The sequence below is a fragment of the Felis catus genome, chromosome D1, assembly GCF_018350175.1.
Source record: "Felis catus isolate Fca126 chromosome D1, F.catus_Fca126_mat1.0, whole genome shotgun sequence".
In the NCBI taxonomy this organism is placed as follows: Eukaryota; Metazoa; Chordata; class Mammalia; order Carnivora; family Felidae; genus Felis; species Felis catus.
The window spans coordinates 111,401,537-111,472,650 of NC_058377.1; the positions used below are offsets into that span (position 1 = coordinate 111,401,537).

Below are 71,114 nucleotides of genomic sequence, written 5' to 3' on the forward strand. Positions count from 1 at the left end.
CAGGGAAGTTTCCCCGAGGAGGGAGGCCCGCGTGGAGGGGGCGGGGGCTAGGGACAGAGCGGGGTGGGGCCCGAGGTGTGCTGGGACTGACGGCGGTCACCGTGGGAGGAGGCCAGGCCGGGGGGGGGGGTGGGTAATGCAGTGCCAACACATACACACAAGGAAGTGGCTGTCCCTGCGCGTGGGTGACAGACTGGGCGGGTGGCTGAGCGCAGGTGACGGCTGGGGCCGGAGCGTGGACAGTGCTCAAAGAAAGAGGAGCCACCGGGTCTGCATCCGATGGTCAGCTAGAGGAAAAAGAGCCCGTGTCTCCCACTTGTTTATTGTGGCTCATGTCCCTACTTTGTCACACACAAAAAAGGCGGGGGGTATTTGAGGTGGTTTACAATATGCGATTTTTAGTGAGAAGAAACTAAGGGGAAGAGACCGAAGAGGCAGAGGCAGTGGTCAAATATATGCCATAAGGTCCTCTCTGCATGCTGTTTGGTGTGGCAACGCATGTGATGCTGAGTTCCCTGGCAGCCAATGCAAAAAGGAAAACGCGTTCTGCCAATCAGTCGCAAGCTGCTGGGAGGTGTTGGGCTCCAGCTACTTCTGGACAAGAAGACGAATGTCATGTCCAGATCGTGCGGACTTGTATGCATGCACGATGCGTGCACTTGTAAGCCTCCCTGGGGACGGGCGTACGGCTCAGGCCTTGTACGAGGGATGAGCCTCGGCAGACAGGTCTGCCGCAACCTGGTGGCTGGGCTTCTTCGAGCTGTGCCCGAGTGCAGCTTCCCACCAGGAGTGGGAAGCATCCAAATTCAAAGCTTGCAACTGCCCACACCCACAAGATTCTGCAAAGTCCCCACCCCCCTTACAGACGGGACCAAACCACAGCGCTGGGGGGGTGGGGCCAGGGCGGGCGACAGGCACCACCCCACCTTGGAAGCAGGTGTTCGATCTTGGGTGCACTGGAATCACCCGGGAGCTTTAAAGACTCTGGTGCCTTGGGGCGCCTGGGTGGCTCGGTCGGTTAAGCGTCCGACTTCGGCTCAGGTCATGATCTTGCGTCCGTGAGTTCGAGCCCCGCGTCGGGCTCTGTGCTGACAGCTCAGAGCCTGGAGCCTGTTTCAGATTCTGTGTCTCCCTCTCTCTCTGCCCCTCCCCTGTTCATGCTCTGTCTCTCTCTGTCTCAAAAATAAATAAAAACGTTGAAAAAAAAAAAAAAAAAGACTCTGGTCCCCGGCCCCACCCCCAGTTCTGATCTCATCTGCTCTGGGTGTGGTCCAGGCGTGAGGGTTTTTAAAGTTCCCAGGTGATCTTCACGTCCAGCCAAGTTGAGAACCGAGACTCCGGGAGAGCTGGATTACCCGTCCTCTGTGCCAGCTCGCAGTTTGGCAAGCGTCCAGCGGCAGAGAATTGGGGTGGTGACCCGAGGGCCCAGTCCCCAGGGAATGATGGGGAGGGAGGGTGGCCCCGGCAAACCCCAGGCCTGAAGGGAGGGCCACCCACCTTGATGTGGAGGTTAATCAATGGCCATGGAGATCCTCCAAAAATAACTTGGGCCCTGCTCCAAGGTCCTATCAAGTGGGTGACGGGGCCCCCAGTTTTACTCCTGGGATAAGCTTTTCCCAAAGGGTGTTGCCCCACATGATACGTACGACATTATGGAGGAAAACGTCCACGGGCAAAGAGGTTAAGAAATCTACGCACCAACTCCAGCAGGTCCCCCTTGGGTCCTGCTTGCCATTTCCCAAGGGCCCCGGGGTCCCCCACTCTGGCCGTACAACTCTGTTTCCCCATCTAGCGTTCTCAGGATCCGGCTCTCGGGGCTGGTTCGACCCCATATGCACTGGGAAAAGCTACCGTCATCATCCCAGCCGAGTCCGGTCGTTAAAACAATAACAATTTATTAAAGAACTCAGAGGGCCAGCACATGTACGGCACCCAGCTTGGAGCACGGAAGCTGCCCGGTGAGCCTCCCGAGATAAAGCAGCAGAGACATGTACCCACAGGTACGCGGGCAAGTTGAAACTGACTTGTCAGCACTTGGCTAAACGTTGGCAGAGGTGTGCCGAGAACAGCCTTTCGGGTTTGGGGACCGCTTCCTGACAGTAGTTACGCACTGGCTCCGATCACCTTTTAAGGAGATTTCCAGCTGGTGACACAACAATCACGCTGGTAGCAGGGTTAATATATTTAACACACCAACAGCTCCGAAAAACGAATGAGGGGGGAAGATGCTATAAATCAACAGACAATGACAAGGGGCAAGAAAAAAGTCATTGAAGAAGTGAGAACTGACTTCTAACCGATGCACGTGCCAGTAACAAACATCCCCAAGCCTTCAGCGGCTTGTAACTGTGGCAGTTTGTTTCTTTAAGTGGAACAACGTTTCTTCTCGTTGCTCAGTCAAGAACGCGGGGTCTTGGATGCTCAGTGTCAGCACAGGCTTCTGGGGTTCTTGCTGGGAGAAGGTATGACACGGCAGGATGTGTAGACACTGCATCCCGGGGAACCTCTACCCTCCCCCGAGCCCGGGAGGAGATGCTGCTATTTGTGGACGGCCCGAAGATCTGCCACCGTGAAAAATAGTCTCCTTGTCAGCTAAAAAAATGAAAAGCGAATCCGAGCAACAGAGAGACGTGATGCGATCCTACTTGCCGCCTCCTGTTAGGCAAATGCTTATCTGGTTTTGAGTGCAGGTGCTGCTTTATTCTAAATCGGGAGACGAACTACAACCCACGGGGCAAGTCTGCTGCCTGTTTTTGCACAGCTGTGAGCCAAGATCGGCGTTCAAATAACTTTTCGTGATTAAATAGTTTTTCAAAAATTTTCGAGTCATTGAAACAGCTCGCAAGACGAATAGTATTTTGTGACCCGTGACAATTACAGAAGAGTCCCCTTTCAGTGCGCGTTTGCTTACAGATCCTTACCGCAAAGGCAGAGCGGAGCGGTTGTGACAGAGACCACGTGTGGCCCCCAAAGTCTAAAATACGTACAGTCTGGGAGTGAATGTTCACCTTCTTAGTCTTTTGGTGGAGGGAAGGGAGGGGGCTGGGGATGAGTGGTGAGAATCCAGCTCAGCAGCGGGGAAGGTGGGAGCATTGGTGAAGGGTGGGGCAGACACCCATGCCAGAGGCAGCCAAGTCAAGTAGAAAATGGGGAAAAAGATCAAATTAGAGGGTCCTGGTGATCTCGGCAAGAGAGGGTTTATAGAAGTAGCCAGGAGAAGAGGCAGAGAACTGGGTTTGGTGAGAGTAGTTTTATGAATTTATCAATGGGTAATCAACAAGCATTGACAGCATTTGTCCAATATCATCACCTTGCTGGTTACTGGGGAAGTGATTTATCCATCCATCCATCCCTCCCTCCATCTTCCGTTCATCCATCATTCCTCCCTCTATGCATCCACCCATCCCTCCATTCACCCATCCATCCATCCCTCCATCCCTGCATCCATCCATCCTTCCATCCATCCATCCGTCCACCCATCCATCCGTCCGTCCCTCCCTCCCTCCACCTATCCATCCACTCATCCATCCATCCCTCCATCCCTCCATCCCTGCATCCATCCATCCTTCCATCTATCCATCTGTCCATCCACCCGTCCATCTGTCCCTCCCTCCCTCCCTCCACCCATCCATTCATCCATCCATCCATCTCTCCCTCCCTCCCTCCATCCCTCCATCCCTCCATCCCTGCATCCATCCAACCTTCCATCCATCCATCAACCCGTCCATATGTCCCTCCCTCCCTCCCTCCCTCCACCCATCCATCCATCCATCTCTCCCTCCCTCCCTCCATCCACTCATCCATCCATCCCTCCATCCCTCCATCCCTGCATCCATCCATCCTTCCATCCATCCATCTGTCCATCCACCCGTCCATCTGTCCCTCCCTCCCTCCCTCCCTCCACCCATCCATTCATCCATCCATCCATCTCTCCATCCATCCATCCCTCCCTCCATCCATCTCTCCCTCCCTCCCTCCATCCCTCCATCCCTGCATCCATCCAACCTTCCATCCATCCATCTGTCCATCCACCCGTCCATCTGTCCCTCCCTCCCTCCCTCCACCCATCCATTCATCCATCCATCCATCTCTCCATCCATCCATCCCTCCCTCCATCCATCTCTCCCTCCCTCCCTCCATCCCTCCATCCCTCCATCCCTGCATCCATCCAACCTTCCATCTATCCATCTGTCCATCCACCCGTCCATCTGTCCCTCCCTCCCTCCCTCCACCCATCCATTCATCCATCCATCCATCTCTCCATCCATCCATCCCTCCCTCCATCCATCTCTCCCTCCCTCCCTCCATCCCTCCATCCCTGCATCCATCCAACCTTCCATCCATCCATCTGTCCATCCACCCGTCCATCCGTCCCTCCCTCCACCCATCCATTCATCCACCCATCCATCTCTCCCTCCCTCCATCCCTCCATCCATCCATCCATCTATCCATCCGTCCACCCATCCATCCATCTATCCATCCGTCCACCCATCCATTCATCCATCCATCCATCTCTCCCTCCCTCCATCCCTCCATCCATCCCTCCATCCATCCATCCATCTATCCATCCGTCCACCCATCCATCCATCCATCTATCCATTCACTCACTCATTTAACAACTGTTTTCCGCGTATCCACTGTGGGCGGGGCCCAGTGGCACGTGCTGGGAAAACAGCAGCAAATATGAGATCAACAAGGTGCCTGCTCTCAAGGCTCTTGTTCAAATATGGGAAGCAGACAAGAAACACATAAACAGAGAGTGTTAGGTGCTGTAGAAAAAATCAGACACAGAGATGAGGTCCAGGTGACAGGCTGGGAAGGGAGCAGTAGCAGGTGCATTGGCCAAACCTGAGCTCAGTATCTTGCTTGTATTAACACCATCTGAATCCTCCAATTGAGGGAAATGCACACGCACATATGCACAAATGCGTACATGTGCATGCACACACCACGCCCAAAGCGTGATCTGGCCCACGGTGAGAAACGGACACCAGGGAAGTCCACGAGAACCACCCGCAAGGGGGACGGCTGAGCTGCTCCCTGACGGAAGAAAGAAAGTTCTAGAGCGAGCGAGGGTGGGGACAAGACGCCGAGGAGGAAACATGAGCCAAAAACTATGATGTCTGGTGTCAGAAATCACAGACTGGAGAGGGGGGCGGAGAACTTTGGGGTGACTGGAGCCCGGGGAGACGCAGGGAGGGCCTGCGGGGGGCCATTAGGACCTCGCCGGCGAATGAGCCGTGGCCCGCCGGGGGCAGTGACAACACCAGTAGTTGAGGCAAAGCCCAGCGGGCCCTCTCGCTCCTACCACCGTGGACACGGCGTTCGCTGGGGCGTCCCACACCACCCCCCACCCCGGGGCCCCAGGCCCGGGGCTCCAAGCACCCCCGTGTCTCTGCTCCCCGTTCTTTAATTGGAGGGGCGGGCAAGCCTCTCACTCCTCATTCTCCTCTTTTCGGGGTGGAGATCACAGCCTTTCTGGAGCCTCGATTCCCACGGGGGGGGGCGGCGGCCCCGGGAGCACCCCCTCGCCGTCCGGGCGGCCCGAGCCGGCCGCGGGCAGTGCGGGCCGCGGGGCCCCAGCGCTCAGCGTCTGCGCTCACACCCCGGGGTGGGGAGGGATTTCCATGGGGCTTATGGTGATTTATAATGGGAAACCTCCGCCTTCCCCCCACATTGTTCTCCCTGACAGAGGGAAGAAAGAAGGCACTAAATCTCCTCTCATCATAAGTAATGATGAAGCCGGCCGCTCCGGCCCCATGCCCAGTGCCCTCCACCGCGACAAAGTGCTCTATTGTCATCGGTAACATTTTTCTCAAAAAACCTTCAGCCGCGCACAAGGCCAGCGCCATATCCTTAACTGGATCTTCCTCATTGTCTGCGCCCGAGGGAAATGGAATGTGTCAGTCTGAGTGATGCCCCTTCAATACTTTTCAGGAGCCCGCGCTCGGGGCTTTGGCCCGGATAAAGCCGCCCCCACGCTTTCTCAGGCTCCGCGGCCCGGATGAAAGCCGGCCCGCCGGCCGCAGCCACCGCGCCACCTGGCCCACGGGGACGGTGGGCTCGCCTCCCGGGCCGGTGGCCGCCCCCGTGTCCCCAAGTCGGCTCGGGGGTTACCCGGGGGCGGGAGGGCTCGGGCAGGGTGGCGCTGGGCCAGCGGGCCGGGGGAGGGGCTGGGGAGGAGGCCGGGGGTGGGGGGGTGGGGGATCCCGAGGCCCCGCCAGCCGTCAGATGGGGCCCTGCCCCAGCCGTGCCCCCGGCCCAGCTAGGGGGCCGCGGTTCCCACCTGTTGGAGCCTCGGAGACTTTCAAGAGACCACTTCCTTCACTTGCAAGTTCAAGGCCCGCAAAACCACATCTGGCCAAGCGCGTTCATCCACTCGTTCGTTTGTTTGCTCCACTTTGCCAAGGGCGGGGGTGGGGGGATGCTGTTACCCGTACCTCCCAGAGGTCAGGGAGGGGCGTCGGCCAGCAGCTTGGGTCCCCCCGACCCCACACTCACAGCAGTAAATGGAGGGCCCCAGTGCAGGATGAAAACACGACCTCGTTCAAGACGAGGGAGACGTTGAGACCTGGGGCGTGGGGTGGTGGCAGGTGGGGGGCGAGGGGGGGGCGACCAGTGCAGACAATGGCATGCTCGGCCCTGGGAGAGGCTGTCCTGCTCTCAGCACCCCTCCACTCTCTGAAGTCCCGGGGCAGGGCCCTCCTTGCAAGGCCCCCACCCAACCTGCACAGACTGGCCTCTCCCCGGCCACGTGAGCCCTCGGAGCAGCTGGGGGGCCGCCGGAGAGCCCCGGGGCGCCTGGTGCACCTCCAGCCTGCCTGTGCTGTGCTGTCACTCCCCGACCGTTGGCGGCTCTTGGTCTCCAGCCCCTCGTCGGTCACTGCGGGGCTCAGTGAGGGCTCCCGGTGGGAAGGGCCTCCCCCGACCCCTCTGTCATCTGCATGGGGAAACCGAGGCCCGCGGGCAGGCTCCGTTACCCTCGTGAGCTTTATGTCCCCGGAGAAACAGCAGGGCGGGACCCCGGCAGCCCTGGGAGATTGATGGGTCGTGGGGCAAAGTCGGGAGGAGGTGTGCCAGCCCAGGTCTGGAGACGGGAGAGGCAGGGCAAGATCAGCACAGCCCTTCCGCCCCCCGCCCCGGTCCACAGCTGACAGCGGGCACAGGGTGAGCCCGGCCGACCCAGACGGTCGCCAAGCGGTGCCCAGCCTCACTGCCAACGCACAGGCTCGGTGGCTGCTTGAGGTCCTGTGTCCCGGGGTGTTGGCTACACAGACCTTCATTGCATCTACAGCGCCCGGCGGCGAGGGGGACAATGTCCACGTGGTTTCCGTGCTTCCCTCTTTTCTCCAGAGCCGGGCTGATTCTGTGCCCCCAGAAGCCCAGCCCAGGCGCCCTCCCCGGAAGCCTATCCTGATGGACCAGTCTGCAGGTGAGATGTCCCGGAAGGAGCCCTGCCCTGCGGGCCGGGGTGCGAAGTCCCCCTTCGCTGCATCATGCAGCCTCGGCGGGATGGGGCCGGGGGCTGGGAGGGTGTCAGGGTAGGATGGCCCGAGGCTTTGCTGGCCTCCACGAGGACTTTGGAGTTTGTCCCGAAAGCAAACGGGAAACCCCGAGGATGCTGTGGTGGTTTGTCCCCCGACCCCCAAATCTCCCTCTCCTTTGCCACGCGGCTCTGCGTTGCCGCCCACGGGGGGCCGAGAGTGCCTGCCCGCCCCGCGAGGCCGGACTTGGCCACGAGATGCACGGAGGTTTGCGATGTCCCCGTGCAATGTTTCCGCCAATGCACGAGAAGGTGGCCGGTGTCCCACTGGCCCGGGGAGAATGAGGGGCCTCGAGCCGACCCGGAGCCCAGCCTGCGGGGCCCAGCCCACTCGCCAGCCCCGAGGCCCCCTCACCCGCCACGCTTGCTGGGCTCACTTCCCAAATAAAGCTCCTTCTTCGTCCATGCAGCCTGCTGGACCGGAACCCCGTGGACTGGAGGTGTGACACAGCAAGCATCGGTTTCTCCCGGTTCCGGGGGCGGGAAGTGCAAGGTGCTGGCAGACGGAATGCCTGGGGAGGCTCTGCTCCCCGGCCGGCGGACGGTCATTGTGTCACGGGGCAGGGAGCAGAGAGGGAAGCGACTTCTCCGGCGACGTTTCCCGCAAGGGCACTGATCCCGTGCTGGGGGCCCCGCCTTCATGACGCGCGGGTCCCCCTAGGGCCCCACCTCCTAACCTGGGCTGTGGGGACGGTGTTTCTGCCTCCTCCGGAGGGACAGGTAAGGACAAAGAGGGGACACTTGTCATGTGCCTGCCAGCCGGTAGGTGTTCACAGGGTGTAGTTAAGATGCCACAGCCCAAACCTGCAAACATTTCGGGCAGTGATTTCAGGCGGGGGACAGCCCTGAGCTACCCCGCTCCCTCCCCTGGGTGGGGGGTGGGGGGCAGCCCCTGGGCTCCTCTCCGGGTCCTCCCGGGAGCCCAGTCTAGGACAGCAGACACTTCCTGCTGGGGGTTTGGAGCATGTGCCCAGGGCAGGGGGCGGGGAGCAGCCTCCTGGCCACGTGCTGATCTGAGCAACAGCCCCCTCCCCCCAGACCTGCCGCAGGGCTGTGGCCGTGGCCCCTTCTTCACCCTGCGCCTCCCGCACGGCCGCCACCCCCTCCCTCCACCCAGACCTCCGGGGAGAGCCGCTTGGGGAGAAGGCCGTCTCTGACGTGGTCCTTCCATACAGAGGGTGGTGGGCCTGTCAGATTGGGCACCCGAATCCAGGGTGATGATAAAACCTGTCCCTCCAAATTAGGCCAGAGCCCCCAGAGCCCTGCTGATTACAGCCAATGCACACCGCGGACAAAGGCCCCAAGCAGGTCCCTGGAGGGTCATTAATACGGATTGAGGCCCATTGTTTCCTCAAATTAGGCCACGGGGGTGCTCCTTGGGGAAGCACAGAGCGGGCAGTCGCACATCCACGGGCTCCTGGGTTCCGGCCTGCGGTCCTCCGGCTGGTGATAAAGACACCAGGCCGTTCCTGGGCTCGAGTCCTGCTGCAGGGGCGCGGGATGGAAAAGTGACCGTGCGGGCCAGTCAGAATTCCTGACTCCCGTGGAGGGTTTCCACCTGCCGCACCCCTCGGGCCGCGGGCCGCACTGTTTACGGTTTATAACGCAGCCTTCGTCCGTTCTCTCCTTTGAGCTTTGCAACGGGTCATTTGGGTCCCGTGACGTTCAGTGACGACTTGCCCCAGGTCACGCAGCCTATGAGAGGCAGGTGAGCCCGGAACTCAGGTAGCGGCACTCCCCCTGCCCCCCGCCCCCAGGACGCAACGCCCAGGACCCCGAACCAGGACCCGGACGTGCGGACCTAACTCACGCGGTGTGTCCCCGGCAAGAGCTCGAGTCAAGGTTGGAAGGATGACCCCGGCCCCGCCCCCACCTAGCTTCTGGTGCCGCGGGGTCAGAAAGACGTGTAGCTAGCACGCCAGCCCCCAGCCGGCTGAACCCAGGCCGGGTGAGGGCTCTCAGATGGGGGGGGGGGTGCCCAGAGGAGCTGGCCCTCGAAGCTGCCCCGGAGATTTAACGGGCAGGATGTGGGGACAGCAGGGCACCTCCATGTTCTGTGGGGCCCAGTGCGACATGAAAATGCAGGCTGCTTGCTCCAAAGTGATCAGAGCATTAAACCAAAGGTAGGGCCTTTCTGAGCGTGGGGTCCTGGTGCCCTGGTGAGGGGTGGGTGGGGGTACGTCAGCGCTCATTCAACACGGGTCTGAATGCACCTGCTTCAGGCCCGACACAATCCCTAAGCCCCTGGAGCTCTGACCCGACGAGCTGTGTGCGGCTCTCGGCAAACAAACACCGAGTGCTCACAGATGGTGCCACCGCCCTGAAGGAAATGACCTCCCAGGTGAGGTAGGTGGCCACTGGGGGCGGGGCTCCGAGGGTGACCCTGAGAGCCCGCCTGACACTAAAGCCTGGATGCCCCCTTCACCCCCGAGCGCTGTTATGCGAGTTTAGCCACGCTCACTGCCCCAAGAGGGAGGGGTCCCTGGCTGCCCCTCTCCCAGAGGCGGGCAGAGGAGGGGACTAGAAGGTGACTTAGTGTGCCAGGCCACGCGGTGAGCGAGGCTGGAACCAGCAGCGGGTTCACACCGCTGGCTCAGGCCCTTCCCCGGGCCCAACCCCGACCTTGTCCCAGGACCCTGGGGGCTTCCGCAGGAGTCTACACCGGCCTGGAGAGGAGCTCAGGTCCCCTGGGTAGGCGGCTGCAGGCTTCAGGGGCACCTAGAGCCCTTGACACGCTGGAAAAAAGCTCTTCGGTCAGCTCTGCAGGGATCCTCTCGGACTGTCTGTCTCCCTTTCTCTGAATCTCTGAGTCTGGGGCAAATTCAAAGTCCCCTGAAAGCCTCCCACCCTCGGGCCTCAGCTGAGGCTGAGTCGGGCGCCCTAAACACGCTTCAGTGAGACGGCTAGGAAGGGATGTGCATCTGGCCACTCCCACTGGACTCCCAGTTCCCGCCAGGGCCACCACCCCCGACACTGACCCCAGCCAGGCTGGGAGAGAAACGGGTCTGCTGTGCGACCTATGGCAACACCACGGTGAGTGTGCATCGGCCCCCTTTTACAGAATGAGCTTGGAGAGGTCAGGGTCGTCAAGACACCGCTGGTGCCTGCAGTAGCATTGAGTCTCGCGTTCCCAGGGGAGCCACCCGGCCCAGGAGACGGCCAGGTCCTCGGGATGCCCGTGTGCCTCGTGTGGGTGGCCCAGGGGCCGGTGCCCGACAGCCTCCAGCATGCCCATGCTGAGCACAGCTTCGGCTCCTACAGTCCTCCGAGAGTCCCATTTTATGGGTAGGGAAACTGAGGCAGAAGGGGGCTGTCACTCATCCCAGGCCACAACGTATGCCACAGGCAGTCAGTCAGGCTCCAGGATCCGTTGTCCGTACTGTGCTGCCTCTTCTGGTGGGGTTTGCAATGATTTTCCCGGCTCATTTTGGGAGCTCAGAGGTCACGCCCTGGGTGAGAGGCCAAGAACCAAAAAGTCCACAGCCCCCCTCGCCCCTCGTGGCCCCCTGGTCACCCCAAGAGGCCGATGCAGCTCACAGAGGCCAAGGAGCTATTCTGAACCAGCCCCGTGTGGGCTGAGGGGCCCACAGATACAGAGGCCCATGGGGGCAGGTGGCAGGAACAGACCCAGAAGCTCCTGTCTCGTGACTCTAATGCCTGTGACAGTGCTGGTCCCTGCAGGGGAACCAAGCCCAGAGGGGCCACAGAGAACTCTGTAGAGGGGGCCCCCTAGGGCATCCCTGGGCACCTGCTGGCTGAGGCACTCAGAAGGAGGCCCTGGGGCCGGCTGTGGGAGGGGGGTCCCTACAGCGGGAAGGGCTGGACCAGACACAACATCCACACCAAGTGAGGTTGCTGTCGGCTCTGAGGTTCTAAGTTCTTTAGATAGAGAGGGAGGGAGGAAGAAGGGCAGGCAGATGAGTAGGCAGAAAGAAGGGAAGGGAGAGAGGAAGGCAATGGTTGGAGGGATAGGTGGATGGATGGATGGATAGATGGATGGATGATGAATGGGTAGATGAATAGAGAGAAGGAAGAAGGAAGGAAGAAAGAAAGGAAGGAAGTGAGGGGCGCCTGGGTGGCGCAGTCGGTTAAGCGTCCGACTTCAGCCAGGTCACGATCTCGCGGTCCGGGAGTTCGAGCCCCGCGTCGGGCTCTGGGCTGATGGCTCGGAGCCTGGAGCCTGTTTCCGATTCTGTGTCTCCCTCTCTCTCTGCCCCTCCCCCGTTCATGCTCTGTCTCTCTCTGTCCCAAAAATAAATAAACGTTGAAAAAAAAAATTTTAAAGAAAGGAAGGAAGTGGAAGGAAGGAAGAAGGAAGGAAGGAAGGAAGGAAGGAAGAGGAAGGAAGGAGGGAGGAAGGAAGAAGGAAGGAAGGAAGGAGGAAGGAAGGAAGGAAGGAAGGAAGGAAGGAGGAAGGAAGGAAGGATGGATGGAAGAAGGAAGGAAGGAAGGAAAGAAGAAAGGAAGGAAGGGGGAGGAAGGAAGGAAGGAAGGAGGGAGGGAGGGAGGAAAACAGATAAATTGATTGATTATATAGTTTAAGTTCTCAACACTTTCAAAAGGGGCAAATTGGTTGGTGCCTCAAACAACATGCGCTCAACAAACTTTTGTGCAATGGAGAAGTCCCTGTTTGTGCCAAATTGCATCTGCACCAAAAAAAATAGATGAATAAGCCTGATGTCAGTTCTTTAGAGAACTCCCCCCCCCCCCCCCCCCCGCCCGGAACGGCGAGAGAAACGCGGTTCAGCAACGCTTTGCTCTGGCTGAACGGACCGGAAGACGCGCCCCACCCTGGAACGACACCAGACTGTCCCCACCCTGCCCCCCCGCTCTGAAGGTCACCCCTCAATCCCGTGAGTCTGTGTCCACCTTTCTCCTTCTGTGAGAATACTGGTCACACTGGACCCTGTCTCTGAATAAGGTCATGTTTGGGGGCACCAGGGGTTAGGACTCCACCGTACGAATGGGGGTGGGGGGACACAACCAATTCTGCCCGTCACCCCTCAGCTGTCACAAACCTCCCCAAGATCCGTGGACGGAAGGAGCCTTGGTACCGCCTGTGTCCACGAGTCGGAGAGACCCAGAGCCCGTCCTCAGGCCCGTGTGAGGGCGGCCCGCTGTGGGGCCAGGGGCGGGAGCGCCCTTCATCCCTGCATCAGCGCTCTGGGTCACCCGCCCCTCCAGCCCCTCTGCCCAAGCAACCCTCTGGCGAGACAGGCCCTCTGGGGCCCGCAGCCTGGGGTAGAAGCCCAGCCCCTCCACTCACCAGCTGTGTGTCCTTGGGCCCATGACTTAACCTCTCTGTGCCTCAGTAAACTTCTCTCTAGAACGGGGTGATGAGAGTCCCTACCTCGTAGGGTTTCGTGGGGATAAAAAGGCGAACGTTTGCCAGAGGTCGAGAAAGCACTAGGTCAGGGCCAGGCCGTTGCAGGGGGAGGGTCCTTGGGTTCTCGGTCTCCAGAAACAACCCGCGAGGCCGAGAGCGGACTGGCCTCGGGCCTCGTCATCGGCCTCGGCCCCCCGGGGGGCCCGCGGGCTCCAGAGGCAGGGGAGAGCCCGCGGGTCAGACTGAGGTCTGGAGGGGGCTGCCCCGGGCTCCTCAGCGTGGCGGGCACTCGGCAGGCAGCCCGGGCGCCCCCCGTTTTATGCATATTAGAGAGAAATCCAAGCGTGATGGTCTGTGATTGTTCCGTTTGCTTGCAGCATTTGTTCAAACAGATTTCTGGCAAGGACGTGCACAATCAGCCAAGGCCCAGCGGCCCCACTGGCGGGTAGCACATGGGGACAGCTGCCGCCGGGCGGGGGCTTCCCGGGGCCGGGGCGGAAACCGGGGGCTCTGTCTGAGGCCTTCAAAGGAGGGCCTTTGTCTGGGGCAGCCGAGCCCAGGGCCCCTCGGGGGCAGGCGGGCTGGGGCTCTGGGCGCCGCAGACTGGCTCGGGGACCCCACACCGGCGGCTGCCTCTCTCTGGGCCTCAGTTTCCCAAGCCCGCGGTGAGGGGGAGAAACTTGGGAGCCGGGTGCCCGCTGTGACCGAGCCCTCTCGGGGTACGGCCCGACTCCCCAAGGCCTGTGTTCGTTCTGCAGCCTTGGAGGCGAGGAGAAAAGGTTCCAAATGGTGCACGTGCAGCCCCCGGAGGGTTGGGTCCCCCAGGGTCAGGGCTGTCCCTCCAGCCGCCTGGTGACGGGGGACCCTGAGGCACCGAGAAGAGAGGGAATGGGCCCAGGGCCGCATCTCCCCTGTCCTCTGGGCCATGCTCCTGATGCCACGGGGGCCCGCACCCCGACCTCGGTCCACAGCCCCACCACCCACTTGCCATCCACTCCCAAAACGGTTTTGCTGTCTGCACATTTGCTGGGAAATGAACACATGAATGAATGAATGAATGAATGAGCCAACCGATCAAGCAATATGTTGACAAATCAATCAATGAAAGAATTATTGGGGGCACCTGGGTGACTCCGTCGGTTGGGGCGTCCGACTTCGGCTCCGGTCACGATCTGCCAGTTCACGAGTTCGAGCCCCATGTCAGGCTCTGTGCTGACAGTTCGGAGCCTGGAACCTGCTTTGGATTCTGTCTCCCTTTCTCTCTGCCCCTCTCCTGCCCGTGCTCGTCCTCTCTCAATCTCTCTCTCTCTCTCTCTTTCAAAAATAAATGAAAACATTTAAAAACTTTTTAAAAAAAAAAAGAATGATTGGGCTTGTGCCCACCCCAGTCCCCCAAGGGTATTTCCTGAAGGCATTTTCATGGAGGCCTCCTCACCACGGAACACTTCTTAAGGATCTCCGTGGAGGACATGAGTGTTTCAGGCAAGAGGAAAGGCCTGGCAACTTCTAGAAAGAGAAGAGGGCACCGGCTCCATTTCTGCCAGGTGGACGGGTCCCTCAAGGTCAGTCCCTGGGACCCAGAGGTGAGCAGCGTGTGGGGCATGTGGCCGGGAGCTGGGCCCAGGGCTCCTGTGGCCTCTTCGGTCTGTGTTCTCTCTGTCCTCAACCTGCTGGGTCAAACCTTGGACCCAGGGCCACCTCCAGGCCACCTCTTCCTGGAGCTGTCCACAGTCCCAGAAGGCACCGCTGGTTGGTTGTTCTTTCTGAGGGACAAGAATTTGCTGTGTGATAGGGACAGGGATTTGTCTCATTCCCCATCGTGTATGGCAGCTACTTGAGGAAGAGAATTGTACCCAAATCCCTAACATCCCCCCCGCTCCCGCTTGTCCTGGGCCAAGTATGGGACACTGATTGCAGGAGAGGCACCCAGGCCAGCAAGGAGGCACTTGTGGGCAGTCCCCTGAGGTTGGCACTGTTCACACCGGACCCTGGGTCTTACTTGACCTCGAGGCAAAGAGGAGATAGGATGCCCGGTTCACAGATGAAAAGACAGAGGGTCAGAGAGGCAGAGGGCCTCTCCCAAGGGCGCACAGAACATGATGCGGCCAGGGGTGTGACCAGACCCATCAAGGTCAGTAGGACGACGGAATGAGTAGCGAGCTGGGGGCTCCGGAGTGGGGGCTGGAGGTGTCGCTGCCTGGCCGGACTTACGCATTCGTCCCAATATTGATCCTGGACGCCAGAGGAGCCAGGGGAGGCCCTGCCCTTTGTCCCCGGTCCCTGCAGATGAGGTAGCACCCTCGGAGGGGTCGGCGGGCCCCCGGGGCCGGGAGGTAGTCAGGCATGCTCTGTTCTGCAGACCCTGGCCTGCCGCAAAGGTGTCCCGTTCCACTGGGGAGCACAAAGTGGGGGGGGGGCTGGCCTCTGTGGCACTCTCCCGGTGACTCAGCAGCAGACTGGCCGGCGCCCGCTGCCCGGCCCTCACCGCTGACCCCTCCACCTGCCAGAGACAATATTTGAGGTCAGGAGGCAAGCACAGTGTCTGCGAGCCGGCCACGGGCTGGCGGGGTCCCCCTCTGGGACCCTCTGCTGCTGCTCTGCTCCCCGAAGTCAGCCGCGGCTTCCGGACCAGCCTGCGGGGCGCGGGGTCCCTTTCTTAGCCACACGGGCGGGCGGAACAGTGATGGTCCTCCCATGTGACAGATGGGGAAACTGAGGCCCAGAGAGAGGGCGAGCTCTGCCCACAGCGTGCGGCCCAAGGCCTCCCAGGGGAGTAGCTCCCTCAGGAACCGCTGACCACCCCAGTCTGCTGCCGAGGATGCGGCCGCCACCCCCGGTGATGCCGGCGATGGCACAGTTTTGGGAAGAAATCCCGGCCGTGGCGGGGCCCGTGCCCCCACCGCACCCGCTGGCTTCGAGGTTCTGGGGGGGGAGACCCGGAGCCCGGCCTCCACTGGCCCAGCCGCTCCTGGCCTCGGCCTCCAAGTTCTGTCTGAGTTCGGCCAGCGCTCCAATGTCCACCTGCACGGGCCTTCCCCTCCAGGGACAGCCTGAGCCTGGCCTGTGTTCTCGAGACCAGCCAATGTCCCTTAAAGCCACACCCCTGCCTCCAGGGGCTCCCAGGCCAGGAACAGATAGGGCCCAGCGTGCTCTCTTGGGACACCGGACGCCCCAGGGGCCCAAAGGGCATCTGCCCTCCCTCAGCTGTCCCGGGAAGCTTTCTGAGGATGGGGACAGAGGGCACAGCCTGTAAGGACAGAGACAGCAGACTGCCCTAGACCTCTGAGGAGACTGGCAAGGACCCCCGTGCCGGGTGAGAGGCCGGGGGCTCCCTGGCGGGGCCCTTGACCCAGCAGGCCCGGGGCCTCGGCCCTGCTGTGTCCCCTGGCCCAGGCGCCCGGCCCCGCCCTGCTGTCCCCGGAGCTGGGAGCCGCGGCAGGAAAATGTGAGTGTCAGTGCTGCGCCCGCCGCATTCCTGAGGTCTCCCTCCTGGCCTGGGAGCCGCGCCTTCTCCTCTGTTAACCCGAAAAGCCCGCGCTCGTGGGTCCTGGCCCTGTCCCGCCGCCTCTGAGCTCCCAGCAGCTTCCATCCCGGGAACACCCTCCTGCCAGCCGCTGGTTTGGCGGCCCTGAGGGCCCGGCCAAGCCAAGGCTTTCAAGTGTGTTCCCAGGGGGCCCCCAGGGCTGTCACCGCCTCCAGCGGGCTGGGTATTTTGGGGGACGTCCCCTAAGTGAAAACAGGGCAGGAATGCTGGAGGCCGGCACCACGTGCCTGAGGCTTGGGTGCGGTGCTTTGAGCCGGGCCGAGAAGGGAGAGGGCGAGGCCAGGACACAGAGACCAGGGGGGGACCTGCGGGCACCCATGGGAGCGGCAGGGGGAGCGACAGCGGGAGGAGCGGGGCCCGCAAGGGGCTCGAGGGCCATCAGAGCCCTCTCGAGCCGCCGTCCACATCGCTCAGCAAAGCCTCTCGCCCTAGACACCCTCCTCCTCTCTGCTCCCGAGTGGGACGTGATGTTTTGAGACGTCCGTGGCCCGGGGCCAGGTTGAAGGTTGATGGGGGTGCTGGCCTTGCCTCCCTCCCCAGGCTCGAGCCTTCCTAGCCTTGTCCTCCAGAAGGAGCTGCCTGTGTGTGCCAGCCCTGGCCGTCTCCTCCCTGCCCGCTGCCTCCCTGTGTGCCCTGAGGGGGTCCGTGTGGCCCAGGAGGAGCCGGGGACAGAAATCCAGGTCCGGAGGAATCTTGCCAGAGGCCCGCTACCCCTGAGCAGCTCTGAAGACCCCGTCCTCTGCAGAGACAGCGGGGCAAGCCCGCCCCCCGGGGCCCTGTGGGGGTCAGGACGGACGCGCCCCGGAGACCAGCATTCGGCAGAGGGAGACGCTGAAGCCTGGACGTGAAGCGCGTCTGCCTGTGGCCTTCCGGGCCGGGGCTCCAGCCCGCACCGAGTCCCAGGGTGAGGGGCCCCTGCCCTGCGGATGTGGGCGAACGGCACTAGCCTCTGCCCTCCCCTGCCCTGCCCTGGTCCCAGCCGGGGCGCCCGTCGGGAAGCTTCGCTTGTTCCCCTCCACATCTGAGAACATCACAGTGCGTCCTGCCCCCTGCGTGTCCCCCGCCTCGAGGGCTTTGCCGGGCACGACCGCTCACGAGACCCCACGGACCTGCCCCTCGACGGGGGCCGGGGAGTGCTCCCTGAGCCTCAGGGGGGCCAGCAGAGCCGCGGCCGCCCGTCCAGAGGGCCCTGAAGCCACCTTTCTTCCCAGCCTTTGGGCTGCAGCTGCTCATGGGAGCCCCGAGGTGGGCATCGTACCCATGGCCTCTCCCAGGGCAGCCGCCGAGCACAGAGAAGGGGCCTTTGTCCAGGCCTGCGGAAGGGCCCAGAGACCTCACAGAGCTGCCCACTGGGCCACCCCGGGCACAGGCGGTTAATGAACCCGCCCCAACTGGGCCCAACACAATGGCACGTTGTGCGGCCTGTCGGGGCGATGATAACGCTCACCCATCAGGGCTGTCGCTGGGAACATGAGGCTAATGGGCGCAAACCCCCAGTGGCGGGCACCATGGGCCACCTCGGGGGGACGCGGCCCTGGGACCTCCCGTCTGAGAACACAATGTCCCTCAGTCAGCAGCCGGTGCTGGGGACGCCCCTGACGCCGGGGCGGCGGGACAGGTGGCTGCTGCCCCGCCTAGCCCCTCGCAGCTGTGACCTTGAGCTGACCCCTCACGGCCTCGGTCTTCGCATCCCTACAATGGAGCCATAGCCCACTCCGCCTCTCCGCCCCCAGGCTTGCGGGGGGAAGCGTGTGAAATACAGGAGGGAAAAGTCTCCCAAACGCGCCGCAGCTCAGCGAGAACATCAGGTTGGATCTGGGAAGCAAGGAGCCCCCTCCAAACACCCCTTGGTCAGGGGAGAGCCGGACCAGGCCGCCCGCAGAGGGGGGCTGCCCGGGACCCCCACAGCAGACCCTCACTTTACCTCTGGGAGCTGGTTCCCTCGGCTTTGCGGGAAGGGGGTCAAAGCTCCCAGGCTCTGCCGGTCCCCCCCCACCAGCTGAGACTGATGGTCACTATGGTCGGTGCCACAGGCCCCGGAGTGGACAGGAAGGCCCGGCGTGGGCTGAGCGGGGCCTCGGCAGTTCAGGGGCGCTCGCCCTCCCTGCCCCGGCAGCACGCAGGGACCCAGAGGCAGCTCTCACCCACAGAAATAGCCCGAGGCAGCTTCCCACAGGCCTTCAGAGGTGGTATTTTTAGTCCAAGAGCCTGAGGCTCAGCATGTTAAGAATAACCTCGGGCAGTGGGAAAGCGCCCGGCCGTGGGGGTGGGCGGTGCGGAGGCAGCTCCAAGGGCCCCCAGAGATCCTCTCCTGCGGCCTCCCCCCGGGGCCAGGGTGGGCAGTCCGCGGACAAAGCCAAACCGGCAAAATCCAACTCGAGTTTTCCGTGACTGTTCCCCAGAGGGGCCGCCGTCAGGAAAGAGGCTGGCTGGCCTCAGAGCGTCCCGGTGGCCCCAGGCCTCCTGGATTTCCACCTGGCGCTCTGCACTCACAGGGCCCCAAGGGCTCAGCGAGGGACAGGGTGTGCTCCCCCAGGGCAGCAGCTGTGGCGGCCGGAGGGTGACTGTGCATTGATGCCTCCGGGGGGCTCGCACCCAGTGTGGGGGCTGCCCTTCCCAGCTCACCCAATGGGGACCCGCTGTGGGAGGGCCACCTCCAGCTCCCTGGGAGTGTCAGGCATTTCTGCTCCAGGCCAGAGACACCCCCGCACCAGTCAGAAGTGCACCAAGAGTTTGGCCTATACAGCCCTCTTCCCCACCCCACCCCCCCTTCTTCCACTTCCCTGGGTATTCTATAAAGGCCCAGGGGCGGACTGAGGCGGCCCTACCCTCACCCTGACCCCCCCCCCCCCGGCTCCATCCCAAACTCTGAGCCTCATTCACCCAGGTTCCAGTGATAACCCTGCCAACTGGCCTTTGTCCCAGAGCTGAACCTCCGGGGAGAGGGGGGCAGGGCTCTAGGGCTCGGGCACACACAGTTAGCACTCGGCAGGGACAAAGAGCCCGCACGGGCCGAGAGTCACAGGGATGGCCTTTCGTCCAGGTCCCCCTCAGCTCTGAACCCCCTCCCCCCCCCCCCCCCCCCGCCGTGGCCCCCTGGGACACTGCAGGGGGCTGGAAACGCTGGTAGGGGATGAATCTGTGACTCCTCCCAGGTGACACTCACCTGGGAGAATAAAGAAGTTGAGGCAGATGATTGCCGAGAGACCCCAACTGTGGGCGAGTTGGGGGGCCCTGCGGTGGCGCTAAAAACTGCTTCTCGACCCCGGGTGGCAGAGGACGGGACGCGGTCCAGAGGCCTGTGGGGCCACCCACCGCGAACCCCGCTTCCACTGATCGCTAGGGGTTCCCTCGCACACCGGACGCCCGCAGGGACCCGGCCGGAGGGTAGATGGACGGATGCGGGACGGGCCCTGAACACGGCATCCCTCCTTCCCAAGCCGATCTCAGGAGACTTTGCAGTCGGCTGGGAGGAGGGGCTCTGCGGCCCTCAGCCCCCTTCTCCTCAGCCGACTCTCCCCGGGCTGGGCCTCCCCCTGGAATTCATTCATTCATCAACTCATTATGCAGCCAGCCACTCACCCGTTTTCTCATCCACGTTTTTGGAGCACCTGCTGTGTGACAGCTGCTGGGCACAGGAAGACACTGAGGACCCCGGGACTTGGCCTCCAGGAACCCCCGGTCTGGTGGGAGACAAGTGAGTAGACAGACCCGTGAGAGTTGAGATTCAAGGTCCAAGAGGGGAGCTGGCAGGGCCGGGTTAATTGCTCAAGGGGTGGGGGTGGGGGTGGGGGACGCGGCCGGGGGGGGGCGGGGGGGGGAGGTGTCCCTGCAGCTAGGACACCTGGACGGCAGCACCTGTGGGGTGCTGACAACGCACGAGGTGCCCAGTTCCTGCAGCCGGGACCATTTCCGCCTGGGTCTCTCAGCAAGCCCGCCTCCCAACGTAAACTTGCTCTCTCAAAGCATCTTCCCAAAACGATAAATAAATAAATAAAAAATAATAAATAAAAAATAATAAAAGCATCTTCTTCATCCCAGAATCCAAAGACCGTGGACCAGCCAGCCCTCGGTGGATGTCGTGGCGTGAACGAGGGAGTGAACGAATAATTTGCTCCAGAAGTCTCCTTCCTTGGTGGGGGGAGCTGGCCCAGGGCGAGTTTGGAGCAGGAGGGTGGACGGGGGGGTTCTGACCTCCTGGGAGCTGGGGCGGGGTCTCCCCACTCTGGGTCAAAGACCCCCAAGAGGCACCCACCTCAGGGCTCTGCTCCTCTCTCGGCTCTAGTCCAGGGCTACCTGGGTAAGCAAAGCCAACAGGACCCCTGCCCTGCGTCCCTCCAGTGGGAGGAGACAGGATCGAAGAAATGAGGGTATGATGGAGTGTTTCAGGAAGTGACGGGCGATGGGCAAGACGTGGGCAGAGCTGGAGAGACCCGGAGCTTTGGGAAGCCCTTCGGGAAGAGATCAGGGGGAAAGGATGCCCAGCAGAGGAAAAGGTCGGCGCAAAGGTCCTGAGGCAGGGGCATATCTGGTGTGTTAGAGCAACAGAAAAGAGCCCCAGGGGGCTGGATCAGGGGAAGGCAGGGGGATGGGCAGGCCATGCTGGGCCCTGCTCGGCTGCTGAGAGGACTCGATGTTGCTCTGAGTGGGGCCAGAACCCTAGGAGATCTGGGCCTCATGTCTTTGCAGGACCAGCCTGGCCGCTGGGTTGAGAAAGAGCTGGAAGGGGCAAGGTTAGCAGCCAGGAGGCCAGGGCAGTCCTGGGAGGCTGGGGCGCCCGCCTGGCTCCTCTGTGGGCCGTGACAGGGGCCAGGAGCAGAGCGTCCGGGGCCGCGTTGCGTCCACGCCCAGGGCAGGCCCGTGACACCCCAGCAGGCTGCGGGGCCGGGTCCCCGGTTGTAAAGCAGAGAAGGCGGCCGGTCAGAGAAGCCACACCCCAGACAGTCCAGACCGTTCCCCACTCACATCGGGCTCCGTATCGCCGAGCACACGTGTGTGCTTTGTTGGCTGGTTGTGGTTCGAGGGCTGTGTTGGAGTTATAAGCATAGGAGTGTATCCCACGTTTATATTTGCACCGTTTCTGTGACGTTAGAGTAAATGGGATTTCAGCAACACCTGGGAATCCATGGGAATCTCCTTCCGGGGAGTCTTAAGGAGCACGGTCGTCAGGCTAGGCATGGGGTGGGCCCTGATTCGTTTTAATTCATCGACTTTCTTTATTTTTTAATTTTTTTAACGTTTGTTTTCATTTTTGAGATGGGAGGGGAGGGGCAGAGAGAGAGAGGGAGGCACAGGATCCGAAGCAGGCTCCAGGCTCTGAGCCGTCGGCACAGAGCCCGACGCGGGGCTCGAACCCACGCACCGCGAGACCGTGACCCGGGCCCCCCAACAGTCGTTATTTCTTAGAGCAGTTTCAGGTCTGCAAAAAAGTTGAACAGAAAGTAAGGAGTTTCCCCCTCCCCCCCTCTCCCTCCCCCCTGTCCGTATCTTGAATCCGTGTGATAACGTTTGTCCCAAGTGGCGAACCGCTGCTGACACGTTATGATGCACCGAAGTCCGTGGTTTCCGTCAGGGTTCAGGCTTAGCGTTGCACGTTCTGTGGATTTTGCCAAACGCGTAAGGTCCGCGTCCAGACGACAGCATCATACCCAGTAGTTTCCCTGCCCTGAAAACCCTCCACCTGTGCATCCCCCTCCACCCCCGCCCCCGCAGCCACCCCACCGCCGCCCTGGCCGCCACTGATCTCGTCGCTGCCTCCTCCGTTCTGCTTTTTCCAGAATGTCACATTCTTGCAATCACACGGTATGTAGCCTTTCCGACTGACATCTTCAGTTCAGTAAGATGCATCTGGAGTCTCCTCCGTGACCCGACGCGGCTTGAGTGCTCACGTCGCTTTAGTGCCGAATTGCCCTTCCGTCGTCCGGACGGACCACAGTGTATTTATCCATCCACCTACTGGGGAGCATCTTGGTTGCTTCCAATTTTGGGCAAATATGAACAAAGCTGCTATAAACAGACCTACATCATGCCTAAATACTGTTCTGGTGGCGAGGGGGTGGGGGGAGAGTTCTTTCACCATCAAAGGGCATTTGTGGAGAAGAGAGTTAGGTGGCCCCAGGGCCCCCGGGGCAGCGTGAGACCCGGGGGTCCAGAGAGCTCCCTCAGAAGGGGAGCTGTCCAGCAGCGGGGGGACAGGGGCAGTCCGCACATCCCAAGGAAGCTCTCCCTGACATCCCGTCCTCCCCTCCCCCACGAGGTCCGGGCAGAGGCCAGAGAGACATGACGGGGACACTGGTTGGGAGTTTTCCGCCCTGGGGAGAAGGCCAGAGACCCCCAGTGCTCAGCACCCCTCCCGTGGAAGAAGGCGCTTCTCCAGCCCATGCTGCAGAGAGCACAGCTGTTCAGGGGCCACGGCCACCAGCCCACGTGACCCCTGGTGGGCGGCCCCGGGGCGAGGGGTGAGACCCCTTCATCCAGGGCCGCGCGGAGCCGGTGCGGGGTGAGTCTGCAACGCTGACAGAGAGGGGCCCTCAGCCACACCCCGCGTCCGTACCCACACACCCAGCGGCTTTGCCCGCTAGCCCCGGCCCGGTGTGGAGGGGAGCAGGAGACGACGCGGGTGGGCGTGGGCGAAGTTACCCCGGGCCTGGCCGGCCGCCTCTCCTGTCAGAGGACCACCCCCCCCCCCCCCCGGCAGGCTGATCTGTGCCCGTCTGAGTCAGCCACTCGTGGAAACAGGAAGAGCTGGGACAAGATCCTTCACCTTCCTTCCATTGTCATCGTCCAATTGTTCTCTGCACCGCGACGCCATCCGGCTGCTTCACTGGCGCTCCTGTGCCACCGCCGGGCCGGGCCACCCCCTCGGCGGAGTCTCGGGAGCCGGGGAGGCCGCACGCTGCCAGATGCGTGGAAAGACCTGGACGGCCACCTGGTCCCTCAGGGCAAACGCGGGGCGGTGGGCGGGCGGGGGGGGGGCGCTTTCCAAGGCTGCGGGCAGGGGGAGGGGATGGGGGCATGGAAACGTGCCCTCGAAACACCTCCAACCTGCAGTGTGACAGCAGCAGCTGTGGGACACAGGGGAACCACCCTGACAGAATGACGGTGACCCTTGGCAAGTGGGGCTGTGCAGAGAAAAATGGCCAGAAGACCCCCGGGTCCCGGCCCTTCTGGGAGCAGCTGAGTGAGATGGGGTGATGGGGCGACCCGGCACTGGGATCGCCGCACTCGTGGGAGAGCCGCGTGGAGAGACAGGGGGCCTCCCGGGGTCCCCGGGGTCCCCGCCTCCAGCGGCAAACCGTGGAAAGGAAACAGCGCCGGACTGGTGCTCAGTGGGGAAGGTTTCCCGACCCCGCAGTGGAGCAGTGAGAACTTTGCAGCCCACTGCTGTCCCCACCAGCTCTCTCCTCGACCCCGGGGGTGGGAGGAAGCCCTTCGGGACGCCCTGGAAGGTGGAAGCATCTCTCCCCCACCTTGCCGACCCCCACCGGACACGCACGCACGTGTACTCGCACGGGTACACACTCATGCATTCATATATATACACACACGTACACAAACCTGTACGTGCATTTTTGCGTCCCGCACAGAGGCGGCTCAGGGTCGTCTTCCCTGAGAGGTGAGCGTGTCCCCACCTCCTGCAGAATTTACGGGACCAACTTGGGCCGGTTGGGCTCGGCACATTTTCCCCACCTGCAAAGGTGACCTCCAGAGCTGCTGGTGACAATTTGATGTTTCCAAAACCCGCCTGCCAGACGTTGTGCCCCCACTGGGCATCTTCTCCTGGGACCTCACTGCCCACACCTTCTACCTTCCACCCGCGGGCCTCCAGGGGCTCCACCGATGTCCAGATGAACGCATGGCCGGGGGGCTGGGGCTTGTGGATCCTGCACCCCAGACGTCTCAAAGGGTCTGGGCTCAAGTCCCAGCTCTGATGTCTTTATTCTCACTTCTCTGCACCTGCCATACGGGCACGAGGACCCCATCCCTGAGGACTTCCTGGGGATGTTGGGGACTCAGGGAAGGAAAGAGAGGAGGCAGGACTCGGTGACCAGGACACCTGGGCAACAGGAGAGGTTGGGACGATGAGGCTGTCTGTCGGCCTCAGGGGATGAGATGCCTGGCCCTGCCCCCATCCCCAGGGCCCTGACGACACCTAGCAAGCCGGATCGAGTTTTGGTGGCCGTGACTTCCCAAGCCGCTGCAACATCAGCGGACTCTTTTCCTGGCTGACCAAGGGGGGCTACTGCTGGGTGGAGAAGGGGGCCGGTCCAGAGTCTTTCAACAGCAAGTGACAGAACATCATATCAAACTGGCTGCAACCGGAAGGGGGCGACTGGGGCAGAATAGCTTCAGGCACAGCTGGTTCTGGGAGCCCGCCACCAGAACTTGGTATCTCTCTCCCTCTGTGCCCCGTCTCTGCTTCCCTCCGTGTCGGTGCCACTCCCGGGCAGGCTCCACTCTCTCTCTTTTCCTTCTGGTCCGAGCAAAGGAGAGGTTATTGCTCCTAAGAGTTTGAACCCAAATCCTGGGCTGCCCCTCCTCGGCCCTTAGCGCCCTGGCATGGGTCAAGTGTCCATCTCTGGACCTAGGGGCAGAGTCAGCCCCACTGAACTCCGGGACTGAGTGTAGGGTAGGGGGAATGGCTGCCCCCATGGAAGTCAAGGTGCTATGGTCAGAAGAAGCCGGAACAGATCTGGGCAGGCCAACGTCATGGGCACCCACGTCTACAGAGGCAGACAGATGGGATTCCGGAAGCAAGGTGGAGTAGAATTCGGGCCCCGGCTCCTTCTCTCTGTGGGACTTGAGCCAGTGGCCTGCGTCCCTGCCACAGTCAGATCATGGACTTGTGCCCGCCACCCTGGGCTTCCCGCAAGGCTTGTATGTCACAAGACAACCGCCACTGCCCTATGGCCGTGGAGTTGGGCGTCCGTGATGCCCGCCTCTGCTCGGAGTTGTTTGGGCCTCAGCTGAGAAGACCTGAACAGCCGGGCATGGAACCCTTTAGAGCCTGGTGCCCAGAGGGGATGACTCGCAGGTACGGCTCAGCTGGGGCGATCGGCTGGGATGCCTGCATGTGGTCTCTCCGTGTGGCAATGGCTTCCTCATGGTGTGGCCGCTTGAGGTGGGGGTGGGGGTGGGTCAGACTTGCCACATGGGAACTCAGGATGAGCAAACGAAGAAGCTCATGGCCTCTGACGAGCCACAAATCACGTGGCGATTTTCTCCACACTTGGTTGAGGTGGCCACAGCCCGCCCGTGTGCAGGAAGAGGGCGGAACCTCCCTCTTCACACGCAGAGTGTCAGAGAATTCACAACTGAGCTTTTAAAGCATCACAAGGCCCAAAGAGGATGATCCAGTGGCTCCTAACTGGGAGTGAGGGGGGATTTTGCCCCCAGCAGGTACGTGAGAATACCTGTGGCTGTGGTCTGAGGGTTTGTTTCCCCCGCCCCCAAATTCATGTGTTGGAGCCCTAATGCCCGGGTGACGGCATTACGAGGTGGGGCCTTTGGGATGGGATTAGTGTCCTTCTAAAGGAGGCCCTGAGAGCTCCCTGTCCCCTCCCATCAGGTGAGGACGTAGCAGTCTGCAACCCAGACGACGGTCCCCACCAGAACCCAATGGTGCTGGCGCCCTAGTCTAGAACTTCCAGCCTCCAGAGCCGCGAGCAATTAAGTTCTGTTGTTTATAAGCCACTGTCAGCCCGAAAGGGCTGAGACGCCTGGGGACCTTTTTGGCGGTCACAATTGGCTGAGAGTGGGTGGAGGGGGCCATGCTACCGGCAGCCAGTGGGCAGAGGCTGAGCATGTCATGGAGCCCGGGACAGCCCCCACAGGGAACGCCCCGGCCCCAAATGCCAGCAGACGGACACTGGGCTAATGGATGTGGACTTCCGGTGTGGTCCCTCTGCCGGCCACAGTGTGCCTTCTGGGGCCTCTGTAGGCCTGTGACACGGAGTGGCACCATCACCTCCCCCGCTGGAGACACAAGCTCTTTGGGAGGCCACAGAGACCCAAGCACTGGGCTGGCCGGGCAGGAACGCTGGGTCCCATCCCGTGGTCCCCACTGTGCCACCGGAGCCTTGTGGCCTCCATGAGTCACTTCCTCCCTCGCGGCCCTCCTCTACTCGTCGGAGGCAGGAGGGGGTGCGCTGGATGAGCCGGGACAACGGCCGGCGCCCGCATAGACCCGGCTGGCGCAATTTGCTTGACCCCAGGAACGGCGGTGTCCCTGCCGCGGGTCCATCCAGCCAGAGCAGCTTTGGCTCATTTACAGGGTAGTTTGGGTTTTCTTTATTCCCCTCTCCTTTCTCTCTGCCCCCCACCCACCCAACCCACCCTGGGCTTCCATTGAAATGCCAGCCAGACGGACAGCTATAAAGGCAGGCCCAAACCACAGTCTTCCGGGGCCCGCTCCGAGCAGCGGCCTCAGGGGCCCAGGCCGGGCGAACATTGTTCCATTTTTGGAATTCTTCTGGAGTGAGAGCGGCTCCGGCTGTCAACAGAGCTCTGTTCACGGAGGCCGGCCCGGCAAAGGAGAGAGGGCGCACCATTGTCCGGCCGGGGCTGCGGGCCGCAGGAACGTGCCAGGATGCCGGCCCGCACGGCACAGCCCAGAGCCGGCCTTTGTGCGCCCACGCCGGGCAGCCCGGCCGCCCCATAAATAGCAGTGAGCTCACTGCTGGGGCCAGACCGGACTCCGGAGACCAGGATTCCAGCCCGTGACGGGGCCACCTGTCCCCCACGACGCCCTCAGGGCGGGCTTTTATCGGCAGGCAGACTGCTTTGACTATCTGGGGTCGGCTGCCGCCCCAGCAGCAGGGCGGGGGGCCTCAGTGCCAACGGCTACTGTGAGCACGCACGCGCCCACGGGACGCCCCGGGACGGCAACGCCACCTTGCCCCGCGCTTTCGCCCTCCGTGGAAACGGGACCACGCGAGAGATTCATACAAGCCCCAGCTGGGTGCTCACGGCCGACGTCACCGTGGCACCTCATCCGTGAGCTCCTCCTCCTCCACTCACACCCCTGGTCGCGCGATCGCCTCCGACGGACCCGGCCAGGGGCGCCCTGCGAGTTACCGGCCCGGCCCTCTCAAAACGGCCAAGTCGTCAGAAGCAAGGGGAGTGTGCGAAGGTACCACAGCAAAGAGGCGCAGAGGAGGTGCGTCGTCCCGCAAGAGAAGCGGAACACGAGGTGAGTGACGAGGAGGGCCGAAGGGGGGACGGACTGGAGCCAGCGCCGGCTATGCCGGCACTGGCTCCTCGGAGGTGACGAGCTGCCGCGTCCACACGGGTGCTACAAACAGGGGAGACCGGCCCTCCGTGTCTGCCGCTCACCTGCCCGCCCGCCCTGCTCTGCAACGCGAGTGGCTGGTTCGCACGGAGGGCCCGGAGCAGGTGCTCGGCGGGCGGGAGCTCTGACGACAGGCGCCGGCTCACCCCGCTTCACGGTAGACCCGGAGGCGTGATGGCACAGAGCAGGTGTGAGTGTGAACCCTTATTCCGAGGAGTACGTGAAAGGCCCACGTGAGAGCTCACCGTGGGCGCAGGCAGTGGACTCGGGCCCTGCCCGGCTTGAGGCAAGTCCTTGACCGTCACCTCTGGATGACAGAGCCCCGGAAGAGCGTGAGCCCCCTCGCAAACCCAGGCAACGCTGCCTGCCTCTCGAGACTGCTGCTGGGTGACAGGAAGGCCCTGTGGCGGGTGCAACGGTGGACACAACTGCTCCATCCTGCGACAGAGACCATGCAACTCAGGCTGCATCTGGAGGCTTCTCTGAGCCCACCAATGCCCCACGCTGCCATCCCCAGCTCCCTGGCTCTCCTGGCCCTGCCTGGCCAGCCTCAAAGGATGCAGGCCCAACGCAACCTGCCTTCCACCGGAGAACATGGCAAGGTCACAAAGTTACGTTCTCCGTCTCCTCCGCGGCAGTCCTGTGACGGAAGCAGGGCCGGGTGACCCCATCCATGTCCCAGGCCCCTGAGAAGTAATCCCAGTGACCGCCTGCTGAGTCCCGGCTCAGCGACCATGGCCAGCATGACACCCAGCACCACTGTGTTGCTCACACGGCCTCACCGTACTGTCCCACCACAGGGGACTGTCCCGCAGGGGACTGAGAACCACAGGGGCTGACCATTTGCCCAGAGTCACAGCCAGGGCTGACACCTGTGACCTGAGACCCGTGCGTTCAACCACCAGGTGCAACTGACCACGACAGCTCCCCAGAGAGGGAAAGTGACCAACCCAAGGCCACGCAGTTCATCGATGCATCAGACCCACTTTTAGGGTATTGTCTAGTTCCTGGCGTGACAGCCAGCATGGAAACCGGACTCCACACAGGCCAGAAGACAGAGGGCCCATGGCCTAGCAGGGCTGGGAACTGCCTCACAGGCTTGACCACAGAGGAAATCCACATGGGCACCCCAGTCCTCTGTCTGCCACTCCGTTTCCCGCTACTCTGTGCCTGCTCCAGACCCAGAGCAGGTCCATGTGTGTGTTGAGGGTACAAGTACCTCCTTACCTGCCCCTTCCCAGTGTGTTTTGTTCCTTAGTCTGCCACTCCCCTACCTGGTCCTGCCTCTGGCCAGTGCTCCCAACAGACAGAGCTCCATCAGTACCTCTTGTGATGGATGGTTGGATGGTTGGGTAGATGGGTGGATGGATGGATGGAAGGACAGGTGATTGGATGGATGGATGGGTAGATGGGAGGGTGGATGGATAGATGGGAGGGTGGATGGATAGATGGATGGATGGTTGAGTAGATAGGTGGACGGATGAACAGATGATGGGTGGATGGATGGATGCACAGATGATTGGACGGATGGATGGATAGATGGATGGAGGGACAGACGATGGATGGATGGCTGCAAGGACAGATGATTGGATGGATGAATGGATGGATGGATACTTGGGTAGATGGGTGAATGAACAGAGTGAATGATAGGTGGATGGGTAGGTGGATGGAGGGGTGGGTGGATGGATGGACAAATAGATGGGTGGATTGGTATATGGGTGGATGGACAGATGGTGAATAGATAGGTGGGTGGGTGGATGGATGGATGGATGGGAGGGTGGGTGGATGGATGGATGGATGGGTGTATGGAGAGTTGGTGAATGGATGGATGGGTGGGTGGATGGACAGATGGACTAAAGGATGAATGGGTGAATGGATGAGTAGATGGATGCATTTGTTGGGTTTGGGAGGATAGTGTTGGATGGAAGCTGGCCATCTTCCACTCAGTTTTGTCCTCCCCTTTGACAAATGAGATATCTCTGGGATTATTATTGGATTACCCTACGCTGGGGAGGTGAGGATTATCCTAAGGGTCTAATTTACCCCCAAATGATGCCATCAACACTGGTAATTGGGATCGCTTGCCAAAATAGGACAGTCCGTATTCCTGTGCACTCTGAAATCCCCCGCTCAGTGTGGAAAGCACCAGAATCCTGGGGATTTTTCTAGAGTGGATTTTATTTTGCCAATGAGAAAGAGCCACAATAACATACAAGTGGTCAGAGGAGAATTTCCAGAGCAGCAGTGACCTCCGGAATTGAGAGCTCGTTCCAATCTGTCAGGCCAGCCATCACATGACCACCTGCCCCTCTGACCAACCCCACTATCCAGGAGAGGCACCATCTCCCAAACAGGGCCCAGCTTTGCTGCTAGGACAACGCTTCCCACAGAAACAGCCCTTACCAGGAGGCTCCAGCGTCTACCTGTTGCCTGCCTGTCATAGGTGCAGTGGCCTGGGGGCCCATCTGTACTGTGCTCAAGATGACAAGACCCTCAATAGCTCAGCAAAACTACTGGCCTGGCCACTCACCACATCCCCACCTGAACCCCCTTTCCCCCAGTTCTGGGGCTTCTCTTTTCTTGGCTCAGGCCCTACGGTCTGGGATGCAGGGTGGGATCGTTGAGATCTGACCAAATATCCAAACACCACGATCGGCAAATGTATGTTCTACTAAGTAGAGAATCCGGTGACAAAGCAGATTGTGCAATAACACCCTGACTTTGTAAATCTGTATCCACATGCCTAGAAACAAAGCCTGGAAGATCATAGAGAGCAAAGGTCCTACCGCCTGTGCCTACCTGACCCGCATGGATCTGGACTCACATGCTCCGTTCCTGCTGTAGTGTTTCTACCCATGCCCGTGCCCTCTGACCGCTCACAGCGGGCGGCTGCTCCAGGACCCCCCTGCCTGTCTGCTCCCTCCAAGATGTTCATGCACCTGCAAATGCTCCCGTGTTTAGAGTTAATCCATTTCATTAACCCTTACCTAAACCATGAGATGAGTGCAAAAAGACCCTTTTTGATTCCAAGACAGCCAAGCTCTAGAAAACCTTGACTTTGGGGAGTTGTTAAAAAAAAAAAAAAAGAAGCCTTGACCGGGTGATGGGTGAGGGAAGCCAGAAGAAAGTATGGCAGACGTTCACAACAAGTCTGAATTTGGATGGAGAATCGAATCGTAGAGTTTTTCCTTCCGCTAAAGGAACCGAAATAGGTGACGATGGGCACACGCACTGGGAGGATGATGTGGAGACCCAGGCAGCAAGCAGTGCCCGAGGAGTGTGCAGCTCACCACCAGGGGCTACAGCAAAGTGCAAACCGTGAACCGTGAACTCGCCTTGCACTGATGTTCTCATCCGCTGCAGGTGGCCTGCTGGTCAGCCTTCTGCTGGCTGGACCGTGGCGGAAAAGGCGCCTTCTCTCCCCGAAATGTCTGCATGGGCTCTTCCAGAATGGCAGGCGATTTTTACTTTGTTCTTTGTATTTTTCTGGATTTCCCATTTTTTCCCCAACAAAGCAATGTATCACTTTCATCATCAGAGAGAAAACACACGTGTTTCCCCGGTGTCGGTGCGTTAGGAGAACAGCCGTCCCCCAGGGACTTCTGCCAAGGTCGGTGCCTTATCACGCCTCAGGACAAAATGGGCATTTCTCAGCCAGGCTGCTGTGGATGCTTGGGACCCGATCATTCTTTGTAGGGGGAGATGGGGAGGCTGTCCTGTGCACAGTTATATGTTTATCTCCTCCAGAGGCCAGTATACCCCTCCTTGAGTTGTGACCAAAGAACAAGTCTTCAGACTTTGCCAAATGTCCCGGGTGGTGGTGGGGGGGGGGGTGCAAAATCACCACAGTCAGAGAACCACTGGTCCAGATAAAGACTTTCTAGAACCCTAGACCTAGGTCTGACCTGGAACAAATCTTTCGTTTTTTTTAATTTATTTTTGGGACAGAGAGAGACAGAGCATGAACGGGGGTGGGGCAGAGAGAGAGGGAGACACAGAATCGGAAACAGGCTCCAGGCTCTGAGCCATCAGCCCAGAGCCTGACGTGGGGCTCGAACTCACGGAACGTGAGATCGTGACCTGGCTGAAGTCGGACGCTTAACCGACTGCGCCACCCAGGCGCCCCTGGAACAAATCTTTGAACCGGCTAAACTTACTGGAAGGTCTGCTCCCTTTCCTCAGACACACCCATGTTCCACACCCCTCCCCGGGGGGCTCCAGCCTCCTCACCGCCCCTACCCTGGTCCCCATCACACTGAGCATCAAACCCACAAAGCTTAAATGCGTTCAATTATTTGGATGTTCTGGCTTCGCAGAGCCAAACCCTGGAGGACCGGAAATCAGGGTGTGTCTAAACACCTCTTCTAAATATCTGCCTCTACGGGCTGCCGCACAGAGACAGCGGTGGCCACTGTCTTTCCTGAGAAGGTCATTCCCAAGGTGGACAGAACCCAGGGCTGCCTGCTTCCTCCCTCAGCGGACTCAACAGGAATTCAGCCCCTCGGATGTAACTTTCTTCTGAAGCACCCCTTTACTTTTATCCATCTTTGGAAAGAGTTCAGCCTTTCCTGAGTCTAGAAAAGCCCTGTAAGGGTCCAGCCAAAGTCAGCAGAGTAAGGTAGGGCCTTTCCACAAAGCCACGGCCCCACGCCTCCCTTGTCTGCAGGGCGGATCCTGCCGGCTTTCCCCTGTCCCCACTGCTCTTTAGCCATGAGCTCTGGGCAGGTCCTCGCTGGGGACCCAAACTTTCTGCTTTCCTGAACATGGATGGGCTTGTCCACCTGTGAACCCCTCCAGCCATCTCCCAGTGTCTGGGGCAGCCTACCTCTCCTATCAAGGTCACGTCATTTTGAGCCCAGAGGAAGCCAAGAGGAAGGTGTGTGGGTGAGGTACAGGGAGGGAAAATTCTGGGATTTCTGGTGGCCCTTCACCCACGAGGTGCACACAGGGGAATGGAGAGGACAGACCACACACCCAGGAATGACAAGATAAGCCAATGGGGTAGGAAGAAACAGGGGACATTTACTTTCAGTTTCTCATACCTTTTTTTTTTGAAATCACAGCTTTGTCGAGACATAATTCACATACCATACAATTCACCCATTCGGAGTGTACAATTCAGTGGTTTTTAGTGTATTCACAGAGTTGTGCAACCATCGCCGAGATCTAATTTTGGAACATCCTCATCACCCCAGAGAGAAACCCCATGCCCACTCGCAGCCACTCCACATCCGCCTCCCTGGCAACCACGAATCCACTGTCTGTCTCTTTGGAAAAGTCTGGACTTTTCACGTAGATGGAGTCGTACACTGTGTGGTCTTCTGTGACTGGCTCCCTTCTCTTGGTGCCATGTTTTCAAGACTCCTCCCGACAGTAACAAATACCAGCGTTTCGTCCATTTTAAGGCTACGATATATCCCATTGTATGGATATACCACAGTCTGTTTACCCACTCCTCAGCTGATGGGTAGTGAGGGTCGTTCGCGCTCTTTGGCTACTATTGCTGGTGTGAACATTCATGTGCCATCTGTGTGTGCGCGGACTTATGCTAGCGTTTCTCTTGGACATACGCCTAGGAGTTGAGTTGCTGGGTCATCTAGTAACGCTATGTTGAACATCCTGAGGACCCGCCAAAGTATTGTATGAGCTGACTGTGCTATTTTAAGTTCTCATCAGCAGATGTGGGTTCCGATTTCTTTATACCCTCACCAGCGCTTGTATTGTCTATTATTATTATCATTATTATTATAGCCATCCCAGTGGGTATGAAGTGGTGTCTCACCCTCGCGTCAGTTTGCATCTCCCTGATGATTAATGACGCTGAACATCTTTTCCTGGACTCATTGCCCATGTGTACCTCGTCTCTGGAGGAATGTCTATTCCAACTCTTTGCCCATTTTTAGTTGGGTTGTCTTCAAGAGTTCTTTGTGTATTCTGGGTACTAGACCCCTGTCACCTATAGGATTTGTAAATATTTTCTCCCATCCTACGGATCGTCTTTTCGCTTTCTTGACCATGTCCTCTGATGCACAGGTTTCAATTCTGACCGAGTCCAATTTGCCTGATTTTTCTTTGGTTGCTTATGTTTTTGGTGTCACATCTAAGAGTCCAAGGTCACGAAGACTTAGCCTGTTGTCTTCTAAGACTTTTACGGTTTTAGTGCTTACGTGTATGTCTTGGATGCATTTTGAGTTAGTTTTTGTGTATTGTACGAGGTAGGGGTTCAGATCCAATGTTTTCAACGCGGATATCTGGTTACTTCGGCACAGTTGTTGAGAAGACTACTATCCCGCGCCCTGCCCCCCACCGCCTTGAATAGTCTTGACGACTTTTTGAAAATCAGGTGACCGTATTCACAGGGTTTATTTCTGGACTGTCTATTCTGTTCCAATGATCTATAAGTTTATCCTCACGCCAATGTCGTACGGTCTCATTACTGTAGTTTTGTGGTTTGAAATCAGCTGCTGCTTCAACTTTGTTCTTTTTTTGTTGTTCTTTGTTCTTTTTTTAAGTTTATTTGTTTTTAGAGAGACAGACACAGCATGCGTGGGGGAGGCGCAGAGAGAGAATCCCAAGCAGGCTCTGAGCTGCCAGCGCAGACCCTGATGCGGGGCTTACACTCACAAAACCGAGAGATCGTGACCCGAACCGAAACCAAGTGTCGGACACTTAACCGACAGAGCCACCCAGGCGCCCCTGTTCTTTTTTCAAGATCGTTGGGCTATTTTGGGTCCCTTGCATTTCCAAGTGAGTTTTAGGATCAACTTGTCAATTTCTGCAAAGACTCCAGCTGGGAGCTTGGCAGGGGTTACACTGAATTTGTAGATCAATTTAGAGATCATTGCCTTCTTAAAAGTATTAATAGTAATAAAATATTTGCTCCGTGAGTATAGGCTGCCTTCCCATTTCCTTCGGTCTTTTTAAATTCCTTTCAACAATGCCCTGCAGTTTTCAGAGCACAAATTTTGCTTTCCTTTTGTTAAACTTATCCTTCACTATTTTATTCTTTTTGCTACTACTCTAAATGGTATTGTTTTCTTGATTTCATTTTTGGATTGTTCATTGTGGATGTGTAAAAACACAATTGGTTTTTGTATACTGATCTTATATCCTGCCACATTGCTGGACTTGCTTATTGTTTTTCATCATTTTTAATGAATTTACACACACACACACACACACACACACACACACCCATAGAACCAAGATCCAGTTATAAAACATTTCCATTCACCAAGAAAATCCCTTAACGCCCTTCTTCTTCCTTAGAGTTATGAATCTTACACACCCACATACAAATGCCCGGTTGCAAATTGGTTTCAGATACACAACAAATAATCTTAGTGTAAGTATGTCCCATGCAATAGTTGGGATATATACTGAGATAGAGTTCTACTAAAAAAATATTCGTTTATCTGGAAATCAAGTTGCATCTGAGCACCCTCTATTTTACCACTTGCCCATTTCCACCAACACGGATGAGTTTCCCCTGCCCCTCCATCTCATATAAAGGAAATCGTAGAGTTTTGAACTCTGTTGTTTGTCCTAATGTTTTTGAGATCACCCACCTATATTATTTCATGTCTCCTAATTTTTCTTTTTAAAAAAATTTTTTTTAATCTTTATTTTTGAGAGAGAGAGAGAGACAGAATGTGACAGGGGAGGGGCAGAGAGAGAGAGGGAGACACAGAATCGGAAGCAGACTCCAGGCTCCGAGCTGTCGGCACAGAGCCCGACGAGGGCTCGAACTCAAGAACCGCGAGATCATGACGTGAGCCGAAGTCGGACACTCAACTGACTGAGTCACCCAGGCGCCCCCTGATTTTTCTTTCTTATTGTTGAGAAGTATTCTTTATTCTTTTACTGGATACCTGAGCTGTTTCCTGTTTGGAACGTTCTGGTGTGTGGCTTTCCGTACACACTTATTCTCGTGGGTATATACTTAGGGCTGAAATCATTGGGTCATGTGTGGGCACATGTTTAACATTACCCATTTGTGCATCTGTGTATAAAATATATTAGTGCATTAATAGGCAGACACATGAGCCATACGTCGTCTTATACTGGGGCATAAGGTCTTTATGGGTCAGAAGGCCTTTATAGATGGGATCTAAAAGGTGGAGGCTGCCCGCAGAGGGGAGACACTGGTGATAAGGGTGATAAGGGGCAAGAAGGAGAGGTGACGTACTGAGCAGGGGTCTAGGGGCCACTGAGTGAAGAAGCCCATCCTCGCCTCTCGGGGCTTGGCGTTCATGCAGATGGTGTGTGGGCCGCATGCAGTTTTCCTCGCGGTGGGGATGGGGACATCTAGCCCCGAGGAGACGGGGAGGAGCTGGGCTGGGTGAGGCAGGTGTCCGGGCACGCGCAAAGGGGTTTGGCAGAACGGAAAGAAGCCTTGTGAAAGTGGGTCTACAGTGCGAGGCCACGCTGGTCAGGCCGGACACGCCAGGCCACAGAATCCACGAGGAGACCCGGGCCCCGCACTGAGGCAGAGCAATGCCACAGAGTCACTCTTGGAAAGGGGTCACCATGAGCCAATGTGTGGGGGCAGGTCGTTAATGGAGAGTCCAGGGGACAGATGATGGGGTCCCGGACTGGGTGGAGGAAGGGAGCTGGCAGGATGTGCGGACAGGTGTGTACGGAGGGAGGGGCTGTGGGTGACTCCCGGTGGCTGCCGGGAGCCGGGCAGATGGGGGTCCCTGAAAAAGAAGCCTTAGCTGGACAGAGGAGCTCAAGCCCCGTTGAACATACGGTGCCTGGTGGTCAAGGCCCCAGAGCTGGCAGGTGGCAGAACTGGGCGGGGGGCCGAGGTCTCCCAAGACCGCACCCAGGGTCTGCCGTCTAGTACCTTCTAAGTTAAGCCTAGAAAGGGCTCTTGGGGGCGGGCCACTGGCTGATCTAACGGCCTTTGGATAGAGTGTGCTGCTTTCTCTTCGCTATTTATTGAGCACCTACTGTGTGCCAGACCCTGTCCTAGACACCAAAGATTCGGCACCTTACAGAAAATGTGCCAAATCTCTGCCCTTCAGGAGCTCAGATTCTAGTGGGGGAAGGACACACACACACACATACACCGTGGTGCACGGCACAGGATAATAAAATGCTGTGAAGACAAACAAAGTAAGAGCCGGGGATGGGAGGGCCGAGACGGAAGGCCCACTGGTAAATGTGACGTCTCACTGACACAAGGATGGCTGAGCAAGGATTGGAGGAGGGAGGCAGTGAGCCATGCGGATAATATACAGGAGAGAGGATGGCCACGCAAAGGCCCTGGGGCAGGAGTGAGCCCGGGGTACGGCAAGGAGCCCAGGCAGGGGAGAGGCTCGTGGGCCACCGTAAAGACCTTGGCCCGCTCCAGGTGGGAAGGGAAACCGCTAGAGGCTCGTGCAGAGGAGCGGCACCCTGTTTCCTGAGTGGAGAGCAGGCTGAGGGCACGGACAGAGCCCTCCAGGCCAGAGGACGGTGATCGTGTCATCCAGGGACAGCAGTGGAGACCAAGTGGGCGCAGGGGAGGCTCTGGGGACCACAGGACTTGCTGACAGATGGCACATACCTGTGAGCCAGGCATGAGTCCGACGTGTGGCCCAAACGACGGAGAGAACGGACCAGACTTGGCCCCGTTTGGGGAAACTCTCGGGGCGGATCGAGGAAGATTGAGGGTCTGGTGGAAGCAGCCACGAGACGCCCGACGGGAGACACAAGCAGGCGGGTGGGCCACGCATGGTTGATGGGAGAGGACGGGGCCACGTCGAAGGCTCGCTATTTGGAGTGAAACTATGGACCCAGCAAAACCGGGCTCCGTGCTGATCAGAAGCAAGCGAACGGACCATCGCACCGTCGAGAAAAGGGCTAAGCGGGGAGCAAGCAGCCACCACGCCCTCTGGTTCTGACCGCGTGGACGCTAATGTGCCCGTGAAGCATCTGACTCACCTAACTTCACGCCTGATGCCTGGACGGGCAAACTTCCAGCGCGAACAGAGAGCTCAGGGATGCGGGACTGAGGGGGTTGGGACAACGCGTAGCTCTGCTCTTCCAGGGACAGCTGGGCCGTCCCAACAGACGCGACCGGAACCGAGAACATGACCTCGTTTGGAAGTAGGGTCTTTGCAGACGTCATACCGCAAAGTCAAGTTGCGGCAAGATGAGGTCACGCCAGATGAAGGGTGGGCCCCGCCCCACTACAGGAAGAAGGACTTTTGGACACAGACACAGAGGAGATGCACAGGAGAGAAGGCCCTGTGATCACGGAGGCAGAGACGGAAGGGCTGTGGCCACCAGCCCGGAGATGCATGGAGCCCCCAGAAGCTGGAGGAGGCAGGAGGGACCCTCCCCTGGAGCCTCTGCGGGGAGCACAGCCCTGCCCGCACCTTGGTTTGGGACTCCCGGGCTCCCTGGGGTGAAAGAGTAAAAGTCTGCTGCTTTAAGCCCCCAGACCGTGGTCGTTTTCCATGGCCACCCTCGAGGAGTGATGCGGTGGGCTGCAGGTGACTGTCTCCTATGTCAGTCCCCCCCTCCCCCCACTGGAAAGCAGGGATGTGATGGTACCACAGGGGCACGGGAAGAGTCCGTGGAGTGAGCATCACCTCGGCCCGCTGCAAGCGATCGGTGAGGGATCATTTCCAGGCCTGTTTTAAGGGGTTATCGCAAGGTTTAAATGAGATAATGGACGGGAGATTGCTTTGCGAGCAGCGCAGCCCCTGAGAATCGGATACTGGACAGGGACACGGACTCGAGATGAAGTCAGGCAATGCTTCCAGTGTCCGGGGCCCCAGAGGGTTTCAAGTCTATAACGTCTGTCCCTGGGCCAACAGGGCACAGCAGGGAGCCAGGAGGTCACCGGCTTCGACCCAGCATCTGCCCTCCGGCCTGCCCGAGCGCACGGACCCCGGTCCCCCACTGCAGAAGGCCCTGGAACCCTGAGGCTCCCGCCTGGTGGGTACGGGACGCTGCTCCAGGCGCAGACCCCCTGACACACGCAGAGGGGACCTCTGTTCTCCCTCTGCTGGTTTGGCACCTAGCTTCATGTTACCCGCCACCCCCCAGGTCTCACCGTGCCCATCACAGCCCGGAGCGACAGCCCCAGGCCCTGGGCCCGTGGATGCTGGGGGTGGAGAGTTTCTGCACGAAAATGTCAAAGACTGATGCCAACTCGACGCTCCCAGAGGGGGTCTTCCCTTCACTTGTTCGGCACTTCTACATCGTGAGACGGCCGTGTGCGGGGTGCCGGGGGCTGTGGGGGGCACGGCGGGCTGTGTGTGGGTGCGGTCCTGGCAGAGACGACCTGCCACCCCAGCCACGGGGCACCAGGGCAGCTCCCTCCAGCGGCCCGTGCCGGCGGGAGTCCGCGGGACGCGCAAACAGCCGGACAGGCCAACCCTCCAGGGAGCCCGGCAGCCTGGGGTGAGCCGTGTCCACTGAGGGGGCCAGCCCTGCCTGCTTTCTCCCTGTCCCGGTCCCCACGCCGGCTTGATCAGGAACCTATGTACGACCAGGGCCTGTGGGATCCGCAGGCACGCGGGATTCACGCGGTCGTCCCATTCTGCAAACGGGAAGGCTGAGGCCGAGAGAGGCCAAGCGTGTCGCACGATGGGGTCCAGAGGCCAGATCCGTTTACTGAGCGCAAGGCTCTGTCCACGGGCACCGCTGGGTCTGCGTGCCAATCTCCAGGGCCACAGCGGCCCCTCGCTGGGCTCCTTGAGGGGCGTGAACGTCACCTGCTCACGAGAGGGCGGGACCGTCCGGAAATGCCACGCCCTTGATCCTGCGCACCTGTATGGCGGCCAAGCCTCAGGGGAGGTGGGAGCCCTTGTCCACATCTCCTGGAGAGCGACGAAGTCCAGGGTGAGCTGCGTACGAACCGTGAGTGCACGGTCACTGGCACGGCCCCCTGGTCGGCGTCTCACCCGGCCAGACAGCGTGCGCATCCCCCGGAGAGATGCACGATGTCAAGCCCCCGACTCCCCACCTCTGGAGGGCTCTGTTCAGCCCGGCCTGTGACCGCTGCATTATTGGTCAGACAGGCCGGACAGGGCCGACCCACAGCCCCATCCCGCACCTGTCTCTGGCCCGGCCTCCCCTGAATGCCACGCCATTTGGTGACATTCGCTCGGTCGCCGGGAGACGGCCACATCGGGCCTGCGGGAGCCCAGGGATTCCCAGGGCCAGAGGGTGACGGAGACTCTGCTCGCAAGAAACGGGGGCGCCCCCGGGACCTCGGTCCTGGCCACACGGAAGGGCCAAGGCACAGGATCCAAACTCGTCCGCTCTGGCCCCTGGCTGGGCGCCGGGTTGGGGAGCAGGTAAACCAGCCTCCCCCAGGTCCAGACAGAGGAGGGCGGTGTCTGGGTCAAGGCTGAGCCAACCCAGAGCAGGGGCTCGACCCCCACCCTGCATTCCAGCGGGGCCGCCTGGCCTCCCCCGCCGGAAGCTGCTCCCACACGACGCCGAATGCCGTGTGGAGCTTGGTCTCCAGTGCCGTTCGCCGGGGAAAGAAATCAGAAACCCGTCAAGGTGGAGTCTGATGGAGATATTTCGATAATACAGAGAGGCCCAGATTTCTAAATAGCTTGCGGTGACATACAGTTAAGATGACCGCAGAGCAATGTCGTGATTCCGTGTTCGGAGCCAGACTCCTGAGGCTGGACGTATTCTGTGTCACACGTGGCCAGGAGAGCCACACGCAAAGGCTTCCGTGTGCTTCTTGCCAAACAGCCCGGCAAGATCCGTGCAGGGGTGGGGTGGGGGGGTTATTTTTAACCACTCAGTGCGCCGAATCCGAACTTCAAACACAGGAGAGTGACGCGTCTGGACAGCGTGGCATTGCCACCCTGCTGTGGAGCCCCGGGCCGGGCCTGGCAGCCACACACGGGGTCCTCCGCTGCTGCCCCTGGAGGAGGCATTCGCTTCCCCGTCGTGCCTCGCATAAGCCTCTAGCCACGACCCCCCGACCAGGAGCCCGTGAAGACGACCTATGACTACATCCCAGTTTCGCTAATTTTCCAAAGATCACTTTCCCCCATCAAGAGACAGTGTGGGGCGCCTGGGTGTCTCGGCCGGTCAAACATCCAACTCTTTTTTAAGTTTATTTATTTTGAGACAGAGAGAGAGAGAGAGAGAGAGAGAGAGAGAGAGAGAGAGAGCAGGGGAGGGGCAGAGAGAGAGAGAGAGGGAGAGAGAGAATCCCAAGCAGGCTCCATGCTGCCAGCACCGAGCCCGACGTGGGGCTCAAACCCAAGGACCGTGAGGTCAGAACCGGAGTGGAAACCAAGAGTCAGACGCTTAACACACGGAGCCACCCAGGCGCCCCTAGGCGTCTGATTCTTGCTGTTGGCGCAGGTCCCGATGTCACGGTTTGTGAGTTCAGGCCCCGCGTCGGACTGTGCGCTGACATCTGGAGGCTACTCGGGATTCTCTCTCTCTCTCCAAACAAATAAGTAAACTTAAAAAAAAAAAAAAAAAAAAGGAAAGGGACTATGTCCCCCCCATCTGTCTGACTCCAAAGCCAGCTCCTTGGCCACTTGGCCGTCCCAGTCGGAGGCCTGGGTCCCCCGTAGGAGGGAGGCCTTGGCTGAGCAAGGAGGGTCACAGAAGGTAACCGTAGAGCAGGGGAGGGGCGAGCGGGGGGGCTGTGCTTTTTCCAGCCCAGGCCTCCTGGCCTGAGCTGGAGTGTTTTGCTCCGTGCGGCACCACAGAGGGAAGATGATGGTGTCTCCCCTGACTCCAGCAGCAGGCCGGGGGCCCCTGAGACCACCCCAAAGGGCAGGGACAGATCTCGGGGCCTCTGGGACGTGGAGGCCGTGGGGACATGCGGTGACCTGGTCCTAAGCGGGGCCCTGTCTCCAGACCCTGTGCTCAGACAGTGCCGGTGACGGCGTCTCTTAGAACTTACAGAGAAACGGGTGTCAGAAGTAACCGTAGCCTCTCCGGAAGCCTCTGGAAGGAGGACGCGCCTCCCTTTCCCTCTGCCGGGCTTTGGCCCAAGCCCCCGGGCGCTGATCCCTGCTTCCTGGGAGCGCTAGCTCCCAGACCAAAGCCCCACTAACATCATACAGCGAGCAATGTTCCGGCACCCAGCAGGCCGGGGTCCTGGGCAGCCGGGGGCGGGGGTCCGCTACGAGCCGGTCCAGCCCTCAGGATGCCCTCAGGGTATCAGGAGACAGATGTTCATGGCTGGTGTTGAAAGCACAGGGTGGCCAGGGCTTTGATGGGGACAGATCTGGTGGCGGGAGCCCTCTGAGGGCAGGGCGGGAGAGGCCCTGATGCCCGCCATGCAGAGGAGCAAACTGGGGCTCAGAGAGGTTGTGCTACTTGTCGAGGGGCACACAGCCTATAGTGGAAGAGCCGGGCCAAGAGATGGGGTCTCCTCACCCCGAAGCACGGCCCTAGCACCGGCCATGCCCGGGAGCAGCCCACCCTGTCGTGGCACGAAATCGAGACAGAAGCACCCACCCCCATGACTTGAGGCAGCTCCCCCCCGAGTACCCTCGCTCGTAAAGGCTGCCTGGGTGCCCGGAGCCGATCGCGACCCAGCCCGCCCCCTCTGGAGTCCTGTGCCTCTGAAAACCACAGGTAGTGTAGCTCTCAGGGTTATCTGACCTCGGGTCTCAGAGCCACCCGCACAAACGAGGGCTCCGTCTGAGCCCTGGGCGGTCCCTCGAACAGACAGCCGCGTGGCGGCCACCTGCCCAAATGACTCCGGCCAGGGTCAGACACATTCAGGAGCCCAGGTTCCAGGGCGTCCCCGAGGGGACGTCAAATAGAAGCCCGGGGCTTAGAGCCCGGACAGTGGACACGTGCTGTGAGCTAGATTCTGCCTTTGAACAAAAAGACTGATCGCAGCAACGCCCCCCGTAGCAGGTCTGGATCTCGGGATCGGGGCGGTGGCGGGGGTGGGGGCCCCCCAGTCTACCCGTGTGTGGAGCTATGTGGATTGTGTGGGATTGACTCCAGTCAGAGGCCTAGGAACAGGCTCTGATTTGCCTGAACCCGTCACCAGTGATTCCTCCCTCCCTTGCTCCCTCCCCTTCCTTCCTCCTTCCCTCCCTTCCTCCCTCCTTCCTTCCCTCCCTGACTCCCTCCTTCCCTCTCTCCCTCCTCCTTCCTTCCTTCCCTCCCTGCGTCCCTCCTTTCTTTCTTCCTTTCCCTCTTTCTTTCTTCCTTTCCCTTTCTTTTCTCTTTCTTTCTTTCTTTCTTTCTTTCTTTCTTTCTTTCTTTCGAGAGTGACATGGGAGGGCAGAAAGAGAGAGGAGAGAGAGAATCCCAAGCAGACTCTGCACTGTCAGTACAGAGCCACGTGGGGGGCTCATCTCATGAACCAACCACAAGATCATGACCTGAGCCGAATCCAAGAGTCGGATGCTTAACAGAGTGAGCCACCCAGGAGCCCCCGGAGGGATTTCTTAGAGAAACAGCTCAGCCCATCAGCACAAGGCAATCCCCTGGCCCCTCAGTGACTGGCCCAGGTTGGTCCAACCAGAAAACCTCAGGACTGCCGTTCGCCAAGCCCTCTCTGTCGCTCTGACCAATGAGAGGTGCCGACGCAAAGTCTAGACCCAGCCTGATAATAGCTCCAGCCCACAGAGGCGGGCAGAGCCGGAAAACTTCTGGAGAGCGGGACCTGCGCCCTGGTTAAACGGCCCCCAAATCCTGCCTGCCACCGCACTTTTCAGCCCGAAGAACCCCATGGAGTTGGGTTTTCTGCTTCCTGAAACATCAGAGCCTGAACCGCATTCAAGACGTGGGCCTGGTGATGTGTCCTGAGCCCTCCCCACCCGGGGTCCCCAGATTTGTTCTTGGGGACTCTTCTTTTAAAAATTTTTTTTTAACGTTTATTTATTTTTGAGCCAGAGAGAGACAGAGCATGAACAGGGGAGGGGCAGAGAGAGAGGGAGACACAGAATCTGAAACAGGCTCCAGGCTCTGAACTGTCAGCACAGAGCCCGACCTGCGGCTCAAACTCACGGACCGTGAGATCATGACCTGAGCTGAAGTCGGCCGCTTAACCGACTGCGCCACCCAGGCGCCCCTCTTGGGGACTCTTCTTCTGGGCCTGCCGTAGAGGCTGAACCAATCCCATCCACCGATGGCTCCTGGGTGGTTTTCCATAAACCACCAGCCAGCCGGGGCCGAGACCAGGGTTATGGACTCAGCCAAGCTTGTGAGTGCCAAATCCAGGATTCGAACCTGGGCCTTCCAGACTCCGGGCTGTACGGCATCCCCGAATTTCAGAGTTTCAGCCAGCTGGCCGGCCCAGCCCGGCCGAGGGAACTTAGCTGCTAAATTGATACTTTGCACAACGTGCATGTTTCCAATTGCAGAGTGTTGCTGGGGCTTTGAAGCGGGCGTGCAGCCTCCCCTGATGTGGTAAAGGACGGAGGTGGCCGGCCTGGTATGGAGAGGGATCTTAGAAAACGCTCCGCGGAAGCCCCAGGGCACCCACACGCTGGAAGGAGATCAGAAGGCAGTCTCTCTCCGAGGCCGCAGGCAGCCGGCTCCCCACTTGAAAAGGACCCCGTATCCATTTCGCTTGTGTTTCCTTCTTGGTGCCTCCCTAATGAGACGATGTTAGAGTCGAAAATAAATAGATGTGTGGCTGGGTAAATAGATAAATCGATAAACGGAACGTGGGTTTCTTCCAGGAATGTAGCCTTTCCCTCCCAGGGCTGAGGGGGCCTGGGTTTCCAGCCGCGGCGGCCATCACCTTGCTGAGGGGACAGCCGTGAGAGCGGCCACCAGCCAGCACTTTCTGAACACCTACTAGGTGCAGCCCCGTGGCTTGCTGGCCCTCAGTCTGCAGGAAGGCAGGCATCGCCCCTGTGCTCGGAGAGGCCAGGCTGGGGGGCGGGAGTGGGGAGGGGGGGGAGGTGATCGGAGGCCCAGCCAGTCTGTCTGGAAGCCGCACTGCTCAAGGGCCCCTCCCCTCGGGGGCAAGGGGCTCACTCAGCCGAACATCCCAGATGGGGAATTCTCACCCCTGTGAAGTGGGATTGAAGCCAAGGCTGCCCATCCGGGAAGCACGGGGCAGGGGCGTCCTCGGCATCAAGGCCGGTGTTCTGATGAGCGCAGGGATGGCCTTGAGTGCTGCTCCCTGAGGAGTCCCCCCACGACTCTCCCCTACGATCCGACAGCTAAAAGGTTAGTACCTGGGGCAGGGGAGTGGGGACCGGGGACCTGCTTCCGGAGTCTGGTGGTCACACCCGTCAGTTAAGTATTTAGAATGTCACCCTCAATTGGAGCAGATCCAGAGGGCCCAGCTGGGGTCTACCCAGCCCTCCGTGACCCGGACTTCCAGAACCTTTCCACTCCGCTCCACACCAGCCCCGGGGCCGCCTCACTGTTCCTGGGGAATGCCAGGCATAGGCCTGCCCCAGGACATTTGCACCCGTGGTTCCCCCAGCCACAACACACCTCCTCCCAGCCACCTGGATCAGAGCAGCGCCTGCGCCCCGCCCCCACTTCTGCTCCCCGCTGCTCTGTATCCACACGTTTATTATCCACTGGTTGGTTTACCTTTGTCGCGTTTTTTGCTCCAGCTGGAGGGTCCGCCCCTGCCTCCCTCGCTGCCAGATCCCGTGCCCCGAACAAAGTCCGGCACATAACAAGGCACACGTGCGATGACGTTGACCGAAGGAAGGAATATGTTCAGCTTGCCTTTCCTGTGCCTTCCTATTTGCACGGGGGGGGGCCAAGAGGGGGTGACACGGGCCCCCCTGTCCCCCAGGAGCTCAGGCGGATGTGTGGGATTGAAGCTGGAGGGGCGGAGAGGAGGGGAGGGTGGAGCAGGGCAGAGGCCTGGAGCTCAGGCAGGAGCAGAGAGCCTCTGCGGGGCCAGCGGGCCAAGCGGTGAGGCCTGTGTCCCCACTTCCTGCACAAGAGAGGACACGCCTGTGCCCCCCACACCCTCGGAGGCTTCCGGCAGTGGGCGCTGGCCTGTCTCTCAGGGACGGGCTCCTCCGTGTGCATTTGATGTCGGGAGCCCAGGTTCTCTGGAAGACAAGGCCAAGTATCACTGTGTTTCTTTCTTCATTTAAAAACAGTCCCCAGGGGCGCCTGGGTGGCGCAGTCGGTTAAGCGTCCGACTTCAGCCAGGTCACGATCTCGCGGTCCGTGAGTTCGAGCCCCGCGTCGGGCTCTGGGCTGACGGGGCGGAGCCTGCTTGGGATTCTCTGTCCCCGCCCTCTCTCTCTGCCCCTCCCCTCTCCGGCTCTCCCTCGCTGTCTTTCTCAAATTAAACAAACAAACTTAAAGAAACGAACAAAACAGTCCCCAGGTATTTCTGTTACGGGTGATGTCTCGTTGCTTCTCTGCAATTCTCTGTAAATTTTCTGTATAATGCTAGAAAAATGCTAGAAAAAAAAATGCTAGAAAATTAGCATCAGGGAAAAAAAACCACCCAATAATTATCATTAAACGATTTTCATAAACGAGCGAGACAGAAAGAGTGATCACTCGTGCTAATAGGTCCACATCTTGGAATCTCACGCAGGCATTAAAATTACATTGAAGAAACGATTTTGGTGGCATGGAAAACACTTCCGTAAGCAAAAAAAAAAAAAAAAAAAAAAAAAAGCCGGCTACTGAACCTGATGCTCTCAGCCACGAAGGTATGTGTGCGTGTGCGTGTACATGTGCATATACACAGACCGACCTCTGGGAGGGGGCCCCACCCACGGGTCACAATTCTTTGCAGGGGAGGGGCATTAGGCATTTTTTCCCTCTTTACAGTTTCTCATGTTTTCTCTTTCTCTCAACCATCTTACAGAATGTTTTGAAATGTCTACGTCAAATGAGGGTTGACGTGTAGCTGTGCAAAGCTGAAAGCCTCCACCCGTGCGCCTTGTTTGTTTGTCCAACCTGCCCGCCAGCCACTGGCCGGGCCGACGGGTCCCACGGCGGGGCGGGGGCGGCGTGGGGGGCGGGGCTCCCTGCAGGCCACGTGACCTGATATCCCCACTCCTAGGAAGACGCCCCAAGAAAACAACTCGACAGAAAACAGAGGCTACGCGAGGGTGGCTCTGTGGGTCTCAGGGTTGTTGGTGAAGTGACAGTCCGTTCACAAGGTGACCGTGACCGTGGCCGTCACAAAACATCACCAGAAAGACTATCCAGACCCGGGGGGAAAGCTGTCGCCTTAAATAGGAAGCAAACCCAGCAGAAAGCTGTAGGTGAGCCCTGAAGCCGCTGCTCCCGTCCCTCCGTGGGCCGAGGGACCAGGGGCTGAGCTGAGATTCTGTCGCTGAGAGTTCAGCGCCCGGCCATCTGCTCACACACCCAAGCCCTGTTCACGCTCAGGGTGCAGAGGAGACAGACGGGGGCCCGCCCTGGGGCTGGTTACCTTCCTCCACGAGGCGGGAGGGGAGGTGGGCAGTAAATGAATATGGACTAAATCAGGAGGTGGAAAGTCGAGAAGAGAGAAAGCCCGGCAGGTGAGGCAGGGCGGAGGAGGCTGCGATGAGTTACATTTCTCCGGAACACGGCCGGACTTCGTCTCCTTGGACAGGTGTGCAGCCGTGTGACTGTCCTACCGGGAGACCAGAGTAGAGCTGACCCTCGAACTCTGTGAAGGTTAAGGGCACCCACCCCTGTGCGGTCGAAAACCCGAGTATAACTTTTTGACTCCCCCCAAAAGTTAACTGCTAATAGCCTACTGTTGACCGGAAGCCTCACGAATAACATAAACAGTCTATTAACACATAGTTTTATATGTTATACGTGTTATATGCTGCGTGCACTCCTACAGTGAGGTGGGCCGGAGACAACACGATGGCATTAAGGAAATCACGAGGAAGGGATAATACACTTCCTACTGGACCGTATTCAGCAGAAAAAGAAATCCGCGCGTAAGTGAACCGTGCGGCTCAAACCCTTGTAGTTCGAGGGCCGACTCCGTGAGGACATCCAGGCCTGGTCCGCAGAGACTTCGCACCTGCGGTCGTCTCCCTCCTCCCCAGGAGAGCTGCGAGGGGCCTCCGAGACCACGGGGATGGAAAAGCCACAAGAAAGGAGATGCCTGGGTCCCCGCGTCACCACGTGGAAATGAGCCACTCACCGATCCATGGGGAGCACCCATTTGCACTTTGTGGGAGCAAAGAACTCCTGTGATGCTGGGTCATGATCTGCCTGGGGAGTGTGTGGTCGGCAGCTTGCCCATCTACGGGGGGAGCACGTATTTACAAGGGGGGGGCCGAGTGCTCGACACGGGGCGTCGGAGAAGGCCCTGCCACTCAGACGGCCTCTGGGCCGAGATCTGGAGGAAATGAAAGAATAAACCCTGGGCTCCCCGGTGACCGCATCCCGAACAGAGGAGAAGGAGCCCCTGTGGCATGAGTGTGGCTGGACCAGAGAAGAGAGAGAAGGCCAGGGCGCTGGCCCGGGAGAGTGGGAGCTGAGGTCACAGAGGGGGCCGGAGCGGGAAAGCCTGGCGCTGACTCTGGGAGACAGAGGAAGGTTCCAGACTTGCTCGGCTTCTCAAGCCCCGCTCTGCCCGCGGTGGAGAAGGGGCTGCAGGGGGCAGGGCAGAGGCAGGACGTCACCCGCAGGACGCAGGACGCCGAGCAGAGGGGCAGCCGCGGGCGGTGGGAGGGGAGGGCGGGCTGAGCTGGCAGGTAAACTGAGGACAGAATGTGAAATGGGGAGAGAGGCTCGGGGTGCCCAAATCTGGGGCCGGAGTTGGGGGGAAAGGCCCCAGGGCTCGGCACGAGGGGCCCTGAGATGAGCAGATCCCAGGGGGGTCAACGGCGTGGCTCTGGGCACGGGGCCTCCAGGAGGATGTGTGGCAGCCACGTGTGGATATCAGATCTCTGAGCTGGGGACGAGGGTAGGAGGTCGGGGCTGGAAACAAACACAAGGGACTTCCCCACATGGTTGGTGTTTAAAACAAGGGCATGAAGGGGGGGCCTGGGGAGAAGAGACGAGGTCTGGTTATTGCAGAGGTGAGGGGGTGAGGGCAGTGACCCTGGGGGGGGGGGTCAGTGCAGGGGTAAGGGGGTGAGGGCAGTGCCCCTGGGGATCAGTGCAGGGGTGAAAGGGTGAGGGCAGTGCCCCCGGGGGTCAGTGCAGGGGTGAGGGGTGAGGGCAGTGCTCCTGGGGATCAGTGCAGGGGTGAGGGGTGAGGGCAGTGCTCCTGGGGATCAGTGCAGGGGTGAGGGGTGAGGGCAGTGACCCCGGGGGTCAGTGCATGAGTGAGGGGTGAGGGCAGTGCCCCTGGGGGTCAGTGCAGGGGTGAGGGGTGAAGGCAGTGTCCCCGGGAGTCAGTGCAGGGGTGAGGGGTGAGGGCAGTGCTCCCGGGGATCAGTGCAGGGGTGAGGGGTGAGGGCAGTGCTCCCGGGGATCAGTGCAGGGGTGAGGGGTGAGGGCAGTGACCCCGGGGGTCAGTGCATGAGTGAGGGGTGAGGGCAGTGCCCCTGGGGGTTAGTGCAGGGGTGAGGGGTGAGGACAGTGTCCCCGGGGGTCAGTGCAGGGGTGAGGAGTGAGGGCAGTGCCCCCAGCGGAGAGAGAAGGGCAGGAGGGTGGGGATTTGGGTGTTGGGATGCTAGAGGGGATGAGTAGTGGTGCTTGAAATTGCTGTGGGGATGGAGGCCGAGGTAGGCCAGATGTGCAGGGGGAGCGGAGGTGAATATCTACGAGGCCAGGGGATGCGAACTAACTGGGCAGGAAGTGACAGTGAATCCAGGGGTGAAATTCTTCCCGGAGCGAGGGGTGACCTGGGGTCTGTAGATGACCAGAGCACGGAAAGCAGAGTCCGATGGCCCAAGTGCAGAGCCAGGGCAGAACATTCTGGAAGAGGAATGAGGATCAAGAAGGACACCCACCCTCACCTCCAGGCCTTCTGGTGGGGGTGGTGGTGGTGAGGGAAGACAGTGCTGCCGGGGCGGGGTGGGGGGGATGGGGGGAGCCACGGGGAGAGCCTCAGGCCGGCAGGTGGGGCAAGGGACGCACCCAGGAGAGGTGGAGGGGCCGGTGGGCACTGCTGAAGCCCACGCCCCCTTGCCCACCTCTGCACCTGCCCCTCTGGGCCTCTGCCTGGGGTTCCCCGGCTCAGCGTGTATATGGGGACCCCCTGAGTCCCCCCCCTCCACACCCCTGGGACAACTGTCGGCCTGCCAGGGAAATGGTCAGAGATGAAGTCCCCCGTCTCCAGCCTGCTCGGACTTTGGGGACAGCCCTGAGGGGCGTTCTGCACAGCTGAATGGGAGCCCCAGGTGCCTACCACGGTCACCCGCTCATGAAAGCACACGCTGTGACTTCTCTCCTTCCTGGGATCACCTCCCCAATAACGAACCTGCCCCCAAACCCTGATCTCGGGCTCAACTTTGGGGGCAAGGCTGGGGAGAAGTTGGATGCGGGCTGAGCATCTGGGACACGAGGGCGGGGACAGCGACTAGGTGACAGGGAAGAGGCCTTGGTGGGGCTGGCCCTGAGCATCCGGGCAGTGGAACAGCAGGGGCGCGTGCTAGAAGGAGCTGCGGTCTCTCCGGAAGCACCGCGAGCCCTCCTCGCTCCCGGAGGTGGTGCGGGGCCCTCGGGGAGCGCACAGAGCTCTCGTGTTCAAACTGTGAAGGACACAGTTTAATCTTATCCCAATGGGACAAAGGGTAAGTCCTTTTTTCCTGTTTTAAAATGTCATCATTCATTTTTTAGACTTAAAAAAAAAACAACAAAGCACTTTCTTACAAAGCTAAACATAGGCTTACCATATGATCCAGCAATCGCACTCTTTGGTATTTACCCAAAGGAGTTGAAAACTTATGTCCACACAAAAACCTGCACACGGATGTTTATAGCGGCTTTATTCATAATTGCCAAAACTCGGAAGTGGCCAAGATGTCCTTCAGTAGGTGGATGGATAAATAAACTGTGGTCCGTCCAGACAATGGAATATTGTTCAGTGCCAAAAACAATGAGCTCCCCAGCCACGAAAAGACACGGGAGAGCCTTAAGTGTATATTATTGAGTGAGGGAGCCAATCCGAAAGCCACACAGCGTGTGACCCCAAGTGCAGTAAACCCTTGGATTGCGCGTAACTTGCTCCGCGAGAGTTCCACGAGACCAGCAAACATTCCTAGTACATTTTAACTCGATAGACGAGCTCTGTCTTGCAATACGAGTCGTACGTGACACCGAACGTCACATGATCGCAGCTGAGCCAATGGTTCTCTCTCTCTCTCTCTCTCTCTCTATCTCTCTGCGGGATTGTGGGTGATCCTCTCCCGTGTTTGGATGCTCAGTCTCAGGGCCAGGTGTTTGGCCGAAATCAGCGATTTTTCAGGACATTGGAAGGCGCCCACGACAGGCACTTGTGTATTTTTTGTCACGTCAAAGCACCAATGGACAGTCATTCGCTTTTCCAGACAAGGGTGAGCTTGGGAATGTTTTGCTTCCTTCTAGGTCAGGCTGCCTGCTGACAGAGACCCTTTCCTCTGCTGCCTTATTGCCAGTTACATTAAAGACAGTATAACAAGAGTTTGTTAATGCTGTAGTCAACATCCGTGCAAGTCTCCGCGATGGCCCCCACGCAGAAGAAAATTCCACTGAGCCAAAAGATAGCAGTGATTCCATTAGTGATAGTGAAAGTCGTCCTACACAATAACCCTCCTCTCTCTGGTCTCCCTCACACCAGCCATGAAGGTTGGGGATTGATGTGTTTTTCTTTATTATTTTGTATTATATTACAGTATTGTAATCCTTTGCATATGAAGATTTTCGGGTTGTGGAACGAATCATCTGAGCTTCCGTTCTTTCTTACGGGGAAATTCGCTTTGATACACGAGTGCTTTGGATCACAAGCACGTTTCTGGGACGAATTATGTTCGCAAACATATAGGACATTCTGGAAAAGGCAAAACCACAGAGACAGGTGAACGATCCGTGGTTGCCAGGGGTTGGGGCACAGGGACGGATGAACAGGCAGAGCCCGGAGGATTTGGGGGGCAGTAAAACAACTCTGTATGACACTGTCATGGGGGACACGTGACGTCATGCATCTGTCCAAACCCATAGAATATACAACACCAGGAGTGAGCCCTAAGGTAAACGATGGACTTTTTAGTTATAATAGATCAGTGTTGGTTGATTAATTGTCGATGCAAAATGTTGATAATAGGGACACTGTGTTGGGGGCAGCAGGTGATATATGGGAACGCTTTGAACTTTCTGCTCTGTTTTGCTCTAAACCTAAAAAAAGCAACTAATACCTGATCCCTTATGACCCACACTGTTGGCAGTGGCTGCAGCTGGCGTCGGCTTCCGGGGGGACCACAGACCCCTCTGGTTGGTTGGAATCCTGCGGCTCCAAGATGGGACCAGGAGCTAGGACAGCAGGGAGGGTTGGCATCAGCTCGCTGCAGTCCCCACGCGTGTCCACCCGAGGTCGAGGCATGGTGGTGGCTGCTCGCCCAGGGGCTCTGTCCGTCCAGGCATCAGAGACCAACGGTGGCAGAGCTGGGTGGGTGGGTCTGCCGAGGCTCTGGGGCTGCACCCACCTCCGTCCTCTGTCTCTGGGTTACACCCGGGCACTTGGGTTGTTGAGTCCCTGCACCTGTAACCCCCCACCCGGCTGTGACCCAGAAGACCTTTTTGCACTTCCAGGTCCCTCGGAGCATAGACAGAGCTCCCCTCGAGAGACTGCATCACATTCCCGGGGAACCCATTTCCTGGCTCCCTTCCAGACTCAAGTTGTCGGTGACCTGACCCAAGGGACAGGCTACTCCGTTGTCAGCCACCAGCCTGGTATTGCGAAGGCCAATCAGAGCTGCTTGGGTTACTGTGGGAGTGCCAGGCAGCTACCAGCTCTGTTCTCCACCTTGCCCTGCCCGCCTTGCCTCTCCCGGGTGCCACTGGGTACCCCAGCTCAGTCCTTAATCCTGGGGTTCTGGGAAGATGCCCCAGAGACTGCGGTGGGGTTGAGTCCGAAGGGCTTCAGGCCCCCTTTCCCTTCACAACTATTATATTGGGAGACGTCGTAGAGCTTCTTTGGAAAATGGCTCATGAGGACTTTATGCTCAGTGAAATGGGCCAGACGCAAAGACACACGGTCTATGACTCCACTTACCCGATGTTCCAGAGTCATCAAACTCACAGAGACAGAAAGTAGAAAGGGTAGGCACCAGGGGCTGGAGGGAAGGGGACATGGGCTTTTAAAATAAAAATCATACACTTTGTTTTTAATGTTTATTTTTGAGAGAGAGACAGAGCACGAGCAGAGGATGGGCAGAGAGAGAGAGAGAGAGAGAGAGAGAGAATCAGAAGCAGGCTCCAGCCTCTGAGCTGTCATCACAGAGCCTGATGCGGGGTTCCAACTCATGAGCTGCGAGATCATGACCTGAGCCAAAGTCGTACGCTTAACCAACTGACCACCCAAGCGCCCCCCAAATCGTATACTTTTAGGATGATCCACACAACGATGTGGTAAACATACAGAGAGATGACCAGCGAAGCTAATGGCCATGTTGTCTCCCCACGTGACTACCTTGCATGTGCGGTGACGACACCTGAAATCTACTCTCTGAGCACATTTCCCACGTTTAGTCCAGCATTGACTATGGCCACCATGCTGAACATCAGATCTTCAGACCTACTCGTCCTACACGCTACAACTTGCATTCCCTTGTCAACATCTCCCCTTTCCCCACCGTCCCCCACCGTCCCCAGCCGCTGGCAACCACCATTCTACCTTCTGCATCTAGCTGTTCTATTCCTGTATAAGTGCAATCATGCAGTTTGGACAAAGGACTTGGATAGATGCTTTTCCAAAGAAGATTGGATCCAGACGGCCAACAGACGTAAGAAAAGATGCTCAACATCACTCATCATCAGGCAAATGCAAATCAAAACCACCGCTTCACAGCTGTTAGAATGGTTATTATAGATAGATAGATAGATAGATAGATAATAGATTATATATATATATGTATATATATATATATATATATATATATATATATATATATATGGTTGGATGAATGGATGGATGAAGAAAGATAGATAGATAGGGGCGCCTGGGTGGCGCAGTCGGTTAAGCGTCCGACTTCAGCCAGGTCACGATCTCGCGGTCCGTGAGTTCGAGCCCCGCGTCGGGCTCTGGGCTGATGGCTTGGAGCCTGGAGCCTGTTTCCGATTCTGTGTCTCCCTCTCTCTCTGCCCCTCCCCCGTTCATGCTCTGTCTCTCTCTGTCCCCAAAATAAATAAAAACATGGAAAAAAATTTTGAAAAAAAGAAAGATAGATAATAGCTAGCTAGCTAGATAAATGGATGGATGGATAGATGGATGGATGGATAATTGGATGGATGGATGATAGATAGATAGATAGATACATAGATGATAAATAGATAATAGATTATATATATATATATATATATATATAGATGGATGAATGGATGGATGATAGATAGATAGATAGATAGATGATAAATAGATAGATAATAGATGATAGATAGATACATAGATGGCTGGATGGATGGATGGATGATAGATAGATAGATACATACATACATAGATAGATGATAGATAGATAATAGATGATAGATAGATAGATAATAGCTAGATAGATAGATAAATGGATGGGTGGATGGATGGGTGGATAGATGGATGGATGGATGATTGGATAGATGATAGACAGATAGAAGATAGATAGATAGATAGATACACAGATGATAGATAGATAATAGATGATAGATGGTTGGATGGATAGATGGATGATAGATAGATAGATAGATAGATAGATGAATAAATAAAAGATAACAAGTATTGGTGAGGATGAGGGAAAAAAGAAACCCGTGTGGGAGTGTAGATTGGTGCAGCCATGATGGAAAACAGTATGGAGGTTCGGTCCTCAAAAAATTAAAAGCAGAACCACTCAATGACCCAACAACCCGTCTTCTGCGTATGCATCTGAAGGAGATGAAACCACCATCCCACTGAGACGCCTGCACCCCACAGTCGCCACAGCACTGTTCACAATAGCCAACACGCAGAAACAGCCTAAGTGCCCGTCGGTGGGTGAATGGATAAAGAAATTGTGGTATAAAAATGCAATGAAATATTATTCAGCCACCAAATAGGAGAGCCTGCCATTTGCAACCACGGGGGTGAACGTGGGGGACCCTCAGCTACGTGAAAGAAGCCAGAACCACGGGGAGTCCGTGGTTCACAGGGACAGAGTTTCAGTTCAGGAAAATGCCACAGAACTGTGCACCCAAACGCAGTTATGATGATAAATTTTATGTGTATTTTACTACAACAAAAAATAATGAAATGCCACCTGCCTGAAACTCTAGAACAGGAAATAGTCTTTGTTCCTTTGAAATGCGGATAGAAGAAGGGCGGTCCAGAGTCACGTGGGACCATCGTCTCCAAAGCTCTGCATAAAAATTAAATAAAGCACTCGAAAAGTAAAAAATTACACGTAAAAAAATGACTCTGCTGATAAAAAGGAGTGAAAATCTCAGAGTGACCTTCCCAGAGTGTGATGAACCTGATCATGACGTCCCACCGTCCCCCCCCCCCCCCCCATAAGACAAGGCTGACATCTTTCTGGCATCCGGGGCTCCTGGACCTGGTCCCGGCTACTCCGCAGTGTCCTTTAGTGTCACCTGCCTCGTCCCTAGGCTTCCAGTCACCCCAAGCCCCCTGCCTCCTGGCCCTGCCCAGCGACGCCCCCCTCGTCCAGCTCTAGGCTCATCCCACCGCCTGGGCGCTGCCCCTTCCCCACATAGCACTTCCGTTCCAACCTGGGTATCTTCAGCCCTTCCTCCAGAACGCCCTCCACAGCCACTGGCCGGCGAGAGAGCCACACAGCCTGTGCACAGCCAGTGGGATCGTGGTAGGAGCTAAATCAGATCGGGTCTGGCCCTGCTTCCGACTCTTCTGTTACAGACTGAATGTCTGTGTCCCCCGTGATCCATATGTTGAAGCCCTCACCCCCCTCAGGAGGGTATCTGGAAATGGGTCTTTGGGGGGTAGTTAGTTACAATGAGACATCAGGGTCAGGCCCTACTATGGGATTAGTGCCCTTATCAGAACAGGAAACACCAGAGAGTGTGGGCTCTCTCTCTTTCCCTGCCAAGTGGAGACACAGCGAGAAAACCAGGTTGGCCCGGACCTTGATCTTGGACCTCCAGCCTGCAAGCATAAATGTCTGCCATTCCATCTATGCCAGCTGGTCAGCGCTATTGTACCCTGGCAGCCCGAGGAGACCAACATACCTTCAAAGGTCAGGTGCACTTATAATGAAACCTACTTCTCTTGCTCGCCCTGGTAGGATCCGGTCCCAGCCTCCCTCGCTGACCTCTCCCTGGACCCCAGCCACACTGACTCCCACTTTCCCTCAAATGGCACGCTGCCACCTTACTCTGCTGGAACACCTCCACAGCTTGGGTCGTGGCGGGCACCCCTCCCGGTCTGGGCTCCCCTCTGGGGTGCCTCTGTCCGCTCCCACTGGCCCTCACTGAGGCCCAGCACTGGCAGGAGGGAGGCTGCTGAGCCTAGGGCCCCATGCAGTGCCCGGTATACAGCTAGTGCTCAGAGGGTCAGCGCACGAAGGGGTGACTTCTTCCTGACTCCACATCTGCCACGAGTCCTCCCTCCGCTGGGGCATTTCCTGGAGCACGGAGTCAGCAGGCCTCAGCTCATGCTGTATTCATTCATTCAACGTGAACCATGAAACGTCACAGGCCACCATTTGTTACAGTCAAATGTGGGGAAGCATCAAAAAGCAATTTCCTCTGTCCTTGGTCTGGAGGGTCCTAATGCCAGCAGAGCGGGGTGTCAGCTCTGTAAGCACATCACCTGCAGATGTGCTGCTTCCTGTGTCCTCCCCAGGATAAGTGACATGTCACAGTCATGGCTGCCTTTCTCTCAGCACTCCCAGTCCAGTGTCTGCTCCCAGGAGCCCCTGGATGGATGGATGGATGGATGGATGGATGGATGGACGGATTGATGGATGGACGGATGGACGGATGGATGGATGGATAGATGGATGGATGGACAGACAGATGGATGGACAGACAGACAGACAGATGGATGGATTGATGGACGGATGGATGGATGGATGGATGGATGGATGGATGGACGGACAGATGGACGGATGGATGGATGGACGGACGGACGGATGGATGAGTGAATGTCTTGGTTCTTAAAGGTATCCAAGTTTTAGAAAGAATCCTAGACTTTCTATGGAGGGGAAAGTCTTCAAGGTCTGATGGGGTTTCTAGACCTTGGGTTGACTTCAAGGTGCAGTCTGGGGAGGTGCAAGATATTCCGTGTCTGAGTCAAAGGCTGAAATCTGATTCCTGCCCACTTGTCTCCTGTAAAGGATGGTCCTAATGCTCTATTCCCTTAAAGGTAAACAGAAGCCAAGTCCACACGCTAGAACTCTGGATGTGACTGGTCAATACAGGCAGTGGGCCAGGCCTGAGCAGTGGGCCTCTCGGACAGCTCCTCCGGGGCGCTCAGCACAGCTGGTCCAGGAGGGATCTCCAAGGCACCCAGTGTGGCTCCGTCACTGTACAGGGGCTCCTCGCGGGGTCTCAGAGTCCCCTGGGAGTGGCTGTCCTGGTTATGAGTACCACACGCGGAAGGGGACCAGCTGGCCCAGACCGTGGAGGGGGCTACCCCTTGCCCATGCGGGTCGCAGCCAACAGGATGGCTGGAGGGCATCTGGGAAGACCTCACAGAACATGCCCGTCCCTTGTCGTCAGGATAAGAACAATCTTGCAATAGAACTTGGTGACAGATGGGGAGATTGTTAGGGCACAGGATCAATCGGGAAATTCTCACACATCAAAATTCCTGCCCGTGGGCCAGGCTGGTGACCAAGCCCCACCCACCCCCCATGCCTGCCATGGACCTTTGCCTCACCCAGCGTCCTGGAATGGCAGCAGGGACAGTTGACCACGATCCCAGGGAGCCCGCTGAGAGCACAGCAAGGGGGCTGGAGCCCCAGAGTGGCCGTGTCCAGGGCTGGGGAGGGGAGGGCTCAGACCAGCCTTGAGGGGAGGACTGGGAGCCTGACTTCATCCGGTCAGAGCACCCGCTGCCCAGTAACGTCGCCTCCCCACACCCAGTCCACCACCAGAACCAGCCCGCAGGCCATGCCTGTCTTGGAGACCCCCAAGGCCCCCCCCCCGGGAGGCAGTGTGGCATGAACAAAGAGAGGTGGCCCCCGCCACCCGGTGTAAAAAGAAGAGGGACAGAGAAGGCCTTTGCTGGTGTGTGCACACGGCCTGGGGGAGGGAGAGACAAGCAGGGTGGGTGGGGACAGGCAGCAGGTGGAGGCCATGGCTTGGCTTTGCACGTACTTTTAGGTCTGGTAACCACGTGAACACATCAGCCCTTCAAAAAAATGAAACTCCCAGGTCTGCGAAGTCGGTGCAAACGGATGATTGAACAAATAAATAGAAGTGCCTGCAGTGGTTCCTGATTCCTGCCGGGCCAGTGCTGAGTCGTGTGGGAGGGTCCAGACACGCAGAAAAGCTACAGAACCCAGGGCCCTGCCTGGGAGGACATGGGGGGCTGACACAGGAGGGCCCCAAGGCAGGACGCTGCCACTGAGCACACAGGCGCTGTGCCCCCATCGCGTCCCCGAGCGTCTGCAGGGAATGCACCCCTGAGTGTACCAGGCCCCCAAGACTGGAGACCCTGCCCCCCACAGACGTGACTTCCCCGTCTCAGAGGGGAAGAAGGCTCTGCCCAAGAACCACCTGACCGGAATCTCATAGAAGGAATTGAAAACCAGCATAAACCCGCTGCTCAGCCTCTACCAACAATTTAAAAAACTGATGGGGGAAAATAAAAACACAACAGCGCTGGCAGCCAGCTTCCCACCCCTCTCCAAGGATCTGATGCCCTTTAGGGACACAGCAGCTGGGCCTGAAAGGGACCAAGGCCCTGAGAGAGTGGAGAGGACAGTCACCCTGCCCCGGGCGGGCAGAGTCGAGCCAGAGCTGAGCCGGCGGCTCCCTGGCAGGAAGGCCGGGGCCCGGGCAGCGCGGCGGGAATCTCTGGGGACAGAGGCCACCTCCGGACGTGGCCGCTGGGTGCGGGGCAGGCCTTCTGCCTTCCCACGGACCGTCCCCCCAGGATAACCCGGCCAGGCAAACCCATCTGGCCTCCAAGCAGGAAAAATACCGCCGCTGTGATGCAGCCCTTCGCGGACTTTGGAGAACATCCCGGGGGCCCCACCCCGTCCTCCCCACTTGCCCTCCTGCCCCCGGCCTCCCCCCTCCCTCCACTCCCTCCCTGACCCCGCACCGCCGTACCCACACACAGTCTGCCGTGCCGGTTTCTCTGAGCCCCGATCGCCGGTGCCCCGGTGCCCACGGGACAGCCTTCTGCAGCCCGCGAAGCTGGCGGACCGCGGGAGTCGGCTCTCTGCTGCCATCCCCATGGTGCCGAGCCCCGCACTGGGGACAAGTGCTGGCAGTGACCACAGCACCCCTGCAACTGGTGGGAGGAGACTCTGAACAGCCAGCAACGCCCCACCCCTGCCCCCGACCGAAATCACGGGGAAAACCTGTGTCGTGTTTTTCCCGTCCGCTGTCCTCCAGCCTGGGGACTGACCGGCTGGGGGGTCTGTTTCGAGGACCGCCCGCCTCCTGGAAACATTTCTCAGGACGTCGGGTTCTTGACAAATGAGTCACAAAGCCACACCATCAGCGATAGGAAAGGCACTTTTGCCAGGACCTCAACTTGGACCGGAACATTCCACTCTAAGATTCATGGAATAATCGCCTCGGACGGGACCTCAGCCACCTGCGAACAGTTTTACGGGTGAGGAAACTGAGGCCTAGAGAGGCAAAGCATGTCTCCTTGTGGGGTTGAGGGACTCGGGGCAAGGGGGCAGGGAACCTGGGTGTCCTGCCGCCTGGCCGGCTGGCCTCCACGCCACATTGAAAGCATGCCAGGGCTGCCAGGAGAGGGCTTCCTGGAGGAGGTGGAATCTGCACTGGGGTCTGGCAGCTGAGTGGGTCATGCATCACCTGGAGGGAGAAGCAGGAGGCTCTAGGACCCATCCCCCGCTCCCTGGTCCCATGTGAAGAGTGAGGCCGGGGCAGACCCTGGGGGCTTTCTCAGTGCCTCTGGGCAGAAAAGGGTGGCTCTTCTCACGTCTCAGGACCCTCCACACGCACCTCAAGGCCACACGCACCTCCCCTTACGTCTGGCACCACCTGCCGAGGCACCAACACGAGCGCCACTCGGGCCCATCAGCTGCTGAATCCAGAGGGCACGCGATCTGCTAACGTTCTGGATGCTTCCTCGCCGTTGTCTCTCTACAGTTCACGCTGCTCATCGCAGCCTGAGAACCCTCTCGAAATTCCAGGGTTCTGAATCCCAGGCTCAGCTCCGTCCTCCTGGTGTTCAAGTTCATTCAATGTTGGCAAAGTTCAGCTTCCTGTCTACAAGGGGGCGAGCGGAGAGCGGGGGTGTGGAGAGCCTCTTAAGAGATTCCGAAGGCGTCCCGGACACCCGCGAGGGCTTTATGAAGCGCGCCGATGAATTAAGGAGAGATGAATCACAAACACAAGGATTAAATTCCTCTTGGAAGACGCTCAGGCTTAATAATTAAATGAAAAATAACTTGGCAAATAGATGTGGGGTTTTGCTGTACCCAAAACATTTGGAAGGATGCTTGACTAATCCCAGCCCTGGGTGTGGCCCAGCCTTTCAGAAGGGGCAGTGGTCGGGGCTGAACAGCTGGAGGCCACGTGCCTGAAACCCACAGGCCGGTTGGCTTTGAGTGTTCTCCTCCCTTAAACATCTAGGAATCAAGCTGAGCTTGGAGGGAGGGGGGGTTTCCAAAGACCCCAACTTGTGGCATCCGCTGGGATGGGTTCCTTGGTGCTCTAGTTCTAAAACCTCAGCAGTATCTACTCGGGTGCTAGTTCCAGAGGGACCTTTAAAGAAATACTTCAGATGATTCAGTTGCTTTCAAGACTAGAAAACTTTCGATTTTGATTAACAGGCCAACAAGAAAGCACCCCCCACGTACACACACAAAACCAAGGCTTCACCAGCGACAGTGCTATCATTGTGTCACTGAGCCTGCTCCTCACTGTCGGAGGGTTCCAGAAGACCTCGAGGGCACAGACCGAAATATCGCAATGGTTTCCAGGAAATTCCCTGCCAGTATCTGCAGCTGGGAGAGAAGGAGCCGCCTTGGCCCATTTCTGGGGCAAAGGCAACACCACTCTGTTGGCCGTGAGCCGGATGCTGTGTCTGCCACTTTGCTCCTCCCTGGAGGCTCGGCTCTTCCTGTTGCCTGCAGACGGCCAGGGGTGGTCCAAACAGCTTCCCATGTGCCTTTCCCACCGCGCCCTGGGGCTCAAGGTGCAACTCCTGCCACGTTGTGTAAGGTAGGTCCCTATGAGCCTCCTGGTCACTGGCACTGCTCACCCAAGTTCCTATAGGCATCCACCCAGCAGGTATGTTACGGCCACGGGCAAAAAAGGCACAGCCCATGTCCTTGAGCAACTCACAGAAGGGGGAAACAACCCAACCAATCATTACAGACCACTGTGAGAAAGGGTGTGTGTTTACTTGTTCATCCATCCACCGGACTACCCACCCATCCTCCCACCCACCTGTCTATCTACCCACCCACCCATCCACCCATCCACCCATCCACCATCTATCCATTCATCCATCTATCCATCCATCCAGTCACCCACCCACCTATCCACCAACCCACTCACCCATCCACCCACCCATCCACCCACCCAACCAACCATCCACCCATCCACCCATCCATCCATTCATCCACCCACCCAACCACCCATTCATCCATCCATCCATCCATCCATCCACCATCCACCTACCCACCCAACCACCCACCCATCCATCCATCCACCATCTATCCATTCACCCATCCATCCATCAATCCATCCATCCATTCATCCACCCATTTCTCCACCAACCCACTCACCCATCCACCCATTCATCCACCCACCAATCCACCCACCCACCCACCCATCCACCCATCCACCCATCCACTCATCCACCCACCTATCCACCCACCCACCCAACCATCCACCCATCCATCCACCATCTATCCATTCATCCATCCATCCATCTATCCATCCATACAGTCATCCACCCATCTATCCACCAATGCACTCACCCATCCACACATTCATTCACCCACCAATCCACCCATCCACCCACCCATCCATCCATCCATCCATCCACCCACCCACCCAACCACCCACCCTTCCATCCATCCACCATCTGTCCATTCACCCATCCATCCATCAATCCATCCATCCAGTCATCCATCCATTCATCCACCCATTTCTCCACCAACCCACTTACCCATCTACCCATTCATCCACCCACCAATCCACCCATCCACCCACCCATCCACCCACCCATTCACCCACCCACCCAACCATCCACCCATCCATCCACCATCTATCCATTCATCCATCCATCCATCTATCCATCCATACAGTCATCCACCCATCTATCCACCAATGCACTCACCCATCCACACATTCATCCACCCACCAATCCACCCATCCACCCACCCATCCATCCATCCATCCACCCACCCACCCAACCACCCACCCTTCCATCCATCCACCATCTGTCCATTCACCCATCCATCCATCAATCCATCCATCCAGTCATCCATCCATTCATCCACCCATTTCTCCACCAACCCACTTACCCATCTACCCATTCATCCACCCACCAATCCACCCATCCACCCACCCATCCACCCATCCACTCGTCCACCCACCCATCCACCCACCCACCCAACCATCCACCCATCCATCCACCATCTATCCATTCATCCATCCATCCATCCATCCATCCATCCATCCATCCACCCATCTATCCACCAATGCACTCACCCATCCACACATTCATCCACCCACCAATCCACCCATCCACTCACCCATCCATCCATCCATCCATCCACCCATCTATCTACCAACACACTCATCCATCCATCCAGCCAGCCACTCACCCATCCACACATCCATCTTTCCATCTATCCATCCAACAAATACTCATTGAGAAGTGTATTAGTTTCTCTAGCTGCTGTAACAAAGTGCCACAAACACAACAGAAGTGTATTCTCGCATAGGCCTGGAAACCAGAAATCCAAAATCAAGGTGTTGACAGGCTTTGCTCTCTCTGAAGTCTCTAGGGGAGGATCCTTCTTTGCTTCTCTCAGCTTCCAGTGATCACCAGCAATCCTCAATGTTCCTTGACACGTGGCAACATCTTTCCAGTTTCTGTGTCCGTAATCACATGGCTTTCTCCCTGTGTCTCTGTGACCAAGTGTCCCTTTCCTTGTAAGGACATAAGTCATGTGGATTTAGGGCCCGTCTTACTCCATTTTGACCTCATCTTCGCTTATTACATCTGCAGCAACCCATATCCAAATGGGGTCACCTTCTGAGGTTCTGGGAGGTGCATGCATGTGGTGGGGACACTATTCAACCCAGCACAAGATTGTTCTAAGACCAAGGATGCTGAAGCCTCTATCTGCACGGAGTTCACAATTCTGGGGCGGGTGATAGACTAAAATAAACAGGCAAACATCTAATAGAATGTCCAGTCGAGATAAGCACTCTGAAGAAAAATAAGCTAAGGAGGTCCAGTGCACTGGGGTTGCCATGGTCCAGGGAATGGCTCCAAAAGTCCTCTTTGAGGAGGTAACAACTGCATAGGGGAGCCATGTGAACACTGCTCTGGGCAGAGGGTTGCTGGTGCACCCAGCTTGAAGGACACACGTGCCAGAAGGGGGCTAAGGGGCTGGCACAGAGGGCAAGGGGTGGGAATCAGTCCCTGCCAAGGCCAGGAGCACATGCACTTTTCCTCACAATGCTTGGGACATGTGGGTTTGAGGGAGCTTTATGTCCATTGTCTTGTTCAGTTCTCACAATGATTCTGTAAACACAGGTAACACAGTCCAGCCCAGAAATGCAGGTATTTGCAGGTGAGCTCCAATACATCACTCAGATGTGGAGCACTTGCCAGGAAAGCTGCTCTCCGGTAACTTCCGGCCTGCTCTCTACCAGACGTGGTGGGTTGCCCTTCCCCATTCCACTTGACGTTAGGTGTGGCCATATGACTTGCTTCCACCAAAAGAATGAAAGAGAAGTGACAAGTGTCACCATCCCCTAGAGAGAGCACCTTACACTGTCTAGGATGGTTGGCTCTTGGCCTGGGTCCTACCTCAGCATCACCTGAGAGCTTGTTAAAAATGCCCCACCCAGACCCACTGAACCAGAATCTTGAGGACAAGATCCCTAAGAGCTGAGAAGCTCTGTTTTAGAGAGGGGAGTCTGAGGGAAGACTTCAAACCTGATCCTTTGTGAGGGATGTACAAGTCTAGGGTGGTGGTGGGGGAGGAAAGGGAGTGTGAAGTGAGGCCAGATGCCCAGGAAAAGAGAATGTTGTGCAGAAACACCCAGGTGCCTGGGCAGGAACTGCCTCTCAGAGTGGCCTCCTATCTCATTTCCCACTCCTAAAAGTTAACCAGATAGGGACCAAGTACTCAGTGGCTATGGTTTTCCTTTTAGTGTGATGAAAATGTTTTGGAACTAGACAGAGGTAGTGATTACACAACATCGCATATGCATGCATGAAAGACCATTGAGTAGTTCACCTTAAAATGGTTGGTTTTATGTTTTATGAATGTCTAATTTACAAAAATATTTTAATGTTTTATTATTTATTTTTTGAGAGAGAGAGACAGAGCATGAGCAGGGGAGGGGCAGAGAGAGAGAGGGAGACACAGAATCGAAAGGTACTGGAACATCCATGTGCTAAATATGTCAGCAAAGAGCCCAACGCGGGGCTCAAACCTATGAACCATGAGATCATGACCTGAGCCAAAGTTGGACGTGCAACTAACTCAGGCACCCAGGCATCCCTATGAATGCCTCAATTAAAAAAATAGTTTAACCCATGAAATATCAACCTCTTTTGCATCATACTTTATGGTGAATGACTTTTCCCCAAAGTTTAAGAAAAGGTGAGGAGGTCCATTCTCACTACTCCTATTCCACATCATAGTAGAAATCTCAGCCAATATGATAAGACAAGAAAAAGAAATGAGAGAGGAATATAGATTGGAAAGAAAGAAATAAAACTATCCATATTCCCAGTTAATATGATCATCTACATGGAAAATCCCAAGAAATCTACAGCAATAAGAACCAAAAAAACTGCCTAGGACTACTAAGTGGGTTTAGCAAGGTCATAAGATACAAGGTTACTACACAAATATTGATTGTATATTTATATGTCAGCAATGCATAACTGGAAAATAAAAATTTTTAAACAAAATTATTTATAATAAGTCCTTAAAAAGTAAAATAGTTAGGTATAAATCTAACAAAACATGTACAATATCTATATGCTGAAAATAGCTAAGTGAAAATGAAGGAACTCAAGGAAGACCTAAATAGAGAGAAATGCCATGTTCGTAAATTGGAACTCAACCCAGTACAGGTGCCAATTCTTCCAAGTTCATCCATAGATTTAGTGCAATTCCAAACAACATCTTAGTGTGATTTTTTTGTATATATATGCAAACTGGGGCTTCTAGGTGGCTCAGTCGGCTAAGCCTCCGACTTTGGCTCAGGTCATGATCTCACAGTCTGTGAGTTCGAGCTCCGCGTCGGGCTGTGTGCTGACAGCTCAGAGCCTGGAGCCTGCTTCAGATTCTGTGTCTCCTTCTCTCTCTGCCCCTCCCCAACTTGTGCTCCATCTCTCTATGTCTCTCAAAAAATAAATAAATGTAAAAAATTAAAAAATTAGATCTATGCAAACTGGTTCTAACATTTATATGGAAAAGCAAATGAATGAAAATAGCTAAAAAGAATTCAAAAACATTAAAGTTGAAGGGACTATACTATTCAGTTTTAAGATATACCATAAGACTGCAATAATCAAGATGCTGTAACATTGGCTAAGGATTGGTGATATAGACCAATGGAACAGAATAGAAAGCCCAGAAACACACCCACATAAAATTTGACAGAGTGATCTTTAACAAAGGTGCAAAACCACCCAATGAAGAATGATCTTTTCAACCAATGGTGCTGGAACATCCATGTGCAAAATAAATTAATCAGTAAACTTCATGCAAAACTTCACATCCTCTACAAAAATTATCTCAGAGTAGATTACAGATACAAATATAATACATAAAACTATGACACTTTTACCAAAAGACAGGCGAGAACATCTCTGTGGCTTGGAGCTAGGCAAAGAGGTCTGAACACAACACTAAAGCATGAAACAGAACACCTGTAAATCAAACTTTGCTACAAGTAAAAGCATTTGCTCTGAGAATGACATCATTCAAGGAATAGAGACAGAAAATACGGACTGAGAAAAAGATATTTGCAAACCATATATCCCACAAAGGGCTTATATCCAGAATATCCCACAAAGGGCTTATATCCAGAATATATAAAGAGTTTTCAAAAGTCAATAGTAAGAAAATTTTATACTTAACCAAACCACTGAATTGAAATGTGTGGGGGAGACTTGAACAGTCACTTCACCAAAGGGGGTGTACAGATAGTGATAAGCTTATAAACCTTCCCTCATTAGCCATTAAGGAAATACAAGCTAAAACCATGATGAAGTACCACTCCTCAACTGTTAGAAGAACTAAAATTAAAAATACTTACAATACTAAGTGCTGGCAAGGCTGGAGAGTGACAGAAACTTTTGCGTATTGTTGGTGGGAATGCAAACTGGTACAGCCACTCTGAAAAACAGTGTGCCCGTTTCTTAAAAAGTCAAACACACACTGACCATATGACCCAGCAATCCCAATCTTAGATATTCACCCTAAAGAAATGAAAATGTGTGTTCACACAAAAGTTACATGCAAATGTTTAGGGCAGCTCTACTCATAAGTGCCCAAATTGGAAACAACTAAAATGCCCTTTAGTAGGTGAATGGATGCACAGAGTATAGTATGTGCATACGATGAAATGCGCCTCAGCTATAAAAAGGAAAAAGCTTGCATCAGTTTACACGATGTGAGAAAGTAACAAACAGCTCAATTGGAGATAAAAGAAGGATAATAGACGGAAAGCAGAGACAGAACATTCGAAAAGATCATGGCTTCTAAAACACACAACAAAAAAATGTTAAGATAAGCTCACAACGGGTGCATCCAAGTGAAATGTCCACACTGCAAGTTTTAGAAGTATCCAAAAAGGAAAAGATCATTTACAAAAGAACACCAGTTGCATCAACTGAGGTCTTCTCAACGACAACAGTGAAAGCCAGGAGTGAGTGAAATAACATAGGAGACTGAGTAATGGCCCCTGAAGATGTCAACTTCTGAATGCCCAGAACGCATGTACACCTGAACTTTCATGGTGAAAGGGACCTCTTAGACGGGGCAAAGGGAAAGATCTTGAGTTGGGGAGATCGTCTTGGGTCATCTCAGCGGGCCCAGTGTATCCAAAAGTGTCCTTATGAGAGCGAGGCAGAGGGAGGTATGACTATGGAGCAGAAGAAGGCAGAGTTTGGGTGGTGCCACCAAAAGCCAAGGAACACCAGCCCCTAGAGGCTAGAGGGGCAAGAGCGGGCTCTCTCCTGGAGCCTCTACCAGGAACAAAGCCCCAGTAACCCTAGGGTTTAGCCCAGCGAGCCACGTTTCAGACATCTGACCTCTACAAGAGGGTAAGGGTGTGTTGTTTTAGACCACTAAGATAATCTGTTGCAGCACCAATGGGAAATGAATACAAATCTCCACTGCATTAAAAGAATATGATTGTCCAACCTAGAATTCTATACTCGGAGAAACCATTTTTCAGAGACGTGAACTAAGAAAAGACATTTTCAGACAATAAAAAAACTGAGTTTAAAATTGAGATACCCTTAACCAAGGGCAATTCTAAAGGACAGACTTTACACAGAAGAAAAATTATTCCAGAAGTGAGATTTGAGATCCAATAAGAAACACTGAGCATATATACTAAGAAGTATGTGCGTGAATTTAAATACATTTTGACTACATATAACTCCCATAATTTGGGGGGTATGGAACAGAATGAAACCAAACTACTGCATGAAACTGTTACATAGGTTGGAAGACAGGATGGAAAAAAAAAGTGAATTGAGGTCTTTGCCTTATTTGGGAGGAAAATAAAGATGTGGACTAATTTTAAATTGTGTATATATACACAAATATAATATATCTATTACATATATGCTATTTTATAGAGATCCTTCCAAATGTAAGAATGTAAGGATACTATAAAACAAAGAATAGAAAAATATATACCAGGCTATGTAGACCAAAAAAAAAGGATGGTGTAGTGATATTAATATTAAATATAATAGACTTTAAACCAAAAGGCACTACAAAGATCACAAAGATCACTATATGAGGAAAAGGATCCATTTACAAGAATGTATAATGATTCTAAAATTTTGCACACCCAGTGATGAGCTTCAAAATATAAAACAAAAATTAACAGGATTTTAAAAAGAAATTGGTAGGGGTGCCCAGGTGGCTCAGTTGGCTAAACGTCTGACTCTTGGTTTTGGCTCAGTCATGATCTCATGGTTTCATGAGTTCAAGCCCTGCACTGGGCTGTGTGCTGGCAGCATGGAGCCTGCTTAGGATTCTCTGTCTCCCTTTCTCTCTGCCCCTTCCCTGTGCATGCTCTCTCAGTCTCTCTCAAAATAAAATAAACTTTAAAAAATAATAAATTGGCAAATTTAACAAAGGGAGAGATTTTAATATTTGTCTCCCAGTAACTAGTAAATCAAGAAGACAAAAATCAGTTGAATATCGAGAACAAATTAAAAGCTTTACCTAATGAATATTTATAAACTATTGTACTTAACAGTAGAAAAATGCATATTCTTTTTTAAATGTTTTATTTACTTATTTTTGAGAGACAGAGAGAAAGCATATGCAAGTGGAGGAGAGGCAGAAGGAGAGGGACAGAGGATCTGAAGTGGGCTCCACGCTGACAGAAGCAAGTCCCATGTGGGGCTCGAACTCATGAACCACGAGACCATGACCTGAGCTGAAGTTGGATCCTCAACCGACTGAGCCACACAGGTGCCCTGAAAAGTGCACATTCTTTATAAGCACATAGAATACATTTACAATACATTTACATTTACAATACATTTACAAAAATTAACTCCACACTAGACATGAAGCTAACCTCACCTGATCTGGGGTCTACAGATCACATTCTCTGATCTCAACACACTTAAATTAGAAGTCAGTAGCAGAGAGACACCTAGAGAAAACCCAAGTGTTTGCACTAGAAGACGTGCATCTAAAAATCAAAGGGACGCCTGGCTGGTTCAGTCAATAGAGCATACAACTCTGGATCTTGGGGTTGTGAGTTCAAGCCTCATGTTGGGTGTAGAGATTACTCAAAAATAAAATCTTAAAAAAATTTTTTAAATAATAAAGCAAAGGTCAAGGAAAAACATCATAGTACAACTTTTTAAACACCTAGAACCAAGTGATTAAAAAAATATATATTTCATATTACAAATGATCAGATGCAGCATATCACGGACTGAATGTTTCTGTCCCTTCCAAATTCATGGGTTGAAGCCCTAACCCCCGATGTGATAGTGTTTGGAGATGGGCCTTTGGTGGGGGGGGGGGGTGGCGTGGTGTTTAGGTTTAGAGGAGATCTTGAAGGTGGGTCCCCCATGATGGGATTAGCATCCTTATAAGAAAAGGAAGAGACCAGAGCTCTCTTTCTCCATTGTGTGAGAACACAGTGAGAAGCTGGCCACCAGCAAACCAGATCGAGAGCTCTCACCAGGAACTGTATCAGCCAGCACTTTGATCCTAGACTTCTAGCCTCTAGAACTGTGAGAAGTATTTTTCTGTTGCCCAAGCCACCTCATTGATGGCATTCTGTTAGAACAGCCTGAGTTAACTAAGACACAGTACATGTAACACTTGAAATTTAGAGTCCTAAAGAGTTGATAATAAGTCCTGTCCAAATTGGGTTTATCCCAGGAATACGGGATTGGTTTAGAAAGTCTGTTAATGTAATATACCGCAATGACAGATTAAAAGAGCAAAACCACATGATTGGTTTTTTTTTTTTTAGATTTTTTTTTCAACATTTATTTATTTTTGGGACAGAGAGAGACAGAGCATGAACGGGGGAGGGGCAGAGAGAGAGGGAGACACAGAATCCGAAACAGGCTCCAGGTTCTGAGCCATCAGCCCAGAGCCCGACACGGGGCTCAAACTCACGGACCGCGAGATCGTGACCTGGCTGAAGTCGGACGCTTAACTGACTGCGCCCCCCAGGCGCCCCCCACATGATTGTTTTATTAAATGCAAAAAGTAAGCCTTCAATAAAATGCAATATCTAATCATGGTTTTAAAAATCTTAGCAAAAAAAAAAAAAAACAGAAGGGAGAGTCATTCATCTGATAAAGAGCATCTATCAAAATACCCATACTAATCATTATAGTTGATGGAGAAATGCTAAATGAATTCTGTTTAAGATCAAGTATCAGATTCTTCTACATAACACAAATTCTTCACAAATTCTTCAAATTTGTGGTCCTAACCTATGAAATAAGACATGAAAAGGAAATACAATAAGGAAGAGGAAAGGTAGGAAAAAATCTTACTACTTGCCTATGTCGACACAGAAAATCCAAAAGGTAACCTGTGGGAAATCATTAACAAGAGAGCTAACCAAGGCAAGTGGCTCCAAAACCCATAAACAAAACTCAACTTCATTTCTATAAAGCAGTGACAGGCAGTTAGAAAGCACAAGTTTGGAAAAGATGCCCTTTGTAATAGTGACAAAAACAAATGATGTGCACACACACGAGTGACCTAGGAGTAAATCTAACAAAAATGTATCTATAATGCAACATGTTTGGGGATAAAAGACTCAATATCTTAAAGGTGTTGGTTTTCCTGGAAATTGTACATAAATTTAAGGCAGTTTCAGTACCTCCCCCCAAAATGTTTTAAGTCTTCTTTGATGTGTTTTATTGAATTCTGCTTATTCTTCCCATAAAAGGATAATTACACCAGGCCCTAAAACCATGGATAAGGTCAGAGCTTCCTCACCCAAAAAACAAGAGAATGGGAACAGGTGGTCTGTAAAGTCCCTTCTTGTGCCGAGATCCTGATCTCTGAGGCTCTCAGGGGGGCTGGTAAGAGGCATCTGACACTTCTCTGCCCCTCCTCCCCTGCCCTGAGCACCAGGGGGAGTGGATGCCAAACCAGGGCAGGAAAGGGTCTAAGACTCCGCCCCGAAACCTCTTCTCCTACCAGGAAGGAAACGTAAAGCAAATCATGACACATCCAAAACCTTATGTAACCATTGTAAATGGCTTTTAAAGGATTATAGAAACATGGGAAATATTCATGGCCCGAAATGCCTTTCCATCTCTCTCTTCTGACAAACTCCTGAC

At 56.4% G+C, this 71,114-nt stretch overlaps 1 long non-coding RNA gene across 3 annotated transcripts; it reads right to left on the minus strand.

The window, feature by feature from the left end:
* Nucleotides 1–51,377: 51,377 nt before the first annotated feature.
* LOC123380669 lies at nt 51,378–59,217 on the minus strand. Of its 3 annotated transcripts, none has more exons than XR_006586741.1 (3): nt 58,962–59,204; nt 51,895–52,009; nt 51,378–51,530 (listed from the first exon to the last, which is right to left on the minus strand). It is a non-coding gene; the product is annotated as an uncharacterized LOC123380669 (long non-coding RNA). The 3 variants fall into 3 exon arrangements; XR_006586740.1 differs by having other exon boundaries at nt 58,958–59,204; XR_006586739.1 differs by lacking the exon at nt 51,895–52,009 and having other exon boundaries at nt 58,958–59,217.
* Between the last annotated feature and the right edge of the window lie 11,897 nt (nt 59,218–71,114).